Here is a 61629-nt window from a genome sequence, read left to right as displayed (position 1 = left end):
GATGCTGAGGGATAAAAGGGTCAGCAGTCCATCAGCAGCCTAGAAAGGCCTGAGAGAGCCCCCCCCCACCCCCCCCACCCCCCAACCCCCACCACCTGTCACCAGAGAAGAAAGCCCAGGACCTGAGCCAGAACTGCTACCACCTCCCCTCCCACTTTTTGTGCCCCCCCCCACCCCCACCCCGACTCCCTAATGCAAATTCTCCTTCATTTCTCTGCTATGCTCATGCCTCTTTGTCCCACTGACAGTCATCTTTTCTCACACGCTTTTCCCGCCGCTTGCACTATTGCACTGTATATTCACCACTCACGCATTTCCAGCGCTGACTCGGCATCTTAATCCTCACCCATGGGCCCCTCTTGAGCCCAAAAGTTGGTGACAGTGTGTAGCTCAGCCAGCTTTCCACCCACCATCTGCTGACCAGCTAAGCTAATCACCAAGGTCAACTGAAGCTCAAAGCGAGATGAAACAGCTCAGAGCGGAAAGATATCAGCAGGAATCCTGTGTCAGGTCAGGTCAGGTCAGCTGAGCAAGATGAGTGCATGAGAAAGTGTGCGGACAAAATAACATATTAATATATTTAAAGAGGAGTTTTTGACACAGCAATTCTTTTTCTTTTTATGCTTTGTTTTGGTTTGAATTTTTCAACCAATCCTGTGATAAAAATTGGAATTCATGACTAATTCATGATTAAAATGATAACAGTGCTCAAAAAACAAGATCAAAACAAGAGCAAGGAAGCAATTAGTGTATTAAAAAATGATGGTGATTGTGATGATAATGATAAGATCAGGATTTCAGAATTCCATAAGGCGAATGTGATGTAAATAAGTTCACAAGAGAGTTACCGCTTGCATAAGCATCACATAAAATAAAATAAAATACAATAAAGCAACTATTCATCCTGGGAAGATGAGCCATAAGATAGGGTCAGATAGGGTCAAAACACCTGAGCAATATTTGCACCAACAAGCCAAAAGATAATTCTCAGTGAAGTGAATGAGTGAATGAGTGAGAGAGTGAGCGTCACCCTCTTTCAAGCCTCTCTTCTCTACCAGGTGACCACTTATTATTGCACTAGCTCGTTAAAGGCTACAAATGAACACCTGGGCCGTGTTTGAAATCCAGGGTGGCTCTGAAATCGAGTCGCCCGAAAAAAGGAGCCGTAGTGTGTACTTCGCTCAGCACCTGCTGTCAGCATAAAGCCAGGATTGAAGGCAAACATCAAAGCCAGAGGAGCCTCTGAGCTGGAGCACTTGTTATTCTGAGGATGTCTCACAGCTTATCCACTCACTGGCTTTATCAAATCACCTTGGAAGAATCGCCCCCCCAAAAATTGTAGTTGTCTGAGTGAATGTCTTGGTGTGATTGTGTTTTAACCCCTGTGTGTGGATGTCTTCTACAGTATGCCTGCACAGTATGAGTCTGTGTGTGAATGAGCGCCCCATACAGGGGATGGATAGAGATACTGTGGGTAACCTCTACCACGTCCTTCAGACAGGACACGACATTGTATCTTTGATACGTCTGTGTCTGCGAATGGGTGATACGTGGGGGAACATCCGCCTCGTGCACCAATTCCACTGACTTTAGAGAGTTGTGTACATTTCAAAACAACAGGGAGGAGGAGCTCTGGGCACTGCCATGGGGACTGAACCCACAAAAATGTACATCATTAATTAAATTTGTTGTTTAGGTGCAATCAGCTCACGTTTCATGTGATTCGCACTGGGTCTCTTAATCAGATATAAGTTTAGAAAATATGTCATGACCTGATACAAGCTGAGGCTTCTAAATGGGAGCTGTCATGGCATTGGTTGTTGTCACGTAAATGGCCGGCTGCTGTTGGGTGCTGTCTGCTCTGGTAACCCACTGGGGGACAGAGATGTCACCACAATGTTCAGTCAAAGTGCACGGATACCACCAACATACACAGACAGCATTAAGTCCCTTGCTATATCAGGAAGAGCAACGTTAGAGAGAGGTTGAAGACAAACTGTGAAAATGCTCATTATACGGCCCCTGAAAATGACAGATAATTAATTGTAACTAATTGTAATGGCAACATAATGTGAAGAAGGGTTACAGAATGTGAAACGGTGGGTTTATGAATGTGCTGTATTGAGGGTGAGAGTAAGTCTGAAATAGGGTGTTGAATTGCAAAGTGGTCAGCGTATGGAGGCAGTTTTTAGAGAAAGTGAAGGTGTATTCTTGAGGAATGTTGATATGATAATTCATGTAAGACAAAGAGGCATGTAAGGCACTGTGAGCTATTTATGACAGGGGGTCTATGGAGGAAAATTGTCAGAGGGCTTTGCATTTTTTTCATTAAAGTTTTCATTTTCTGGGCTTTCCCACGGAGAATATCATTCAGTTCAAATTTGGATATTTTGTCCTTGCTGCAGATTTTACGTTGTAGACTTACAAATCTCTATTTCTAACAAGCCAACGCTCCCTCTCTCTGGTGAATTAGGCGCAGCCTAGTATGGCTTCTAACAACATTAGCATTACTAACTACTATATGACATCAAAGTGTGCACAGCAGGTAGTATACAATGCTATAGGCTTATTTTAGCTGTCAGTACTCCTACAGTTTTCAATATTTATGCATTCCATCTGGGAGCTTCTTCATGACAGTTTGCTTTTCAAAGTTGATCATGAGTCCGTTCTATATAGGGAAAGCACTTGGAGGTGTGAAGCAGTGACTGACAGACAGCAAAGGAATCTTGTGTATATTTTTCTCTTATCTAGTCTATAAAGTAGTGCTTGCAAATAAATTAATTTCATTATTGCTTAATGGGTTTGCCTACAAAATGTTAGAAAATGGTGAAAAATGCCTGGTATAGTTTCCAAAAGCCTAAAAAGAAGGTATCATCACAGCAATGTTTCGGGGGCATTTTGCTCGAATAATGACAAAAAACAATGAATCTATCGCTAAAACAATTTTTTGATAAATTGTTGCAGCTGTGCATTACAGGACATAAAACTAATAGAATTAACCCTCACCATGGCTTCTGTCACTTAATGCAATATCCAAATCCTCCATAGATTTCTCTCCAAAAAAGCAACCAGTCCTTACTATCATAACATTGAAGAACAGTGAGTTGTCCGACGGGGATACTGCAAGTAGACAGACAAAAACAGAGAATGTTAAGTAGTCTGATGTGTGTTAATGTGAAGTGAAGAACGAAATCAAATGTAAGACAGGAAGATTGAAGCAGAGCAGTAAGCTTTTATGAGGACAGTGAAGTAAAGTGTGTTGAGAGCTTCAGAGAGAAGTGCAATGAAGGCGACGGAAGGTAGGATTCTGGTCATGCAGCTGTTAAGTGAAACTAGTTCTGCTCTTGAATATAAAATTTCTGGTAGAAAATGCTCACGTGAGGTTGAAAGAAAAAGCTAGCCATACAAGAGCTATTAAGAGGGTCTTTGTCATTGTAGTTTGAAGAAGTAAGAGAGTGTTCTGTTTTCCCATTGAGAATACATTAATCTTACAAAGCCACCAGCGAGGTGGTAACATATAACATAAAAATACCAATATAGTTTGTGTGCCCACACATGAGAGATTTAAAGTCATAATACCTTTCCTACACACATCTCCTTAACTGCAGCCTACAGTAGCTACAGTCTTTAACTTTCCTTTCAACACTATGTTGCTTGTGTAGCTGAATACTTACAGTCTGTTTAAGGAATGCATTCCTGTGTGTGTGTGTGTGTGTGTGTGTGTGTGTGTGTATGTGTGTGTGTGTGTGTGTATCTATGATTAAGAGTAAGGTAAGACAAGACAGAGAAGCAACACGAACGGAGAGAACAGCCACCCTGAGGTGGGTGCAAAAAATGTCCCCCAAGGTCTTCCCCAAGACAGCAAAATCCATTTGTTCATAATGAACTCGGAGGGCTGTTGTTCGACTTCTACCTGTAAACTCGACAAAGAACTCAGCTGGATGACAACAGAAGGATCCTCTACACTGGGCCTGACAAAGGGTGTGCGCCTCAGCAGCCATACTGTCCTTTGGGACACAAATCTGCTAAAGGTAGCACAGGCGCCTAACATAAAGCACGCCCCCAAACTTGGCCTACTAAAAGTCAGCGGAGAACTACAGGCACGTTGCACCTTACATGCTCTGGGCATCGCTTGAAATAATTAATAGTACTACTCGGTGTCTTAGGAGGTTCAAAAGAGATTAAAACAAACAAACAAACAAACAAACAGGGAATCCCTCTACTTCATCAAAGGTAGGGGGAACAACAGGTAATAATGAATATTAAACTGAAGCTAAGTCATCACCAATGTTTGAACAGTGCAGTTACGAATTAAAGCATTTATCGAACTGTGTGATAACTACCAACATCCAGGGAAACCTCTGATTTGAAGTGTAAGGACCAACAAGGTATTTTAATTACACAGAGTGCAGTATAACAATACCAGGTTATATTAGTATAATTTAATATGTGGAACATCAGACCATTGCAAGCTATGCATCTTTTGATTTCCAGAACTGACAGTGTTTTTAATTGAGGTGGCAAAAATGTAGACATTTCTAACGATGCTCTGGTACTTTTGTGAAGGACGGCCGAATGAGCCAACTTAAAAGCAGACCCTCGTGATCAAACAAGAAGCTCATACTATTATATTCTCATATGCTGCAGTTATCTGCAGTCGGTGTCCCAAATGCTGCTGTGCCAACGTGTTCTAACCAATATGCATACTGAAATGTGTACCGTGCAGTTTGTCAATTTGTGGGGAGAATCTGTGTATAACTGGCTCCCTCTCATGGAAGCAACTGGTCGCTAAAAGGTAACACTGTTAATGAGAGTCACAAAGAAACACTGTTTGGTTTGCAGGCATCATTTCTAAACATCAATCCACTCTCACTCAAAGTGGCTTTACAGTGCTGATAGAACACATTTTTCACATACAATTTAACAGTGTACTGATTTACTGTTTGTTTGATTTCCTACAATTTATGATGAGGTTCAGTGGATTACATCATGCTGTAATGTGATGATAACACATGCATAAAGGCTTCCTAATGTGGTTATGATGCCTTGTTATGCTTGATGTGCAACGCTTCCAAACAGCCTTGCACTGGGCTGTTGCTCTCCTACTGAATTGTTTTATTTATTACAGATAAAATTACACAGTTTAGTTACTGATGGTCCACGACAGTATTCCGTACAGAAGAAATGTATCCAGTGAAGACAGAATTTGATAAACAAAACAAAGTTCAACATTATGTTGTTGTTCTTTCTTTTGCAAAAACTTTTATTTCTTGCAAAACCCAAGTGAGGTTTATAAACTATGGATCTTTTTTTGGAAGTCTTTGTGGCAACCCCATCAAATATTTAATATAAATCAATCAAATCTAAATTATGGTACAAAATGGGTGTGTGCCATGCTCACTGTTCCTAAGCATTAAATATTGGGAGAATACTTGCCTTGGCAGCAACACTGTGTTTGAATATTCCTGATTAAATCAGCATTCATACTAAAGGGCCCAACGCAAAAGCCATTTATTTTGTACTTGTAGAGTACTTTTGCTGGTGCAGCATCATATTTGTCCTGTTTAAGTAAGTGGCCTCTTTGAGGAATGCTAAAAATGTGAAGGATGTAAAATGTTCCCTGTGATCTCTATTGAACTTAGCAGCATGCTTCCAGACAACAAAACCTGTCTGGATTTCCAAACTGTACGGAATGCTGCCAGTTTACATGTATGTTGTGTCGATAATACAAATAGTGTATAAACTGATGTACTGTCAGGTAAAGTTTTTTCAGATATATACTTAAATAGTCGGTGTTGATGATTTTTTTTTTTGTCTTTCAGTTGTTCTACCTTGTCATGTTTTCTTTATAATGCACACTCCTCAGAAGGAGGAAGAGCTGTTGTTGCTGTCCAGGTGGTCTTACCTATTTGGTGTGTTTTTGTCTTTGTTCGGTGCTTTTGTATCCACACTGATGTGTCCCCTGAGTGAACTTCACCCAAACTGAATCCCACTGTGCGACTGAGTTGTGTGTTTGTGAAAGATGCAGTGCATTCAAGTGAAAACGGCATATAACAACTCTTAAAGCCAACATGTGTCCTGTCATACAAAGCAATGACCTTGGTGGATCTCAGAGTTACGCTCACGCACGTCTTCCAGAAAGTTCCTGCAGCCTCTCTCCCCCTACTCCTATGGACTCTAGGTTTAACTCTAATCTTCTCGTCTTCCCAAAAAACTGACAATGAAAAAAAACAAGATTAAAAGAAAAAAAGAAAAAAAGCCATAACTAAAAATGGGCCTTGGCACTTATTAACCACAGAGAGAAGGCCTGAATCCTCAGGCACCTCCTGAGTGTTACCAGGGATTTAGACACATGTTGGACTCCTCCTTACAATAAGAGCCAAAGCAGGCAGCAGGAACGTACTGGCTTTTTTGACCACTTTCGGGAAGCAGCAAACAGGAATAATAACGACCAGCAATATGCAATGAGAACTACCAGCCTGCACTCAAGGAAGGGAAACAAATTCACCAGGCTAACAAACTACAATCAGGATTTGCAGGCTACACCGACAATCAGTGGTCTGCAATAATAACTGCTAATTGTCCAGACTGACAGGGGAATGAATCTTCCTTTGCAAAGCATGCATACGTCACTGTTCTTTGGCTCATGAGGGATGACTCCCTCTCAGTATCTACAGACACAAGCCCTCGATTCACCCTCTCTCCATGTTTGTCATCAGACCTGTGTACATTTCTACAATAACTCCTACATGAATTGAAAGGAGATGTCTTATTCTGGAATATTATTCAATAAAATAACATATATTTGTATGATTGTACGCAGTGCCCTTTGATGTTTTGTCTTCTCTTTCCCCATTTCCTTATAAAAACTTCTAAAACGCTGTATTACTTTATTCACGATCAAGGCGCTGTAGGTTATCTGCATACCAGTATGTGTCCTCCTTCTATTTGCCCTTGCGGCCAATGAGTGGCATGCTTTAATAAATGAATTGTCTGGACCATATAACATCACAAAAAATAAATATATTTAAATAGGCAAATATACTGAACAAATTTATAAAACGCAACATTTGTTTTTGCCCCCATTCATCATGAGCTGAACTCAAAGATCTAAGACTTTCTCTATGTACATAAAAGGCCTATTTCTCTCAAATACTGTTCACAAATCTGTCAAAATCTGTGTTCTCCTTTGCCGAGATAATCCATCCCCCTCACAGGTGTGGCATATCAAGATGCTGATCAGGTGTGCCTTATGTCACGTTCGAGACCGGTCGGAACTGGGATATTTCCCAGTTGAAACTTCTGACTTCCGACCTCAAAGCGTTCCAGGTGCATGGTGGTGCATGACGCCGAAAGTGAACGAAAACCATGGCTGACCGTGACAAAGCCACACGAAAATGTGCAGTTGCATGCTGACTTCAGGAATGTCCACCAGAGCTGTTGCCCGTGAACTGAATGTTCATTCCTCTACTATAAGCTGTTTCTTCCTATATATCTCCTAAAGGGAGTGTGGAATTCGCTATGAGATGGCTTGTTTTTTTGGAGTGGTGGCTATTGAGTGCTTATATACATTATCTCCAGGTTTTTGTACTCTTACTCAAAAAACATTACCAATGTTCCCAAAAAATCTGCCTGTGCTTACTGCCAAAATCATATTTATTAAAATGATAAACAAATTTATAAACTTTCAGTGAACATACTCATGTTCACACAGCTCCTTTCAACATGTAGTGTATTTGATAATCAGTCTAATTCAAATTAGTCCTCTGGATAAATAACAGTAACACTAATATCTCAAGACTGTATGTAATCTCATAAAGCTACACCACAGATAATAATAGGCCTACAATAAAACCAAATCACTGAGAGGGCCCACATGCCACAAATACAGCATCTATAGTCTACTTAAAAATAAATAAATGCCTGAATTATTGAGTTTTGTGCAATGTAAACCTGAGATTGGTCTGCTTTCACATACAACTACAGCAGAAACACAAACGTCAGCTTTTCTAATGTCCACTTCATCTCAGAGTTGGATGTGGTTGTGATCAACCCCAGATGCAGAATACAGAGGCCACATCAGAGGCCAGGCATCCCAGGGGATGCCCTGCAACACCCAACACTAGTAGCCTGTATGAAACCCATGCTGTTTCCTAACAAAAACATAACATACTGTAGTTTCACTCATGAACAACACTTTCATCAATTGTGATAAAATATCAGCTGCAGTGGAAAATGGAAGGAGACAGAGCAACTTGCTCTAAGCATATCAATCAATCAAACAGTCGGTTTTTGGCGATTTTCTCAGATAAGACAATGCTTTTAACCTACAAACCATCCATCTCTGTCAAACGTCAATGATATCTGGCAACTTCAAGTTATACACTTACAGTAAATTATACAAACAAAACAAGAGTGGCAAATACTTGGCCACACAACTTGTTGCACTGCTAATAAAACGAGCAATCTTCAAATATTAGCACCAGTGGCAGAGCAAGCTGTCTTACCTTAAACCAGGTGTTTGTCCTTTGCATTCTTCTGTAAGAAGTTTCCCGCCACAGCAATAAATTCCAAAGCTTTCAAGACGGTGTAACCTTACTAGCGGAATTTCAGCTACGCTAGCTTGTTTCACAGGTTCCTTATTTAAGGTCATTGTTAATGGCAGAGCTAGCTAAAATTAAGCTAGTATCAGCTCTAAAATCGCGTCAATGTGTGAGGCCCTTGACATATTTATTCCCACTACCTCCTCAGTTTTCCTCAGAGTTTGTGGTTGAATATCATCCTCGTAGGCTATTGTTGTGGCTATCTGTTTCTTCCTTTGCTTCTTTCTCTGCAGCAAAGAGAAACCTAACTAAACCACCAATTTCGGTTTAGTTAGCCATCTGCAATCTGCCTTACAAGAAGATACAACATATTGTATAAAAAAGGCTAAGCAGCATCAGGGTACTTCAGGCTTTGCCAGGCTTTGTGATGGTGTTACTCTCAATGGTGTAGACCTGGTTATCCTTGGTGATTATAAAATGTCGTCTTTGTTGTTGTTTAGTTATTTAATACAGAGCCTCTATTAGTCAAGCTTTTGGCAATGTGCAAGCATCATTTGCCATCTAACTCTGTACATCCAATATGTAGGCTAGACAACTAATCTCTGTACAGAGAAGCTATTTCTCAAAATTAAAATTTTGGTTTAGTCTGAAATTGGTCCCAGTAAGGTTAGAGTTAATGTTATGTATTTATTTATTGCTAAATGTTAATTGGGATATCAGTTTGACACAGCATGCCCTGTTGCTACAGTGCATGTTATTACAGCAGGCTTTGTCAGGACAACTGATTTGGGGCAATTTGTTTTTGCCATTTGTGTTTTTCTTGTTGTCTTTTAAGTAATTGTAACACGGCCCTGATTGATTAGCCTTGGTTGAGAGGGACACAGCATGGACCTAAGGGTGTTAGGGATGCGGAGGGGGGGACTGAGGCAAAAGTCTGCTTAGGGGGCAGCCTCATCCTCTTACTTTTTGGTTTTGCACTGTTTTTGCATGACCATAACCAAGAAACTGACCGCTTAGGAAGATTTCTAACTAACGACGACGAGCATCACCAACCGGAACTACTCTACTTAGGACACTAGAGCCCTACAAAGAGAGTGGTGACCGAGTGTACCATTAGATCTACACTCCTGCAGGACTTACATATCAAAAGGTGCATAACCAGAGCTGTTAGTCAGTTTTAACAAAGCTGGGCTAGCACTTTCTCTCTACTTCCAGTCTTTAAGCCAAGTTCGATTAAACATATCTGTATCTCTGTAATTGAAAGCAATAATTTGTAATGTTTCTCAACATGCTCAAAACCATGGAGATGAGGGAAGACTTTGGAAACGTTTGAACTTATGTATTAAAACACAGATAGGCCATCTGTCAGGTAATTCCATGTTAAGCACAACACATACATGCAGCATATAAGGCAAATTGCGATTTTATATGAAAAAGCCCAGGCAATATACCGTGTTCATCTAGTCTGAGATTAACAAACTAACATCTGTCTGATCTACTGAAGAGTCATCTGTCTTTTTAAAGAACTAAGATAATTTAACCGATATGTATCAGATGGATTACTTACTTCTTGTTCACAACTAGTCAATTAGACATTACAATCTCTCAGTGATAACCATGGTAAATGGATAATGCCTCATGTCCCACAGACTGGGATAATTAAGTTACATGTCATAGCTGAAGTAGAGCAGCATCTGATCTGGCAGATTATTGTGTGCTCTGGGCTGTCATTGACTTTCACAACGAGTTCCCCTTTGAGACGTGACCTCAGTCAGGGTCAGACAGCCCTCTTTCCTCCTCTGATCTTCCTTGTGCTTTACTGGGGCATCTCAAATCTCATGGAAGCATGACTCGTGCATTTATAGAAGATTATTCTCAGTAAACCCACACAGAGAGAAGCAGTCTGTGCTCAGACTGACTGGAGCTTTATATTTCTTAATGCAGCAAATAAGGATTAAGGCATTAAACCAAATATAGTTCTCACGATAGCTGAAGGAACCAATTACCCTCAGTATGCGCATGTTTCCATTACGGGCATCTACATGCTAAATTTGAACAAACATGGGAAAATCGCAACCTTGGAGGTTTTATGTGCGTATGTTGCATTGAATTATGCTTTTCCCAAGTACTGAATGCTAGTGTTCTTTTATTGATATTATTATCAGTAACACAGTGTCAGATGGATAGAAAACAATCACGAAATGATTAACAAAGTCCCCAGAAGTGCATGTGGTGAGGGTAATAAACAGAAAATGCTGAAGCAAAATATATCAGTGAAAAATTGTAATACAAAGACAAATTACATTTGAGATACTAAATTGAAGCCATTTGGCATTTCATTACACTATATTTTCAACAGACAGTACAGAAACAAATGTCACAATGAAAAATAACATCATATATAACTATATTTTTTAATAAAATGTGCCTTACAGTGCCATTATCTATAAATGGAAAGAATGAGGCCCTGAGCTTCACTGTTTTTTTCTGCTTTGCTGCAACATAAGTAAAAGATCATTCCAAGCTATTGCTCCACTTCTCAGATACAGCTTCAACCAAGCCATTATACATATTATAGTTACATTTTAATTAATTACATGTCAATATGGATATAATTCAAACACTTCTAACTATAAGATCATTGTTGATTGTGTGTCATAGCTGACATAACATTATGACCACTGACAGGTGAAGGGAATAACAAAGATCAGTAGATCAGTGGGTGGGATATATTAGGCAGCAAATTAACTTTTTGTCATCAGAGTTCATGTGTTAGAAGCAGGAAAAATGGGAAACCGTAAGGATTTGAGCAAGTTCCAAACTGTGATGGCTAGACGACTGGGTCAGGGCATCTCCAGAACTGCAGCTTCTGTGGGGGTGGTCATGGGTGGCATCACTTGGATGGGGGAGTGTGTGTGTGTCCCTTACTGGGGTGATCACAGGCACCAGGATGCACTATGGGAAGAAGGCATGCCGACGGATGCAGTGTGATGCTTCGGGCAATGTTCTGCTTGAAAACCTTGGGTCCTGCCATGTATGTGGATGTTACTTTGACACGTACCATCTATACGTTTAGCATTGATGCAGACCATCTACACCCTTTCATGGTATTGAGCTTGATGGGCCTGATGGCAGTGGCCTCTTTCAGTAGGATAATGTGCCCTGCCACAAAGCAAAAATGATTCAGGAATGATTTGAGGAACACAACACAACAAGTTCAAGGTGTTGACTTGGCCTTCAAATTCCATTTCAATCCAATCGAGCATCTGTGGGATGTGCTGAACAAACAGGTCATGGAAGCCCCACATCTGCTGCTAAAGTCTTGGTGCCAGATACCACAGTACACCTTCAGAGGTCTAGTGGAGTCCTTGCCTCGATAGCTCAGGCTGTTTTGGAGGCAAAAGGGGGACCTACACAATATTAGCAGGTGGTCATAATGTTGTGCAAGCGACAACTGTTTTATCCACCACTGTCCCTCATGTGTGAATTGAGAATGACTGAGAGGACAGCCTTTGTATTGTCTTTGTCTTTTCACAATTTTCACAATTTTGTCATATTTGCTAATGTAATAAAAATAAAACAGGAAAGTTAGGAAATTTAACTAAAGAACCTCAATTTCTTCCTCTTTTCTGGAGTATTATTTTTATACGTCACTATACATGACCCCACAACAAAGTCATAATTTTGTAACTCATGAACTGTTTCTTTGTTATGGCGCTCCTGTACAAAGAAAACTGGGAATCACTATTTGTGTAAAATTGATAGTTAATTTTTCAATTTTTCCAAATATTTCAAACATTCAATATTTATGCACTGTTAATAGATAGTAGGAGTGTATTCTGGGAATACATCTCCGCAATTAACCAACTGTTTCTACATAAACAAAAATACAGTGAGTTTATTAGATACTTTGAGAAATCTACTTAAAATTGTTCTCAAGCATGGTCATCTAAACATAAAGCAAGAAAGGCTGTTTACAGCTTTGTTTTATATTCACAGAAACCATCAGATGGCAGCATAGAGTTTTTTTCATCTAGCCTTGTGGAACCTTTTGTCCTACAGCCTGTTCCCTAGAGTAATGGTGCAACATGCACACTCAGGGTAAAAGGATTACAGTAAGTTATTACGGTAACATCAGCACACAAGTGTCAAATAGTTAAATCCTAATTGGAAAACATCTGATCAGAGAGAAGAAAAAGTGCTTCTCCACCCAAAAGTATGACTCAAAATATCAAAGGAATTTTGGGGAAAGATGTTCAGGCAGGTAATAACTTTACCTTGATCTCATTAGTTGCTGGGGAAGAACTTCTTAATAGTGTAATTTTATGAAATTGCCCGCAGATATACGCGATCCAACCTAAAAATAAATTTACTTTAATAGTAAAGGCTGTTACTGCTCCTCTGTTTTTGAAAGTTCGGGTAGCTCCAGAGCAAATAATACTGTACAAACTGTACAAATCAAATCAAACTTCAAATTATTTGTGTCACTGACTTGGGATTTACCTTCAAGAGTGTAGTGAATAAATTATTACAGAGGACTGAGACAGCTGACCCAGAGTGGACACACCCTGTGAAGCAGGATAAACACATAGGATTTGTTCCATTCAGTGTCATCTGTCTCTCTTCAGATGAGTCATTTGACAGGTCAAGAAACTTGTGACGAGTAAAAATGTACTACTTTATTTATTTACTTCTATTTTACCTACAGTATGTGATGACTCAGAGAGTGACTGTGGTATCAATGTGAGAAGTCTCACTGTTGCGCAAGTATCATAGTACTTTCGAAAACCTCACACTGACTGTGTATGTTTAGATCTCATCATGCACTCCAATACAAATGTGTGAGAAGTTCACATGCCTGTACTTGTTAGGCTTTTTTGTGCATGGGAATCGCTTTTTGGCGGCATATTGAAGTTTTCTAATAAACGCTTAGAGACCAGCAGCTGCTCATTAAAACCTGTTTGACCTGTGAGATAACAGAATCCACTCCAACTGTAAATTCAAGGCCACTGTTGCCGAAAGGGAATTAGTCAAAAGAGAAACTGAATCTTCCAGGCGCCGTTTTAACATGTAAAATGCATTTTCACCATTATACATATTTATGTGTGTAACAACCGTTAAATTTGAAAATCCAGTCCTCAAGAAAATACCACAGCAAACCTGACATGGTGTACAAGATATCCGGCTGAAAACTGACATTAAAGCTCTGGGATTTCCTCTCATGTTGTCATAGTGAACAGGTCAGAGCACTGTCATGTCAACTGTCATGTGAAAACAATTCTCCCTCAGGAGTGTGCGCAGTGCTCCTGAAAATGAAACTGCCAGCTGAGCTTCCTGGATTCATTCTTAGATAGCTATCTTTTGCTAGTGTGTCAGAAGAAAGTCGTTTACTTTAATGCAGGCCTCTAGGGAAATGACTTCTTGTTGTGGTTGTTGGTGGTGCCCACATATACAAAGTGCAAGGTACAAGGTCCAGGGTAGATTTATTTATCATTTTACAACGCATAACGAGAAGTTTTATTTCCCTTTATGTTACTCACAAAAGCAAATGTTATATATAAAGATCAGAAACAGTAATGTATTGTATGCTCACATAGTTACTAATACATAAAGACTAAAAAGAAGAAAAACAAATAGAAAAATATTACAAAACTGACAGTGAAACATACAAAAAATATACATATATTAGACACCAGCCCAGAAGCGTGTATGAAGTGAAAGTTAGGCTTACAGAGGATAAACACAGTCATAAGTGGGATATGACTGGAACAAACACATTCTTTTTTTCAGTGAGTAGATGTATTGGAAAGTGCCTTGATCTTAAGGACATTTACTTACTAGTCAGCTAACCCAGACCCTAGCAAACATCAGGAAACTCTGACTCATACTCATAACTGGTGATAGTTGCATTGAAAGTCTACATAATACATCTGATGTTCTCATTCTTGACTGGATGTAGTACTATATGGTGTCATAACAGCAGGAAAAATCAATACAAAGTACTCATACCTACAGCTGAACTGTGTCTCAGCTCTGTAAGCCTGTTTGTTGACCTCCTCCAGGGCAGAGCAGAGTTCAATTCATTTCAGCGGACCTATGGCAGATAAAACACCTACTTCTATCCGAGCAGTCTACACTTGTAACTCAAGCACATGACAGTCACACACACACGTGTTGAAAATAAAAGTTACAAAGCCAACAAAATTATATGTGTGAAAGAATGTGATATTTTTCTTTGTATGTGTTTCTAAATGTGATACCCCAGTTAATGGCCCTCAGCTGCCATTTTTAGATGTTGATTTGTTAATTTGCTATTCATATGGTCCTGAAAATAGATGTTGAAATGGCTTGTGATCACATTACACAATTTAATGTTTTATTTGACTCATCCCCTGACGATATTATATTGATTATATGGAACGTAATTATCCATTCAACTTCCACCCACATTAATGCAACTTCCTATTTTGGCACTCTTGTGGAGCTTAAACTGTAAAACAAACAGGGTGTTATGCTTTGTTTACTTCACCTAATGTATGTATTGACATCATGTCTTGGGTTTTATACACACACAGCAATATAATAGAATCATGACTCTCTCTTTGGTACTCTACAGAAAATATGTGATTATATGAAAATATATACTACTTCTTCAAAATATATGGGGCTGGAATTATAAGCCTGATCTAATACATTAGCCTACAATATACTGTTTTCACTGTGTTATTACACATCATAGCAATACATACAATTATTCTAATGTATTTTAAATGTAAAATAATATGATAATGTTGCAAAATGGTGGTTTTGAATGTTGTTTTTTTCCTGCTTACCAAGCATCTCTGGCTACAGACTTCCAGTGGCCTATGAACAATGCTTGCTCAAAAGTGTCAACTTTTATTGTTGTATATCAAATAATATGACATTTAAAAACATTGGGTTATTATAAACAGTTATAACATTAACTTTATTAGTAACATTATTATGCTTTGTGTTGCATAATAATTTATATTGAGACTATTAGAAATTATACAAACCAAATCATTATTAACCAAGCTTCACAAGGCCTATATATTTTTGTAATTGTTAAAATGGAATATTTGTAGGTTGTCAGTGTTTCAAGCCTGTTGAGGTGTTTCACCGGGCTAAACAGATAAACATCATCTATCTGTCTGTCTGTCTATCGATCCATCTATGGAGTCTGTCTCAGCGTAGGAAACACTGACATCATGAAACCTCAGCTGTTTGACGCTACGACAGATGAGTCGATACTGCGTGCGCGTCCCTCTCCCTCCACCTGTAACAGAAACCGCCTAGAAAAGCTCGCTCCCGCTCCTCCCCTCCCCATTCAAGGTGCGGCTGAGGAACAGGTGCGAGAGGAATCACTGAGAGACTTTATAAACTGAAACATCACCGTTGTCTACTGATTAGTTTTAAGAAAGCTAGGGAATACGCAAAGAGAAAATAAGAGACAGACACTTTCCTCAGCAACAAAGCAAACATTGCTAAAACCCGTCCGATTGTTAAGTTAGTGGGGGATTTGTACCTTCAGAGCAGGTGGACGTCGTCTTTGTTGATTCGCCGCGAAGTCGTTGAAGCAGAAGTAGCGTGGTGGAAATGGCCAACAAAGGTCTGCAGCTTTTGGGATTCGCCCTGGCCCTTTTGGGTGTAATTGGACTGATAATTGGCACAATTATGCCTCAGTGGAAGATGTCTGCTTATGTTGGAGACAACATCATCACAGCGGTGTCCATGTATGAAGGACTGTGGATGTCCTGTGCGTTCCAGAGCACAGGCCAAATGCAGTGCAAAGTCTACGACTCAATCCTGCAGCTCAACAGTAAGTAACACACTTACTGGATTCAAATGATGTGTCGTTGAAGGCTTGGAACAAAGTTTAAATTGTTTTATGTTTATACCCATACTACGGGCAGGCCTTTATAGCTGGGAAGCTGTTAAATGTTGCCATCAGTGTGTGTGTATATATTTTTTTTTCCTGTAGGCCTCATAGGCCTAATATCACTGAGCGCTTAGCTCGGCGATGAAACTGGCTTTAAAGTTAAGTCATTTTAGTGACTACAAAAACATGTAATTGCATAACAATAAATGCTGTAACACACTGGCATGCACCTGTTGGAATTTAAACCTAGCAACTTTTTTTGTTTAGGCCTTTTTTACAAGAAGTTCTGAGCTGTCTTCTATGACTCTTGGCTGTTAACATATTCCTGTGGCTTGGGCTGACCGTTTCTATCACTTATTAACCGTCTTTCTTTCACTCAGAAAGCCGTCATTTTGTTTAAACCGCACCAAGGCCTCACCTGTAGGCTACTTGTAGCTTGATGACTCGGTGCCGGAGATTTCTTTCGACTTGATAGGCGGGAATGTGTGCATCACCTTCACACTTCCTATAGTCATTGGCCAGTACAATTGCCCCTGCATTGTGGAAAACCCCGTAGTGTCGGGCTTGTATTACAGCGCAAAGGTAGTTACAGGTTAAACAACACCCAGGAGCCACTGTGTAGTCAACAGGTCTCAGTGCCAGCCCCACAATAGTTGTTTTGTCTTAGGCCTAAAGGGCATCAAATTACCACAAAACCCTTCTTTGCTATGTTTTTGTGTCCCAAAGGGTTGACTCTTATGTAATGTCTGGAAAAACTACTTAATTGACTAGATATACTAAAATGTTTTAGCACCACTCCTTTTAAGAACCAGGCTGAGCAATTACAAAAGGCCCTTCTTCCGGTGTATGGTATATGGCGGTATTGTTGTTTGAGATAAATGTTAGTGTTTTTCACTGGCAATCATACAGCCCATTTGGGGGGAAAAAAAGAACATGTTAGGTTAAATGGGACAGTTGTCACATTTCCTTTTTAATTTTTTTTTTTTTTTTCTGAAAGTCAAATCACATGTGCGGTTACTATCTATCTTTTATGACACATCTTATCTTTAAGAGCACTGGCAAAATGGGTCAACAGCAGTTGGATTTTCTATATACAGGTTTTGATCAGTTCAGTAACTGATCTCCTCAGGCATAAACTGCCTGAGGAAAACCTTCTGTACACTTGGGTGTATTGGTCCCTCCCTGTGTTTAATCTTTACTTATATTCACTACAAAGCACTTAAAGCTTCAAGTTACTTATTGACTTGAGTTAGAAGTTCACAAAACCGTCTATTTTCTCCATATAGCTTAAGTGTCTTTTCTTATTTCTTTATTTTCTATCTCACTTATCAAAACAGCTGATTAAAATATCTGTAGCACAATGAGTCTTATCGCCTTTTCAAACACGAACACAACAATTTTTGATAAACATTGTGTGATTAAAGCTGTGGTTAGATATGGAGCAAGTGTACAAATAATGCCTCATTATTCAGAAGTACCTGCTCAAGATCTAGTGACTCTTTGTTTGAAACCACACGAGGCATTCTTCATTTTTTTTTTTTTTTTTTTTTTTTTTTTTAAAAGAGGGCCAGTGTCTTGGTAGTTTGGAGCAAAAAGCCACAAAATGTCCACCTGCTGAAAAGCGGGCTGCAAGTACCTGAAATTGGGAGTGTCTTCCTTATAATGAAACCTGAAACCTGGTTAGACCTGTTTTCTAACACGCATACAAAGCTGCCCCCCCCCCCCCCCCCCCCCCCACAGAGTTCTCACTTCCGGTTAGAGCCGGTTTCTGCTTTTCTTTTTTTTTTTTTTTTTTTTTTTTCTTCTCACTGGGAGCGGCAATGACATGCTGTTATATGAACAATGCTTGTTTGCACTGCTTCCCCCCCACCCCAATGTTGGAAGCGAAAGCATAAGTAGAGGCTTTTAATAGAATCACTGTAGAAATTAATTTCAAATGCTACGTTATTTCACTCTTGTTAAAGCCTGTTAAGTCTTGCCGCACCCTCGACCCTATGTACCGACTATTAAGTGTTAAATATTTGCTATTAAATGATGGATTAACCCTATCCTGTCCTTATCAGGTGCCCTCCAGGCAACCCGCGCCCTGATGATTGTGAGCATTATTGTAACAGTGGCCGGCTTGGGCGTAGCTTGCATGGGAATGAAGTGCACCAACTGTGGAGGAGATGACAAAACCAAAAAGGCCAACATTTCAATTACTGGTGGTGTTATCATCCTGGTCGGAGGTAAGAAGCCATTTAATGTTTTTTTTTTGTTTTCTTCTCTTTGGACGGTTTCAGTGATTTATCTTTACTTTCCCACAGCTTTGTGTTCTGTTGTTGCCTGCTCCTGGTATGCTAATGACATCATCAAAGCCTTCTACAACCCTTTCACCCCTGTCAATACAAAGTAAGTATTTTGAGAATTTAAGATGGAAACTACACCTTTTATTCACACCTTTTGCATCTTGTGCTGTTATTTAATTTTTTATTAAATAGGCTAAGTTTTGCAGTGCCACCCAACAATAGGCTAAACATTTCCTTTAGCTCAGTACAATATCTCCGAACATGTTGGATGTGCTGGTTTGTTTAAGATACCAGCTTGAAGCTCTTCCTCCTCCCCCTTGTGTAGCTAGACATTTGCATGTGTCCAGCCACTCTTGCAGTGCTGATGAATGCATTGTGTATGTTTGTTTTTTATATTAGCTGGGAGCTCAGCTGGAATCTGTTAACCCTGTTGACTTACTGTAACGTCTCTCTCTGAAGGTATGAGTTTGGTTCTGCCATCTTCATTGCCTGGGCTGGCGCAGCCCTGGCTGTAATAGGAGGTGGCATGATGTCCGCATCGTGCCGCAGACAAAAATCTACACCGAAGTATCCCATCTCCAGACCTCCCAGCAGCGGCAAGGAATACGTTTGAACAGGCAGGACTCGGTGTTAGAGGCTGAAGGAACACTTTGACATTCACCCTAGTCCAACTCAGAGATTGAAAGGTTGAAAAGATATATCCCAGGAAGTGATCAGTACCAGTTTTATTTTATTTTTTTAATTTGTCTCTTAGTTTCTTCAGGGAGAACCTGTGATGTTACTGTAATATTTTAACAAATACATTAAAGTTTTAAATAACTGCTGTTTACTACTTAAAGAGCTTATTTGCTTTGCCCTGTCTACAACTTACTTACTATGGTGTATACTGTCCACTTTGTTGACGTCAGTAAAGCACTAAGTTCAAATTAAGGAAGGGAAACGCCAATATTACACAACTTGGTAGTAGAAAATATCTTTCACCTGCTGCATGCCACAGTGTACAGAGTGTTTGTGAATGCACTGAATAGAAATCAGATATGGCAGTGGACACCATTTTGTTACTGTGTATGCTGAATCTATGTAGGTTAATATCTGGCACTTGAGAAACAATTTCCATGTATTTGTGCCTTATTTTGTTTTTTTATTTATATGAAAATGACAAATCATTCAGTACCACTATACACTGTTTTAATCAAGTGCCGCAGTGAAATTGTAACTATATAAAACGCAATAAATTCCTTTAACTCGGATTGATGACCTTTTTGCTGAAATACATACAGCGTGATGATGTGATGTATTTGGTGACTTGTTCTGTAATTGCTGTTGGTGTGTAAGCGCTTGCTTATTGCTTTTGTTTTTTTTAGTCAATAGTTTCACTCATCTTTTCATTTTTTTTTTTTTTTTTTTAACATTTTCTAAAATTGTGATTTTGTGAAGTTTGTACATAAAATAAAAGTGGAAAATGTACCCTTTCTGGAAATGCTGTTTATGCATAATGGAACTTTCATCAAAGGAAATGTAGCTCCGAGTGCTTTAAATAAAACGGATTTAAACCATTTAAATTTGAAATATTTTTTTAAAAGAAGTAAAATGTACACACAAGCTTTGTCCTTGAAATAGTGTTGAAGAATACAAAACAGGCATGCCCTGAACCATACAGCTGCCATGAGCAGATGTTATTCAATTATGAACACACTTTATTGGCATTGTAGGTGAGCAAACCTGCCAGACTCAGGTTGTGGATGATTTTCTTACTGATAGGAATCTGAAATTGTAAGGGCCGCACTTTACTCTTGCTGGAAGCCATCTTCCTTTGGGTTGAGGGGTGCACAGCATCATAATGGCTAACGAAGTAAAAGGTGCTTTGGTTTTACTGCTACCTTTGTGGTGTGTGTATATAGGTAACTGCATTTAATTGGCTCAGATGTTACTGTATGGGTGGATGGATGTACTGTACATTATACGTAGTGTTATATTTTCAAGTGTCAGTAAAACTTATTGTGTGTGCTGGCTCAGGACTGCATTTTTAGAGCCATTTTTAGAGCCATTTTAAGTTGCGGGAATTAATATTTCACTGCAGTGGGGCATTTTCACTTGAATTCACCTCATTCCTCTTATCTTTTTACATTGTCTCCTCTACATCTCCCCTCACTTTGTCAGTATATGTCTCCGATTAATGATTCTCCAGCAGTGTCTTCCGCAGTTCTCGTTCTGCCTGCCATTCTCTAATCATTCTTTCCTCTCTTTGGGCCAGATCAGAAAAGTAATAATGATTTTACTCCTAAGTGGTCAAACATTTTCCTCCCTGCACAAATACATCACAAATACATCTGTAGGCTCCTCTAATCGAATAAGGAAGGTAGGGCCATTTATCAGAGTACATGCAGGCCATCACAGCACATGCTTCTGTGCCACTCAATCACTGAATGCTGCTGATGAATTACTACTGGTTATCACCCTGACAGTAGAACTGCTCTATTTAAATGGTCATTTATTGGACCATTACAGGTAATAGTAAGCAGGAAGGTCGAATGACCTTATTATCATGACCGTGAACCCACTACCCAAACTGTCAACACATAAACAAACGTGCACACGCTAGTTCTTGAATGACTCAAGACCTATGCAAGAGACTTGTGTTTTCTTGTGGTAGAGCTGGGGTAAGCAACTTTGGAGAAACTAGCAAGACACAGCTAGATTTTTTAAGTATCAAACCTAAAATCTCACCCCCTCCCCCTCAAAAGCCACTCTCCCAAAATCCATTTTCATGTGCAGTGAGTGCACGGGGACAGTATCTAGGCAGGCTGACAGGCAGGTAGGCCAGCTGATCATTTCATTGCTTATTACAGACCTGCGATGGTCGCAGATAGCTACTGAATTCCGTTTTTTTTTTTTATTTTGATTTATTGAATAAATATATTGCATACCCAACAGCTTTAAAGCTGCATAGGACAAGACAATATTTGTTTTTTAATGTGAAATAAATCCAGCCTAAATCACAAAGCATAACTGGCTCGTGTCCCCAAAACTTTAATTGAATCGAGTTGATATTAGATATGATTCTCCAACTACGCATAATAAATAAACTCAGTTCAGCTTTAATTTTGAGGTCTGCATTCCCTGGAATTTTTAAGTAACTTCGTCTTAACTGACAAATTACCTGTACGTCTGCACACGTCAGATGATTAGTTCAATAAAGAGCTTATAAATGAAAATGTAGTGGGATGGTGAGCAATTTTCAGTGGATTCTGAATACAGATATTTTGCTCAATATTCTAATCTGTCAACCTACAGTAATGTACTTTTTCGATATTTGTAAACATCTGCTCTCACCATTGGCAGCAGTGTTAAAAACACAACTTTCTGTCACTTTAATTTTTCTGTAACGTCACAGTCCTCAGTACAGGGCGACTCTGCTGTCAAGACGACTGCATGACCATAAAAAAATGAAGGGTCACAAAATACAAACAGCGCCAGTGTAACGCTCTCTGTTGGCCAGTGTGCAATAAGTGACCCTAAATATAATCACAGCAGTGCTGCAGTTTGTACAACAGAAACAGAACATTACAGTTATAGCAGTCTCAACATTGTGTTATATTCTGAAAGACAAAAGAAAACATCAGAGACACACAAATCACAGTACTTCAGAGATTTGGAGGCAAAAGAAATTAAGCCTCCCCTATACTTTTCCTCACTAAAATCTTATGCAATCTTAAGGAAATCTTATATATATATATATATATATATATATATAATGTGTTTTGTTTATTAACAAAACACATTTTGGCTTCAGAATCTGATGAGTGCTATATTAACTATATTTACAGAAACATAACATGACATGAGTAATACATTATATTATATATGGAAGAGCCCTCATGCCAGCTTTTGAATTTCATAATTGTCTTATTGAAGTACAGAAAATAAGAAACCAGTTTGCTACTTTCATTTTCTGTTCTCATTTTTTCTAAAGTGGTAGGATGTTGTTTGTGACATCACTTTCAGGTTTGACACAGCTCCCCCTGGAGCCACAAAATGCTTCATTTAACAGTTTTCAGTAGTACTGCTCAAGACCTGCGAACAGACCTTTAAAACAATCTCTAAAACAGACCAGAGGTCCCAAACTGGGTTCCAATTACCGCAAGATTAAAAAAAGAATTCATGAGTAAAGCACTCTGTAGCTTATGGAATCTCAGGATGTAATGTGCATCTTCACCTCTTTAGTTTAAGATACCAGCTTGCGCCTCCTCCCCCTTTTGTAGCCAGATATTTGCATGTGTCCAGCCACTCTTGCAGAATGAATGCATTGTGCATGTTTGTTTTATATTAGCTGGGAGCCCAGCTGGCATCTTAAACACCGCACATTCTGCAGTGCAAATATAGAAAGAAGATGACTTACACCTTTGATTCTACACCGGATGTAGAAAGAAACACAAGACATCTTTGTGTGCTTGAAATTTTAATAGATTGTTGCACGTAAAACAAATTAAGAAGAAAAAAAAAAAAAAGGGTCATAACTGAATTTATCTTCTATTTGGGTAAAATGATCAACCCAAACCCACAGCACATTCAAAGTCATCCAACCTTACACTTGTTTCTTGAGAACAATGGAATGATCTTCAGCTATAAGGAGGCCTCGTGCATCAACATTTAATTTGACTTAAACTGGTCAAACAAGAAGAGAACGTGTGGCTTAATTAAACTTTTGTACAGGTGTGAATTTCTTAGAACATTTTAACATCTGTAAATCCTGGTTTGGAAAATTATGAGCAACTCACACTGGAAAAAAAAAAATGACGACATAATTTGCAGATTCCTTCTCTTCATGCACTTGCAGAGTAACTACTTAACCCGTGGCCTATTGGCTATGAGTAGTCATAGCAAAATTAAGTCAGAGACCCAATCTCCACGTAGGCCAGCGTCAGTGCTAAAATGTGAAGGCAGCTTCATTTATGAAACAGTACCCCACAAAAGGTTAACGCAGCTTGTTGCTTAACAGCAAATGGTCGATTATCTCCGGACGGTAGTATAAATGAAAAGTGACAATTCTGACAACGTTTGAAACTGAAACTAAAAGGACACTTCCTGTCACGGGAGATTTTCCTTTGGAACCTCACAATAGCACAAACATTCAAAACATTTTAAATAGTGCAGCATTTTAACCTTTACCACTGTACTTGACAAATCAATATTGCTCATCAATATCATATAATCACTGACGTCAGCCAAAAAAAATTTGCTTTCCCAAAACGGAAAAAGGATGTGACCACGGCAGACATTAGCCATTTTGACTGCTTAAAATGGATTAGAAGTTTCTTTAGCTGCTTTTGTTGCTGGTTTTCTGTGCTTTGAAGTGAGTGATAATCTGATTTTTATTATTCTGCATGAGGCCAAATTAACCTGTTTATATAAAACAACAACAACAAAAAAAAAAAACACATGAAGATGTCCTCCATACTGGGGTGCCAACAATCCAGCCGGAGTTTTATTTATACAGTTACAAAAGATGCAAATTTGTAAGTTGGTTCTCCCAGAGTTAATTCAACAAATCATTTATCTGCCCTAATAAGAGGGTGGTGGAGGAGGGAGCTACAACCATCCCTCTCATCTCTTCATACAGGACGGGCGGTGGTGATGGACTGGGCTTAGAATTAATGACGTGTGAGGCACAGAGTTTGGCTTCAGAGGGGTTTGAGGTGCGCTATGGGTATAAACAAGTCATAAAAAGGAGATAAAACTACTGAGACTGTTATTTTGCATCCTTCACCGTCTGTCTCCACTTCCACAGCTCCGCAATAACCTAAGAGAGAATCAAAATTGTTAAAATGGTGGCCCAATACATGTGGCAGGGACATTTAGACATTTTAAATGTCTAATTACAAACGGAGGGAGAATCAAAGCCAAATCAGTACTGTTCAAAGTATTTTCTATGTAGCTCCTGTAGAATAAAATCATTCAGTGTATTTACTTTAAAAAGAAACACAAAGTGTAATGTTTAACATTTTAGCCTTTGGTGCTCCCTAGTGGTAGGATAACAAAATATCAAATTTTATTTGAAACATGCCAATTTCCTTTCATTATTACTTTGAACTAATATTACAAAATATAAATTCACAGAACATGTAAACATTTTAAATATCAATACTATGATTCATTATTTATATAATACAATTTAGGACACACAAAAGTTAACCATGACTTGGATCAAATAAACTGTTTGAGTAGGTTGAAAATGTCAAATTTTATTCTGACAGATGTTATGGGAAGCATCAGCAGTATCAAATTTGTCTGTCCAAATCTCAAAATAATATAATTTATAGTTTCCTGATTTTCAGAAAAGCGTCTGGTAAACTTGTACGCTACCTTGGCATCTGTGACTTTATGACCATGCTTCAAGAAGTTCTCAAACCTGGGCTGGACCTTAGGTAATGCTATTCCCTGTTAAATGGAAAGAACAACAATGAATGAGCATTTTGTCATTAGTCATGCCATATTACATTATTAGTGAAAATAAAATAAATAGATTTACAAATACAAACAAAACAAACAAACAGGGACACCAACCTTCTTCACTGCCTCCATCAGCTTGGCTTTAATCTCTGGAAGTGTCACATTTGCTTTGGGAGTTGGTGGGGTTTTAGGTGACTTGTCACCCTTACCTTTAGGGGTCTTTTCCTATAAAGAACATTGAGTTTAGATTTTGTCTTATCAACTGGGGGAAGTAAACTGGATAAGAGAAAGCTTTACAGGCATTTATCATGTTTGATAAAATATGAATTTACTGAACAACAGTGGTTAAGCAGTCCGGTTTACCTGCTTTGCGGCGGGGGCACTGGGTTTAGGACTCTTGCCATTCTGAGCAGGGCCTTGTTTGGATGGTGTTGGCTTGGCCTGTAACAAATAAACAGCTGTTAGATGGGAAAGGAAGTTCATTTATGCTAGAACTGCCAAAACTGGTGCTTGCCTTAACAGGTGACTCCTCTTCTTCGCTCTCTTCGTCCTCATCATCCTCATCATCATCACTAAAAAAACCAAAACACACATTTAGAAGTTATTTAGAACTGATGCAAAACTTTATAGGTCTGGGAGAAAGGCTTGTAAGGAAGCAGCAGCATTTCCACTGTTGTTCAATTAAATCTGTTAAAATCCTCTTTCAGAAAAGTGAACTGTTTTGGTCTTTTAGAAAAAAGGAAGTAAGCAAATACCAACTTAATATGGCCTTCTGGGTATTTTCACCATTAGTAGTGCTTCAACTTTGATAAAAAGCTGTTGTCTGTAATGATGTCAAATAAGTTTTAATAAAGGCAGCTTGAGGTCTAATTTGTTGTTCTGAGTGCTGAAACACTATCCCGGTGCTATAAAATATAGCATATATATATATATATATATATATATATATCTCTATTTTCTCAGGTAGCAGTACAACTCAGAGTTATACACATGCCTAATGTCAGTCTAAGGCACACCTGCAAATCAGGCTAACCTAAAATGGCATTTCCATCACAAAAAGCAAAGCCAAGTGAACAATAAGCACCCACCCCTTCCAGTCAGAATCGCACCCGTTTTCAAACAACTTGAAGGGCATAGCAAATGTTTAACGTGGATCAAATCACATCAGCATTTCACTGGCAAAGAATAAACATCAAGCTGACGAAAGGGAAAACCGTTTTTGCAATACAGATGCTTGCCATGCCTGCTGGCATCATGATGAGCTGAAGCACGTTCATAACCAGCAGGATGGTGACCCACAACTTCCAGTATTACCCTTTACAGTTACTGACTCAAATTATTGGAAACATCTGAGAGAAGGGCAAGCCAAAAATGTGGAACCATAATGTTGGAAGACATAATGTTGATCAGGGGTCTCGGGGGGTCTCTCTCTCTCATCCAGAAGTGAAATTCAATACCTTTTAAGACCTTTTCAACGTAATTTAAGACTGCCGCGCCACTTTGAGCTGTAACCGGTTAAGTCAGACTCACACCTTTAAAAGGGGAATTGTGGAGTTTTTAAAATGAATTTAAACATAACATTTTATTACCTATATGTGACCAGGTTGTAACCTCACCTAAAAACTGAGGCATTCACCAACTTTCTCAGTTGCCTATAACAGCCTGTTTAGGCCTACTGTTTTCTATGTGAAGGACTCAGATTTCCTGCGAAAATCCATCGTCTTACACAGCCTGTGATGTTTGTGCGCAACATTACTGCAAAACATGTGAAACAGTGTTATTTTGTGTTTTAGTTGGTTCAAACTAGATAATGTTAACTTGCCTGCAAACGCCGACCAGTTGATAACTACCTGATAGTTGTAACTTTTTTTCAGTCACAAATATGTAAAAGCGTATGCTGTTGGTTGCAATCTGAAACCTTACTGCTAGAAGCCACTAAAAACCCACCTTTAACTTACATTTACTATAAATAGATGTAGACTGTAAAACTAAACACTCTTTTTGTGATAACTTTCATCGACCATTGTATCAAACATAATTCAGAATAATAATCCAGAAGGGAACAAAGGTGAAGAGAATAAACTGAGTGATGGATAACGTTGGTAGTGTAGGCAGTGTAGCACAGACATTTGCGATCAACAGCTGCTGTCTGCATCCTAAAGCTGATTTGTGTAAACTTTAGTAAAACAGATGTAAAATAGAACAAGGGGAACGTGTTGCTCTCAGGAGGAGGCTAGAAGCAGCACATATTGGCACAATGGCATCCTGGCTTTTATATTAATGTTAATTATATGTTGTTGCTATATTCATTATAATCTATATTCTATAATAGTTTAGTATATAGCTTATCACTATTATGATATTAATTCCAGTTACAGCTGTTTCATTTTGGGGTTGTTTTTTTATTCATTAACTTTGTGAAAGAAAAATATTCTACAGTTAGTCTAATTTTAAGTAGGCTACTAACTCGTCAATGATCATAACTATTTAGGCAGAAGGATTAGTTCAACATTTGGAACGTTTGCTGTAGCACATCAAACTTAACAAAAAAAAAAAAAATAAATTCCCGCTCCGTCCAGGCTGTGATTAATCTGTTCACGAAAAGTGACGACGAGCGCATCGGCTTTATGAAAAGTTGAACGTGTTTCAATAAAAAGGCACAGATGTAGCTAAATTGCCAGCTAATGTTAGCCAACCCAATATGCTGCTTATATTTTCCCTGTTGTCTCCTTTCTTACCGCTTCACCTGCTGACAGCGCATCTTGCTCTTGTTTTTGAGTAACGTGGCTGTTCAAGCGGCCACAGCGCTCAGTCCGACCATGTTTTGAACAATTAGCATTGGGGATCCGGCGTGGTGGAAGGTTACGGTCGGCTGTGCTCGTAAATCAGTTTTCTGGTTTGCACGGACCTATTTTTAGGGGCGTATGAGAGTGAAAGGCTCGCACGGTAGATCCTAGATCCCTGCACCTAACATTACACAGAATAATAATTCGCTACGTTCTGCCTGTCTAGTAATTTTGGCTATGCAATATAAATAAATACATTCACCCACACTTACCATACAAACTCTTTGGACAAAAATATCTACAAAATTTAATACCCTGTTAAATGGCAATCAAGACTAATAGTTTTTAATGGCCTTAATTTTCGCAAAATTGATTTATTACCTTTTAAGACCCCGCAGACACCTTGGTTGATCTTTTAAAAGGTGGGGAAAAAAATCTCAATTCTCAAGTGTGGCAGGAAGTTTTAAACTTAGATCCCACTGTGCTCAAGTGCACGTCATCTGAAAACAGGGTAAACCAGGATTCTCAAAGTTAAATGTAAGACTTTAAAGACCTTTTTAATACCACCTAGGATGAAATTTGAAATGAATTTTATGCCAACGTCACTTCCGTATAATGGAAAAACCGTATGAATTTTAAGCCCGAGAAAATTTATAATTTATGATTTATGATTTTAATAACATTATTATAATACTCACATTTATATTTAATACACTTTAGCTTTCTGGTGTGTGTTTGTGCTCTGATAACAAAGCGAATCAAGGACGTTGTGTTGAAAAGTGGTGGGTACAAAGGGGTTCAGATTAGGGGTGTGACGATAAACTTGGTTCACATGCATGATTTACAATATTGGGTTCACAAGAATATGACAAGACTATTTTCATATAAATGGGGGGTCTGGGGTGTCCTAGGAAATTTGAGCATTAAACACTTAATTACCTGCATTCTGGAGACATTTTCAGAAAATTCAAGTGACAATTCAAACAGTATAATGCAGTAATCAGCAGCTTGCTTTTTAGCTTAAGTTAACTTAGTTAAGTTGTTTTCTTATTGTGCAAATAAACCTTTCTTAAAGCATTTATATTTGTTTTTAAACATTTTTTGTTGCAAGCCATTTTTCAGAACATGTTAAACAAATGTTTTTTTAAAAAGTGATTTGAGACATGTCCCCAGCCTCCTCAGTGTAAATGACACCTATGAAATAAATACAATATTTGTCGCACTAAGAATTCTAACGGTGTGATACCAAAGATACAAAATAAATTGTGCAGTATGAGTTGTTACAATTAGTTACACCTTGGCTATATATACACACGGTAATGTAACGTGACAATTGCTTCAGTGATTATTCATCCTTTTCGGTTTTTACATCTAAATGCTGCTTGAAATATAGTATTGGCTTGGAAGCAGCAGGGATAAGGAGTTGGGCTCCAGTTTGTTTTTTCCTTGTCCCGTTGAAGTTTAATGTGCGTTAGCATGTTGGACGTTTCCATTCACATAGTGTTACCCTACAATGGTGGCGCAACACCGATACACAGACATGGTCCTCGTCTCTCCGTTGCCCTTTTAACCAGTAACCTGCAGAGGGTCTTCCAGCTCTGCTGTTTCATTACCGCTTGCCACAGTGTGACTGAATCGCACACCAAGCCGCTTGTTATGCTAACCTCAGCACCACTGCCCTCAGCATCGTCTGCCAGCTTGTCCATGTCACTGGCCTTCTGAACTTCAGACACTTGCCCATTCTGAGTCAATGAGCTAACTTTAGCTCGTTAGTAGCACTTAAGAAATGTTTTGTTTTCTTTCCTAACAACAACTGGCTGATTCACACCAGAGCTTGTGCACCGCAAACAGCAGTCCACAGCGTAAAGCTAAACACTGACGTAAACAGTAACGCTACCTGTACTGCTGTTTAACATCCAAGTCACACCAAACGGAGGAAATTGTAAAGTCACACGCACAAAAATTATTTATTGATGACGTTACGGCATTTATTTAATCCTACGAAAAGACAAGAAAAAATTTAAGACCTTTGTATATGAAATTTAATACTTTTAATGCCTTATTTTTAGAACATAAAATTTAAGACTTGATACTTTTAAGACCCTGTGGGTACCCTGGAAAAAAGCTTAGTGTTGTGTGACACTTACTCATCATCTTCATCCTCATCATCCTCCTCCTCCTCCTCCATTTTCATTTTTTTCTGTAAGGGGGCAGAAGGTGGATCGTCGTCATTTGATTTTTGACACTTTTGAAACTGAAATAGCACATGATGTAAAACAAACCTGAGACTTGGGGGCGGGGGAGGAAGCAGGTCGTTTCTTTGATGTGCTGACATCTTCTTCCTCCTCCTCTTCTTCATCATCATCATCTTCATCAAAAGACTGATCAGCCTCCATCACTTCACAGTCGATCGAGAGAGATGTTAGACGAGTTTTAAACACCAACAAAACCAAATCAATATTGCTGTGCTATAAAAATCCTACTTATTCAAACTTCTGATTAAAACTGGTTAGTAAAGCATAAACCCTGGCAATCCCCACAGTGACCAGACACTGAAAATACACACACACATTCAGTTTGTCCCCCTGATCAGTTAACACATGAGTGTACTCTTGCAACAAATACTCACTGACAAGGTGCTGTCCACTGATATGGATTGGACCAGAACCTGCCTTCAGACGGAAAATTGCTGGGGGTGTGATTGTGAAACCACCGAGACACACCTGCAATAAACACGCACATGAGCATCCACTTGTACAGTGATGATAAATGTGCTCTGTACCCAAGCAAAGACAACAATACGTATACTCACACTTGGCAGGGTAGAGGGCTTAAGTGAAACCAGTGCTGCTTTGATTTTCTGACCCTCCGTGTCTTGTCCTTCCACCTCCACCATGTGAAGTTCATCTTTCGTAGCGGGGTCCACACAGGCCTGAAGAGAATAAGGCAATAGTTGATTGTAAATCTGTGTCAGCCTTTTAGGGTGTTCTTCACACCTGACCTGTTTGACTACTCATGTGACATAATTTATGGCATACGAGGTCCAGTTAAAGTCTATACTACGAATGCTGATCATTTCTTTTTGACACCCGGACAGATAAAACAAAACAAAAAAAAGGTTCAGTCAAGTGCAACGTGACTTGCTGCCAGTGACTGGATTTTGCTTTGAGGAAAATTTGGGAGAACAAAAAGACCGGCAGGAATGATGTTTGCATGTCTGTACCTTAAAATTAAGATGGGGGAAAAGGTTATACGTTGCTCTTGTTAGAAGGGAGTTTAGTTAAGACTCAAATCGTGTTTCGAGCTCAGGCATGTCATATTCTGCTGCCTGTGCCACATCAGGGCACAACGGACCTTATTCTCCAAATGTTGGGTGGAGGATCGTTTCTCAGAGGCTGCTAAGATAATACTATTCACTTAGCCAGCCTCGAGCCACTTGACACTATGCTTAAAAAAAAAAAAATTTAAAGCAAGTAGTTAGGTTTATTCAATCAACTGTCAATCTGTGTGCATAGTGGGAATTGCCATGCAATGTGAGGCATTTCTTTAACGCTCGGTCGCACATATGGTACCCTTTGTTTCACCAATGTTCAAAGCTGCTATAATCCATACACAGTGGTGAACAAATTTAAAAGACGTGGTTTCACAAAGCGCAAAATCTGGTCAGCAGAGAAATATACAACATCAGAAAACCTTAAACAGCTTAAGTGTCAGGGTACTTACCATCCTTAGATCTAGCTGATGCTCAAAGTCGTCATCCTCAGGATTGAACACCACCTCTTTACCAGCTTCCAGCACGCACCCTGATAAAAGATTTCAAATAAGACAACTTTCGCAAGTGTTCCAACAGTGGCAATTTGAGGTTTGAAGCATATAAATACTGAGACTTTAATCTGTGATGGATTAGTCATTTTCTTTATTTTATATTTTAAAAATGTGGCAAAGTGTCACTTATTCGGGGGTAAAGTGCTATGTTTCAAATGCACACAAGAGGGAGCCACACTGACTACCGATTTGAAGATTCCCACATGGCCACAGCACAGGGAATCCCCTCAATTGGGTGAACTAACTAAAATAATTTCCTTGAATGGTGCAAATTTAAAACCCCACCTATTGGGTGAACGTGATGCTTCATAACAAACAGGTGATAGTGGGGGGAAAATGGCAGATAAATACAATTTACATGTACTTCTTAATTAGTGAATATAGCTTTTTCAATAAATAGCTTTTTTTGGTAAAAAGTACTTTGCTGTGCACAGTGGCCTCACAACACCCAAAAACAGAGCGGCACATTTACCAAAAATCTGCGTCTAAAAAAAGAGAAAATAATTTTCACATATCGCATGTGTGAAAAATATGAGTAATTTCAGCATCACGAGAGTGTATTATCCTAAGCTCCTGTGTGCGTTATAAATTAAATCATATCATGGGTAAAAACCTAAATGACGTGTTTGCTGGGAACGGGTCAGATAAGGTAAGGAGGTCTACATTTTTATCCCAGAGGAGGAAGTCAGCAGGGTCCGCATGTGTTGAACCCACGTTGAGACGGCTTTTCCAGACGAGCTAAAAATACTGCCACGTCTAACTTTAGCCTACAGTGTCCAGTTAATCAAAAGGCGATGTAAATTCAACTCTAAAACATTGGCTGCGTCTGGTGTGAGGAACATGCTTAAATACCAACTTTGTGCACAACACATGGGCGCCGCCATGTTGGTAGTCAAACACGTGTAAGTTCTAGCTAATTCAGACTTGTCTAAAGCCTCGTTCAACCTCCTGCTACAACATTAGAATGAGGAATAACGCGCGCAGGATATTTATTCCACTTTACATGATTTAATAGGACAATAGGAACATTAATGTTCATTACGTTCAAGTACAAAGCTGAACCGTTACATTTAATCGTGCTCTTGTCCCGAGCTCAGCACTCTCACACGAGGACACGTAACGTTACTGCTAAACACCTTGAAGTCACATGCGACATGCACAAGTTATTTTACCGTAAAGAAAGGTCTGTGGTGCCATTGGTTCTTCGTCCATTCCGTTCATTTCTGCGATTAAAACGCTGACAACCTGCTGCTTGTCTGCGAAGGAAGAAAAACCAACTACTACTAGTTACGACTTACTAACGTGGGACTCCGCCTCCGATCTTCTTCTCTGTTTCATGCTGAGGAGAAAGCCAACGAGAGTTACAGCGACACCCACTGTGGCACAAAGTGTGGAGTCCGACTCAACAAACAGCACAGCACCTTGGTCATTAGCCTATATGTATAGATAAATAAAAATTAAGGACATACATGTATTTTTGTGGAAGCCAAACAGCTATAGTTGAACCGCTGAGAACTGGCATTCTTCTTCTGGCCATTGAAGTAGGCAAACAGATAAAAAGACTGTGTGCACTCTGAGATTTTGGGGAAGTGGAAAGTGTAGTGATGATTTATGAATGTCAGTTTTCCATGAGATGGTTCGACAAAATCCTGAAATATCCTGGTGTGCAGATGATCAAAAATAGAAATGGTTGTTTAATTCTGATGTTTCTGTGTTTGCTAACTCTGTCTCAAAAGCCTGGAAAAGAAGGAGAGATGGACTATTTCTTCAGCATTTACTCGGATTTCTCCTGTATTAGTTTCGTAAATATTTGTGGTAAATGTTGTTGTGCACAATGAAGGTCTAAAATTTGGATTGGGGCTTATGTGAATGTGTTGTGCTCTGTAAGCCCATGTGGGCTGGGAATAGTCATGTGCATGACACTATAATACAAATGTCAGTCACCCATTCATTAATCCAGTGTGGAGGTTGTAGAAAAGGCTATATAACTTAGCAAACATTCTGCACAACTATGTGCATGCCTGTAGCTTTTCAGAACAATTAAGAAACCACAATATAGAGCAATAACTACCAGTTACACTGCTTTTTTTATGTATGCAAATGTATATTTTGTTAGTGGGATCAACATACCAGAAAATTACCAGAAGTTGAATTGTATAAGACAACAAAATAAAACCAAATGGGTTGGAATTTGGGGATTGTGAAGGCCATGCCATATGACTCATGTAATGTTCACACACATCAAACCATTCACACATGCCTTATGCTTATGGAAGCACCTGCATTTGTTATTTTTCTCTACTCATTTATTGAGGTTTCTCCTTTGATTTATCATTATATTATACATTTTCTTAGGAGCATACAGATAATGTATGCACACAGCGACAGACCCATGGACACACGCACATTTGCATGCAAGAAAGGGCAACTGTAAAGTAAAACACCACTCAATTTAAAAATGTACATATTTATTCTTATGGCTTGGAATTCGTTTTCTATCTTTGTGAGATTTAACAACTCTGTTCTAAACCCAAATATCAAAGACCAGAGGTTGTGATGTCACACTGATGTACCATACAGCGGTGAGCTGCTCCACTGAAAGCAAAAAGAACAATGATGAATATTTTAGTGCTTGAACTACTATATCCTTGTGAGCTTTGTATTATGGTGGTACTTTCAAACACACCGCAACTCATAAAAAATGATGTGCAGGCAAATGCATTAGTCACCCTGTTCCGTCTGTACGTTCTTATATACAGTCTATGGTCTGTACCTGTACGCTAGTGTGACATCACGGATTGAGATTGGATGGAGGAGACAGTGCCAAATGTTCACTAATACAGATGGAGCTGTCCTCAGTATCTTCAAAACATTCCAAAGCTGCCATTCAGTAGTATTTCCCTGCAAGATCATCTGAAACTTTCTCATACCAGGACTTCATTCACACAGCCCAGAGACTACCATCTGATAATTTCTTGTGTAATGACATACCTTTGAGGTTATACCATAAAAATATTTTACTGTCATCATTGTGTTACTCTCTCTGTTATACCTTGATCACCTGTGCAAATAAATATGTTGGTTTGATGATCACAAGCCTCTTCCCAATGAATTATTCAACATCTTTGTTTTGTGGGCAACTCCATCATAAAATGTATGCACATTTATCACAATACGTTTTTATCTTTTACATTTCTGACAACACACTGATTTGACCACAAGAAGCAAAGCAGCAGGTGAAAATAAAAAGAAAAGAAAAAGAACCTATCTTATCTTCTTTCTTTTCACTAAAACCTAAGTTCCAACATAGACAAAGACAGGCACACACAAGAAATGTTTCCAAATTGTTTGACTTTCTACGGTAAGCTTTAGATAGACTCTTAACAATAAGCAACATACTCAGTAGGCAAGCGACAGCCAGGTAGATCATCAAAAAGGTAGAGGGGTCACTGCAACAGTGAAAGCAACACATGACATTTGAAATATGCCATATCTGTCAACCATCAAATGCAGGAGATAAATACAGAAGTCCTTATGGCCAAATTCCCATCACAAATCTGACACATGTTTTGAGAAAAAAACTTCTTGCAAAAGCATGCAATTATATTTTAGGCAAAAAAAGAGCTTATTTTGGTAAATAAAAATAAAATAAAGTTCCACTAGTTGAACATTTACAGCATTTTATTTTAATGTAGGAGCATCTTTATCTTTTAACAGGCCTATCTTCAAGACTGAATTGAGAGCAATGTCTTACGTCCAAGTCTGTCACAACAGTCACTTCGTATTGTGTGTTAAAACTCTGCAGGAAGGGTAAAATTCCAGTCCAATTCCTTCCTTCAAGTCATTGTGGGGCAATCTGGCTGCATCCAGACCACAGCTGGATAAGATGGGAAGAGGAGGAGGGACTGGACATATTGCACATATGCATCCACACACACACACTCACACTAAGCCCCCTCATTTTTCATGTCTTAGTCGTCATCATCTCCTCTTGTCCTACATCACGTTTTCAAACAGCTGCATCGATCTCATCATGGTTTCGTCCTGCGGAGACAGAAGAAGTGATCATGGCAGAATGATGCAATTGACAAGCATTATGTTACTAGCATTTTAGCATGGCCTCTGGTTTCATGAGAAGCGCTAGGCCCTGTATATTTAAGTTATTATTATTATTATTATCTACTAGCAATCTACTGTACCCCTGTGTACAGTAATGTATAGTCAGCCTTGCTGGATAAACTGCACAAAGACAGCAGCTAACCGATACAGCATAATTTTTCAGTGCATTGTACATATATTATTGTTTATATTTTGCAAAATATAATTTAGGCTACATGTAACAAAATAATTAAACCTCAAAGGCCCACTTACTAGATTTTGGAACTTTAAAAATACATTGTATGTGCTTCACTGTGTTTAACAGCTCCAAAGGCTAGTAAGCGAACCTTTGTGATTGCATTTAATGTTGCATATTGTTTTCCAAAGGCCAAGAATGAACTCTCATGCTCAAATTTTAAATGTATTTTTACATACATTTTATGATATTTTTCTTTAAATATTCTTCCCACTTTGGCACGAGAAAGTTGGCAACCTATGGTGACATGTTTTAAGATCTTTTCATATATTTTAGTATCATTACATACAGACATAGACGACTGAGATGTTGGGCAATACATACCTCCTGGCAGGCTATGACAAACTCCTCTAAAGTCACCACTCCATCTTTGTTTTTATCCATTTTCTGTGGAAAAAACAATGTAACATAATGTGAATCGGCATAAAACGGAAGCGAATTTAAAAAAAACATGTTGTGGAAATGTTTTGTGTGAGTTTAAGTTGCAACAAACAGAAACTAACCAGATTTTTGCAATTATTGCAATTATTTATGTGAATCTTATGTCTTAGAAATTAACCTGAAAAAAGGCATCCACATGCTGCTGGGGAACGTCTCCCTTTAGGGCCGGGTAGGTGTACTTGCCCATCATGTCATAAATGGCCCTCACAATATCAGTCATTTCCTAAAAGAAGAGAATATGCACATTGTGGTGAGACACTTTAGGTGACACACAAAGCACTGTTTATGTTGTTGTATATTGTGACAGCGTAGCCTCACCTCTCTGTTTATGTAGCCATCTCTGTTAATGTCATAGAGGTGAAACGTCCACTCCAGCTTTTCTCTGAGTGTTCCTCGCAGCAGTATGGACAAACCCATTACAAAGTCCTGGCAGCAATGGAAGAACAGAAGACAAACTCAGATTCTGAAAGCATTATAGCACATGGAATAAAGAAAGGAGTAATATTTTACCCAAAACGCAATTATAAAGAAGGATGACTGTTTTTCTTTACCTTAAACTTAATGGATCCGTTGTTTGTAGTGTCAAATGCATTGAAAAGATAATGTGCGTACATGCTTGCATCTGCAACACAAAAAAATTAATGTGTAAGGTCTCCTGTTGTGAAAAAGATTGAGAGAGCAAGGAAAGAGAAACATTGTACTTTACCTCCATGAGGGAAGAACTGTGAGTAAATGTGTTTAAATGTTTCCTCATTCACCACACCACTTGGACATTCCTGCGGAAAAAAAGAGGAATTAAGGTTACTGTACTCAGTGACATGGATGATTTTGTTGGAAGAATTCACCAGAACTGTGCAGTCTCACGCATGTGACCCTAATTATCTTTGTCCCTGGAGTATATTCTGACACAAACATATTTTAGCATGTTAAATGTTCAGCAGTAAATAAACACTTCACAATATTTGTTCATAGCAAGGTCTTTAGCTTGGGACATATCAGCTACAGTTGAAGATGGTTTCATGAAAATAACATCAGTTCTGTATTTCTAGCCACTGTAGCAGACTGTGGCTTGTCCCACCAAACACTAGACTAAAATATCTCAACAATTAGTGGATGGATTAAATGTTGTAAATAGTCATGGTCCCCAGAGGAAACATATGACTTTGGTAATCCCCTGATTTATCATCTAGCGCCACCAGCAGTTCAAAGTTGATACTTTTTGACCAAATACTGGCAAAAATAACAAATTCACATCAGTCTCAACTGTTCTTTGTGTTTTGTACTAACTAGTATTCATACTAATGTCTTCATACTGACACACTCACATTCTCAGTCATCTAGGTAATAGGAAGGTTAAAATCAAGTGCAACTGGAGTTAGAGCATTACAACAGCCAGGAGCACTAACAAACCGAGCAGCATCCATCACCTTGATAACGGCCCCGCAGAGGTTAAATGGCTGAGATTCCCTACCAGAACTGAATGACCTTGGATGGGAGGCGAGACGTCTTCAAACGTTAGCTAGCCAAGTCCAGTTGCCCTTGATTTTAACCTTCCTTGGATCATTGTGAGCGTGCTAGCATGGTAACGTTTGCTGTGCCCAAGTAGAGCCTCATAGAGCCGCTAGTACAGCTGTAGTCTTGTACAAATAGAAACATTCTGCATGGCTAGATACCACTAGGGGCAAATAGGAGTTAGGGTTATCTAAATTTTTTTATGTTTGAAGTATCTGGAATGAATGCTATGTATGTACTAAAGTAATCTAAAAATAAAATCAGAAAATGTGTGATTTACATTCTTGAAACCACGATAGAGGATCTGCAGCTCCTGTTTGGTGAAATTAGTTTGGGCTTCCAATTGCTCAAGACCCTCTGGCCTGTAACACACCGTTGTCATCTCAAGCTCATCATCTGTTTTATCTACAGGGAAGAGAAAGAGAGAGTGAGATAGAAGAATAGTTATTACAGAGAGTCATGTCAAGACTTCTACAATCCCTGTTGAACATATGTTCTTCCCAGTTTTTGGAAATATCAAAACTATTACACACAGGAAAGAGAACACTCAGCGAAGCTTGAGATTGTTAAATTGGCAGGAAACGTCAAAAGTTTCATTCAACAGCAGAAATGAGCTTACAGAGATAACAACTCAAGCAGTGGAAAAATGAGGCAGAATGAGGTTAATATAGAGAGAGAAAAATGTACGGCACAAATAGATTTGCCCTTAGGAGTTAAGGGACTTTATTAATGGCAACATGGTGCTCAGTATCGGGTGTTGTGGAGATGGATGGTGGTTAATGATGTGAAGAGTTCTGGTGCTGCTGAGAGCAAGTGTTTGTCACTACGACTGCCTTCAGCTACAGGGCAATGCTAACATCCTGTTATCCGGCAGTGGACACAATCCACACAGCAATGAGTTTTCAAACATGAGCAAACATCCAAGAGAAAACAGCAACATAAAGTGCACTCTTGATATATTTTATGACACTCACTGGCAGGGGCAGAACATTAGGAAAAAATGGACAAGAAACTAAACCTAAAGTAGGCGGATCACACACATCTGCTGCTTTATATTAGTCTGTAAGGATGACATGTTTGCACATGCTGGTCTCAGTACTTTGGATGATTACTTTTAAGTGAAATTACATAGTATATCCTTAGATTAATAATTTTAACACAGAGGTCAAAACCCCATTCAATCTCGCCAAAGTCCACAATGAAAGCTGACCAGAAAGCAACCCTTTTACAAATGTTCTCATGTGCATACACGTGAGTCCAAAGAAGCTTTAGTAGCTGTGTCAGCTTAAGAAAAGGAGATTAAAACGAATATGAGACTCCTGCCTTTTGATGGATATGATGGCTCACTCATTTATGCCCATTCAACAGGGGTGTCAGGATGAATCCTCAACACTGAAACTATATCTGGAATCATGCATCATCTGCCAGAGACAGGCTAATCTTAATTACAATTTTTTATCAAATATCCTGTTCGTCATCCACATCCATTATCTGCATTTGTGTCTACTTTAATTTTTGAATCATCTTCATTTGCATCCTGCTTGTTATTTATTAGATTTCAGTTATGTAAGTTACACACGGTATTTCTGTGGCTGCCCTATTGGCTTTATGCTCATATAGAACTAATGTGAAATTACAAAATATGAGTTTGAAAGAGATCTTCCACATGTATGGAAAACTATAAGAACAGCCCAGAGAGATCAGTTATCAGCTGAACATACAGTATATGGTTATGTGTTTCATTTGGTTATGTAGCTCATGTTCCTCCTCTGTGGTTCTTGTTGTCATGGGGATAGACAGAATGTGAACAGTAGTGGGCACACTGGATCAACTAATCAAAAACAAAAAGAGCTATCAAACAGAATTTGTACATTTATTTTCCCAGTGAATAGAAGCCCCCCCATCACACGAGGTGTCAATACTTGTATGCATGTATTCTTGCTGCCGAAGGTGGATTTGCTTTCCTGCAAATGTGACAAGTGTGATCAAACACAGATGAAATGATGTGAGGGTGAGAAAAGGAAACAGGCAGAGGTGTTGATTAGGAGGGGTGAGACATGGGGCGTTGGGGGAGAGAGAAAGGAGGCGGAGCGTGAAGTAAAAAGGGGAGTGAAAGAGAACAACACATGGCAGGATTACACAATATGTTTGGAGGACACAAAAAATAAAGAAAATGGGATTTTATGAAAGACAAACACTCAAACACTGAGCTATTGATCTGTGAGATTTTTATGGAAACTGCAACTATGGGCTTACAGTCAAGTCAGTGAGTCAAACACTGTCACTAACCTTTCTGACTTCATGGGGTCAAGTGTCAACTACTAGAACGTAATTTGTTAACAGAAGCAACTACTCAGTGACTTCTTTACATAGAATGGGACACATCCTAACTTGGTATTCCATAATAACACACAAGGGAGCAAGCACGCTAGCTCATATTGCTTATAAAGACTAGAAATATTGATAATGTTGATTGACAGTAAGACAGACCAATCGGTTTGTTGCACTGGAGTCTCTGCTTATTGCCTTTCCTCACAGTGGCGACAAAACACCAAGAAGCTTCTCTTCCCGTGCAGCCAGGAATTAATTGTGGCACATAAACCCCACAAAACCACAACAAGTCTTTTCATATTCAATTTTTATACATTTTAATTACTGAGCTTTGGTGCTGGTAGGCATATTTTGTCTGCAGAAAGTGCCAGGCTAGCTGTTTCCCCTTGCTTTCGGTCTTTGTGCTAAGCTAAGCTAATTGGCAGCTGGCAGCAGCATCATATTTACTGTACAGACAAGATAGTGGTAATCTTCTCATCTAACGCTACAAAGGCAATAAGTGTATTTCCATAAATGTGCAGTAGTGTCTGTAGTATCTGATGACAAAGAAGGTTGTTTCAAACTGACAGCAAATACTCATTGTTTTCTTTTACTTTCTATTTTTTGATATTCATGTCATGGAACGACAGCAGCTGTTGCTACAAATCAGCAGTGACTTTGGTCTGTGTCCTCTGTTCAAACTTGTGCTGTGATTTCTTACAAACCAGGAACCACAGACATATCTACTATACTTGTGACATATACATATAGGATGGCTGTACTGGTGGCCGGCGATGCAGAAATATGTGTTTTTAATACTTATTTTCCCTCCTGTGGATCAATAAAGCTTCATCTTCATCTTATCTCAAATACCTCTCCATTGCTGGTATAACAAGACAAACTTTAATGGACCTTAGTGTGGTGTTTTTTTCTTTTCTCTTTTGCTCAAAAGCTATTTTTTCAAAACAAGGATGAATGATCCCATCTCATCTGTGCAAAAACAATTACCAAACACGCCCCTTGTCCTGCGGGGTGTTTGCTGGTTCATCTATTTTATCTCTATGTCATGTTGCTATAAATTCATCATTCACCCTAGCTGAGTGTTGTTCACACTCTCCTCTTATGCCCCTACAACCCAGTCTCCATGACAACGAGGATCTCAGGCATAAGGCCAGGGAGAGGTATGATATGTGAGCTGCATTTTAATTCCCATGCTCTCGCCTGAACCCTTTCCCTTTCACATATGCACAACACACACACACACACACATGATCACCTAGTCAGGGGGAGTGATTTTGCTCTCTAGTTATTTTCAAGGACATCCTGGCATACTGTAATTTCTCTATCATCACTGCAGTACATATGTTATGCCTTGCACCTCTTTTCACTTTATTTAAAAATAGCTACTCTTACTTTCTGTTTATCCATACTCTTGTATATGCATCAATGCTAGTGGTTAGTTTACTTTACATGTTAGTAAATCCATTAGCCTGTCAATTTTTAACTGATTTCCTTGTTCAATAATTTACAGTCACTCCACAGAAATATGGCAAACACGTGATGTCCTTGCTTACGCTAAATGTGCAACACATAGACAAACAACAACCACATGTTATGAGTGACAGCTGGTCTAAATTCTCATCTTATTCCCTCTGCTCTCTCTCTCTCTCTCTCAGTTTGGTCTCTTTCGGTTGCTCTTCTGTCTTCTCTCCATCTTTTTCTGACTAATGTTGACGTACCTCTGGATGGTCTCCTCCTCTGCTTGGTTTGCATGGTCAAAGTGCCCACCACTGCACCCATGTTGTCACCGTGGAAACCAGCCTGGTCAAACAACCTAGAGACAAATATTCCTCTATTTTCTTTTTCACGATTTTGTCAGCCAGTCGTTCTGTCTTCATCTGCCTCGACAGCTCTGTATCTTTGCCCCTGTTGTTTCTCCTCACTGATTTCAGATCTGTCACTGAGGGACGGCTCTATTCTGTGTGAGCTGATTCTCTTGGATTTCTGATCTCTTTCTCCAAATACACACACACACACAAGCTGCTCCTGCCTTTCTGCGCCACTCCCTCTGTTCTGTTCTTCATTCTACTCATCTGTCAGCCTTTCCCCCTCTTTCTAGCTCCCTGCCTCCTCATGCCCTCATGTTACTGTGGAGTGCTGGTAACCGATGCTGTACTCAATAATAACAGCGCTCACAAGTGAATGGTAGCAGGTGAAGGACGTGCGTTTAAAGCTGACAGATCGTGATCACTAAATTCTCTCTTTACTGCCCTAAAATACAAAGATACACATATATAACACAACTCAATGGTTAATGAGGAGATTTAGTAGTGCTGCTCTGCTCCCTGATGCATGATTTGTACCATAATGAGCCTGTGGATACATGATAGCCGTGAAGGCTGCCCACTTTGTTTGTGTAAAATCCACCAGAGCAACGCAGCTAGACCTTTCTCTCTAATGTGGAGGGCGACAGAGAGCGAGTAGTTTTTTCTTTTTTTTTTAACTGTGGTACAAACAAAAACATTAATGGTGTCAATGTGTTTTTACAGAGCGGCTTCAATTTAAGAAAATGGCTGTGTGCATTGGGGGAAGGAAAGCAGTGGGAGTAAGTAATGTTTATTTCCCTACCAGTGGTTACTGGAAGCAGAAATAAACATTTATTATATTAACAGTATATCATTCAGTGTGGTAGAAGCAGCTTCTGAGTAAAAATATAACTTAGACAGGATATTACTGCAGTCTGTGTTAGGATTTGATATATTATCTGACATATAGGGGCAGTGATTCTCTGCTGGAGTCTCAGCTGAAGATCAAAATTCACAATTATGTAATCTAAGGTAAGACATTAAAAAAGTTGCTGCTTTGGTCTAGGTCCATGTGCTGTATGGAGTAAAGCACAGAAAATGTGAATGTCTTTTTAAATATACCACTGGCTGCAGACCATAAATGTAAATGCCCTCTCTGCCTCACTCTTTCTTTGTGTGTGTGTGCATGTGGGCTTTAGAAAACCTCTCTTGGTTTAAAAAATTCATGGACTGCCATTTCTTCAGTGGCGTTTCAGCTTTCTTGTTTCTTGAAAGTTGCGTTCCACTTCCTCATTTAGAACTGTAAAAAGAGTGAAATCCATCCGGTGGCGTTGACTGACAAAAAATACGGAGGCTAAACTCTGTAGTCTTTCATAAATACATTATTTATTCCGTCATAGTTATGTGAGCCTTCAAAACTTGCCATATCCCTGCTATGGCTTTGTCTACAAAATCTAAATAGGAGAGGACTGCACAGAACCAAGTATGTAGGTCACTAGTATTCAAAATAAGTGTGTGTGTGTGCGCGCGCGTGTGCGTGTGGTTTGCTTAGAGCAGTCCTGTGATTGCGCAGGTGGACCTGAGGTAAGAACTTAACATGTGCCGATTAATTAAACATAAAGTCATGTATAATTCTGATAAATCTCACACGCTAGGTGTCCTACCTTTTGCTTCCAGTCCCGTTCCTTTCTGCATGCCTATTTCCACCTTTCAAATACTATCACACAAAAATAAAGATCTGACCTTATCACATTAGCAAATATTTAACCCTTGTGAATTTTATGCAGTGATTTCCCTGTTCCCAAATATTCTTATATATAAATATACTTTTCCTTACTATAAAAATCAGCATAGTCAGGTCATCTCAGACCGGGAAGCATAAATTTGTGAAAAAGTGATATTAATCTTTCTCCTCCTATTCTCCCAATATAATTAAAAATAAGACCACTGACACATCAACACACACATATAAACACTTGCACATGGATAATTAAGTATACAGATTACTGTAAGTAACAAGTTGTAATCCCCATGACAGATGTTTGCCATCTGGAACTGCTTTCCTGCACTAAATCACCCTGCACAGTGACAAGCACCAAGGACACCGCACTGCAGTCAGACTTCATAATCTCTTCATTATCCTTTAACCAGTTCATGGTCTACACATGTCAGCTCACCACCACCGACAGGACTCACCAGTCACAACTGCGTTACAGGCACTGTTGAAAAGGTGAAAGACTAATGGAAATAACAATCGAGACACAACCAGCATGAACACATTTGTTAACAAACACCTTTTATCAAGATTAATCGAGTGTTCACTCACTTTCTCCTCTGTGTGCCAATCTGCCAATTCACATCCATAATTATCAATTGATTCATGACTTGTTTACTTAAATTTCTGAATTTCCTCAACTCTGCCAGTCTCCCACTGCATTCTTCTTTAATGTGTTCTGGAAAAATACGAAAAAAGTCACGAAAAGCCATTTAACTCCTTTATCACATAATTTCATGTAAGCTGATGACCCTATCCTCTTCCTTTATCTGACTGAAACCGTTCTTTAAATGTGATAAAAACACTTCATTTTTGGAACGACCTGTCGACAGTTTACATTTATGCTCACAATACACATGTGTATAGAGAAAATTATGTTACAGTAATTGACACCATCTCCACATTTAAGAGTAGGCATAACACTTTCCTCTTTGATAAAGCTTATAGTTTGGGCTGGCTCAAGTGAGTCCTGTACCATATTTTGGTTATTTGAAAGATATTGTAACAGATATTACTTTCCCACCTATATCATTAAGTGGTTTGGCAAAATACTGATTTTAAAAAATGTGTTTGGGGAATTGAACATCTTGAATCTGAATTTTTCTCTTATATGAATAATGTATTTTACAGTATGTTAAATGAATGAGAAGTTACAAACGTGGGGAGCCTAGAGTAAAAGACCTGTTGTCTTCCACACTGTGCTCATAGTGCTCATACTGTACAGAGAGGAGCCCTCAAAACAAGACAGATAGTCTTTGGAAAAATATACCACTGGCTCTGTTCGATGAGATGTATTGTATTTGGAGCACAAAAGTCAAAGCCAACTTTTGACTGAGCAAACACACTCAAGTAACTATGTCTAAAGTGAAGAGTGTGATTGATGTAAGCCAGCACAGCCACAAATACACACACTTTCACCCACATAATTATGATGGTGAATGTATCTGTGTGCTTTATTGGTTCAGATCGTGAACAGTCACAACTCTTTTGTGAATCTTTTTTAACTTTGTTTTGTTGTGGTGTTACTGTATGAACAACAGGTGGCAGCAGAGTACACTATTTCCTCATGCAATAAGCAGCTTGGTTCTTTTGCAAGTTCATTTTGCTCTAGACTCAATATAACTTGAACAAAAATTAACAAAGTACAACAATGACCATGCAGGCAGAACCTAGAGTATCCTACCTCAATACTACACATCACCCAACCATCACCATACAGTTAACTGCACCAAATACTTTTCTATCAAAAGGGGATTCTGAATGTAAATATCAGATGGTAAAACAATGAGACTGGTGATAATTAATTTGGAGACTGAAACACACAGAGGAAGCAAGAGATAAAAATAAACCTAGAAGAAGACGGTTACATAAAAGTGTGTAGCGAGGTGATGTAAAAAATTAAAAGCGGCCACACACTGTCAGCTCCAATCCACTGCTTTCACAGCCACAGAAGAAGAGGACGAGACTGAGAGGAGAAGGGAGAGAAAGAGTTTTAGGGGATGACATTTCACAAATGCAGGGTAATGCTGTGTAATTATATTTTGGTCATGGTAGAGGTTTGGTAAAAGTACACAGTACATAGATCTGAATATGTCTCTGCAGTGGGGGATGATGTGAATCTTGCTGCAAGGTTATGCACTTAGAGGACACTTGTGACTTGTAATAGCGAGGGACAGGTGCAGCATGGGTCCGGATGAGTGGGTTTCTGTCTTCACCTACACTCCTACTGTTTCCAATAGGACCTGAGTCTATACGAAAAAATGGTGTAGGCTCAAACACAAGAACTTGTATATTATAGTTTAGGCAAACATATCAAAAGAACCCACATCACCAACCTGGTTCTTTAAAGAAACACTGTAATTTCTGCTGAATAGTGGCTACTGTGGCTACACATGACAACCATGGGACATACTACAAAAACTACTTTTTTGCATTTAACTAAAATGCCAAGCTATTTGTAACTGTAGCAAATGGAGAAGAGTGATCAAGTCAGTGAACTGACTCCACACACTTTGTTATACAGCAATGTTTACCTCAAGTTTGCTAACATTAGCCAAGATTAGTCACTCTTCTGAATTGAACTTTCATTTGCAAGTGGAAAAATATGTTATTTGTTCTCTCAAATGTTACATACATTTAACACGAAACATTGTAAAGGAAGATGTATTACGTTTATTTTAAGGGGCCACGTGTAATTGTCATTGGCCTCTAGTGGTGAGGTTTCAGATTGCAACCACTATGTTTACAAGCGTGTTTTCCTGCGCATGCTCAAACTCGACATCAGCCAAAGCAGAGACAGAAGGCAAAATGCCAGAAACTCAGGTAAACCCCCAATGCAATGTTACAGTAATATTTTTTATCATCTTGACACTGAACTAACGAACGCTACGCTGACAGCATTTAGCCGACATGATACATTGTGTATTTTTTACCAGAGAGGCACAGCAGTGTCAGCATAGCTACAATTTATTGAATGATAACGAAAACGGTTAGTGAGCTAGACTGAATGTTATAAATGAGATTGTTGCCACACTTTAGACACTTAACAGTTAGACCGCAGTAAGTAATGTTACTGGATCTTTCACTGTGTTGTGGTCCTGCACCATTATGTTGCATTACTGTATATGATATGGGTTATGTAAGTTACTTTTGGGTGTTTTTTGGTGTTCACATTCCCTATTGACAAGTTAGCACTGAGCATTGGCTAACAAACAAGGATTTATTGAATGAAAACAATCCACAACAATGAACTGCTGTATTGACCAACTAGACTCAATATTATACTTGTGGTAAGCTATATAGCATGCACAGGAATTATAATGAATACACTTACATGAGCCCTAATCAAACCTTTACCACAGTGTTGTAATATCAGAAAACAGTTGTATTTGTTAAAAAGTTAAATTGTTGAATCTAAATCTTTTTATTAATTTATACCTAACTGAGCTGATACACACCCCAAAATGTGAATGGGGAATACTGGCACCTATTTTTTTTTTGCAATTCAAGCAGTGAGTACAGTACGGCAAAGCCCAGCTGGTGGTCACTCAATTCTGGGTTGAGATATTAACCTTTAGCCTACCAGTCCATATTACACATTACCGTTACTATCCCCAGTTTGTGCCTCTGTAAGTTTCCTAAAAAGTGTACCAGGCGAAAAGGAATGCTCAGACTCCACTAACCATCTGGATGAAAAAAATATTCAGTTTTTTTTGGAACAATAAAAGAGATTTTTTGTTTCTCAAATTGTGTCTCCTTGTCCCGGTACCTACATTGGAGGTGATTGTGGGCCCCTCCACTATCCTCTCAACCCAATTATTCTAGCAAAAATGACTGTTTTCCAGTCTACAATTCAAATAAACCTTTACACTTATAAGACTGACACGACGCCTTCATATTGTTGTTCTACTGTCCTAATAAAGAAATCAAGCAGCAGTTGCTATTTTATGAAAAAAAAAAAAAGTTTATCTCACACCAGCCAGCCTACAGTGTCAAATTCTTATTAAGTTTCAATTTTGGAGTTGATTTAAAAAGCAGAATTATGTAAAACAAGTTTATAAAGTATAAATAAATACTTGAGGACCAAAAAATATATTAAGGGACCTAGGTACAAGTTGCAAGTGCAAGTTAGCTGAAAGCCCAGCCCAGGGCTTATCACCACCCCTGTTTCCCCATCTCTGACACTACAGCTTGCAATGTTTAAAGGTCTGAAAATGAATATGCATGCTGCTGCATTTGTAAGTAGAGCATTTTAAAGGTGAACAGGCAGAGTTTCATGGCTCATGTCACTATCTGTATGAGTGTGTGGAGGAAAATTTGCATAATAAACCAAACTACTGTGTTGGAGATGAGGGACTTACATTTTTCAGTCTACCTGACCTGCTTGCGTGTGTGAAGCTGAATATGCATGTGTGTGCATATTCTCATGTCTTCTTCCATGCATATGATGCTGTGCATCTCCACAATGAAAAAATAAAGACTATTGCCTGACATGCTATATGACCACTTAGCAAGATCAACTGTTTCCATTCTGTTTGAATATGTCTTGTATGTCATCATGACCAACATTTATTTATTGTTCTCCATTGTTTCACATGACCACTAAAATTAGATGAAAGACCAATGACATTTATAACCTTGCATGAGGGTTTTGTAAACATTACCCTGTAAATGGAGCTCTCAGTCTGAGAACATATAGTCCCCTCCAAAAGTATTGGAACGGTAAGGCAAATTCCTTTGTATTTGTTGTTCACTGAAGACATTTGGGTTTAAGATCAAAAGATGAGTATGAGACAAGAGCTTTTATTTTCTGGTATTCACATCGATAGTATTGTGAATGATATTCATCTTGAGTGAGTGCTTTTCTGTAGGGGGCAAACCCCAAAAGAACCCAGTCCAGAGAGTATTGGAGAGCCTGGTGATCAAGTAAAATTCTTCTAATAGCTATGTGAAATATGTGGTGGTAAGGCCAGAAAATATTTCAGAAATCCCGTACGGGATTTAGTAATTGTTCCCCTCCAAAACTATTGATACGGTGAGGCAAATTCCTTTGTTTTTGTTGTTCACTGAAGACATCTGGGTTTAAGATCAAAAGATGAGTATGAGACAAGAGTTCAGAATTCAGCTTTCATTTCATGTTATTCACATCTAGATGTGTAAAACAACTTAGGCCACATCACCGTTTTTATTAGACCACAGCATTCTTAGGTGACCAAAAGTAATGGAACAAATATTCCCAAGGAGGTGGTATTATGCTTTTTGGCTTTTCCCCCTCTCCTTTATTGAGTTATATATCTTTTTTGTGCATGTAACAGGTTTGCAAAGTGAAAAGCCCAAAGTCCAACCCAAAGGGAGTTCCTATCTCCCACAGAAAGCTCTGCTCTGAACTGCTTGAAAACAGCTCGTTTGTAGTCCAACCCTTCACTTCCTTTACTTGTGACATCACACAACGCGTCATAAAGCTTGCCAAGCAGCTAGTGGGATCAGGCACGCCCTCAAACCAAGCTAGTCTGAGCGGAGGCCCTTTGGCTCAACTCGCCTTTGTTTGGTTTTCCGTTGTAGAAATGTTGCACCTGTACCTGCTTCCAGGTACTTTTTTTCGTATCACCTCACCTTCATCGATGTTCCAAGCCAGCTGAGGGAAACTAAAATGTAACGTGAAAACAGACAGACTGCTGATTGGTCAGAGAGAATATTCACTATTCACTGCATCATCACTGCTGCACCAGACAGAGGCCAGCAACAGAAAGTTTTATATTTTACAGGTTTCGTATGGAATTTCATCACTAAATCTACTTCTGAGAAGTTTTGAGGTGAGAAATCAGGGGGAAGCCTGTGCCAACCCGCGGGAGGAGCATGTGAGGCCGGCCAGCCGCCCGCTCACAGAGCCCTCTGCTCCCGCCGTCACACAGACCGCTGCAGCAACAACGGCAGAGGAAAACACAGCTGGAAGGTTTTCATACCGCTTATCTGTCTTTACATTATCAGTAATGTTGAAACGTTTTAACTTAAAAAAGAGAAAGCTGTGTGGATCGCTGGTGTGTGTGTCGCATTGAACATTACATTGCGGCAGTTGTGTGTGCCGTCGCTATGACGACCTGCTACGTACTATCTCTGGGTACTATCTGCAATGGAAAACGGAGCAGGGCCGAGTAGAGTCGAGTCTATTGATTTGCGCTATGGTAGCATTTTTCGGCGAGGCAGCATAGATCATCAGAACACCGGCAACAGCTCAACGTTTAGTCCTAAAAGACGATGCTACTCCGACTCTGTTTGGGACTGGAAATTCACAATCACAACCTGTAAGTATTCTTTATTGGTTGTGAATTATATTTACAACTTCCAACTAAGATTTTGTACAAGTAAGATGCATCACTCTGTAGCTCAAGAGCGGAGCGTAAAACACATAGGGTGAAAAGCCATGTAAACCTGTTCTGGTACAACCCCTAAATAAGATTTTGAACCTGAAAATGAGCATAATGCCAACTCTTTAAAGTAAATAACATTTAACATTTGGTGGCATAACCCTTGCTTGCAAGAACTGCCTCAAGCCTGCGACTCATCGACATCACCTAACTGCTGCATTCTTCATTTGTGATGCTATTCCAGGCTTTGTACCGCAGCTTCTTTCAGTTCTTATTTGTTTTGGGATGTTTCTCCCTTCGGTCTCCTCTTAAGGAGGTGAAATGGGCAGACAGAATGTTTCTGTCCACTTCTGAATTCATTCTGCTGCTACATCATCAGTTACATCATCAATAAATATTAATGAGCCTGTTCCAGAAGCAGCCATGCACGCCCAAGCCATGACATTACCTCCACCAGGCTTCACAGATGAGCTTGTATGCTTCGGATCATAAGCAGTTCCTTTCTTTCTCCACACTTTGGCCTTTCCATCACTTTGGTAGAGATTAATCTTGGTCTCATCAGTCTATAAGATTGTGCTCCAGAACTTTTGCGGCTCATCTCTGTACTACTTTGCAAATTTCAATCTGGCCTTCAGATTCTTCCTGCTGATGAGTGGTTAGCATCTTGTGGTGTGGCCTCTTTATTTCTGCTGTCTGAGTCTTCATCCAACAGTGGATTGTGATACCTTCACCCCTGCACTGTGGAGGTCGTTGGTGAGGTCACTTACTGATGTTTTGAGGGGTTTCTTCACAGCTCTCACCATATTTCTGTCATCAAATACTGTTGTTTTCCTTGGCCGATCTGTTTGACGTCTGTTGCTCAGTACACCAGTAGTTTCTTTCTTTTTCAGGACATTCCAAATTGTTGTGCTTGCTGTGCCCAATGTTTGTCCAATGGCTCTGGTGGATTTTACTTGATGTGAATACCATGAAATGAAAGCTGAAATTCTGAACTCTTGTCTCATACTCATCTTTTGATCTTAAACCCAAATGTCTTCAGTGAACAACAAAAACAAAGGAATTTGCCTTACCGTTCCAATACTTTTGGAGGGGACTGTACTTAAAACCTAATGTATATAAAGATTAAAGGCACAATCTATGATCAAAATGTAAATAAAAGCTAAACTTGCTATTAAAAATCAACACACAAACTTGCACATTATGATTATGCACATTAATTGACAGTGGTCAACCACAGAATTTAATCAAAATATTCTCACTCCCATCTCGCCACATATGGACGCTTGGACAAGACTCCTTGGCGTTGCCCTGGGAACTCCTGTAGTGTTGTTTTTGGACATGTAGGTCAAGTTAGTAACAATGAATATGCAACGTCAAGTTAGCTATACTAAATATGCATCATCCATCTACACTTTCAGAAAAAAACTAGTGGTTATTTTTGTGTTGCAATATGTCACAATATGGTTAGGTTTAGGCAAAAAAAAAACAACAACTACTTGGTTGGTTGGTTGGTTGGTTGCTACTTGGCTTCCCACTGCGTTACAAACTGACACCAAAGGTTTGGTTGAGAAATACAAATGTTCTATGTGTATCAGTTACTGTTTATTAAGTGTTTTAGCTATTACAAGATTCTTCTGTCTGAAATAGTTGCAATGGGCTATTTTCTGTCGCTATGGACTGTCACTGAAAACAAGTTGCTTGAATTCTGTGAATCATTGTCTTTGGGTTGTGTAGTTATCTGAGCTGTTATATTATTTGTGTTGTTTTATGTAACTGTTTGATAATGTTCTTTCAATAAAAAACACGGCCTCCATACGGTAAGCCAACCTGTTCCCAAATAAGTGATTAAGATTTTGTGTATAAAATTAAAGGAGCATGTTGATTTAAAGCCAATTTTCAAAGGTGGAAGCAATAATCTTGTGGGTGGACTCGTTCGACTCCTGTTGCGGGTTGTCTGCTGTGGGTGGGCTTGAGCTGTAACTTCAATCCAAACGCCTACGTCTCTGTTAACAGTATGTGTTTTATAGCCTTTGATTGTATTTTTCAAAGTCCAATATAAATAAGCATTGTAGGCATGTCAGATTATAAACCCATATTGCCTAAGCAGTATTCAAAACTATTAACATTGACAAATTATTAGCAATAAACATACAATAATATGCAAATATCAATAATCATATCAAATACATAATAATATAATAAAGATATTAAATGGCAATTACATTCTAGATATAACCAGAAAAGTTGTCCATAAAGTGGGGAGGAATTACTTAAAGTTAATAAATGGGCAGCTGTAATACCTTTACAGATATATATCACATATATAACTCAGACACATTTACTACAGAGCTTGTTTCTCAGTCAACATATTTTGCAGCTTATCCTGAACACTGACCTTTACCCCCAACATAGACAGGGCAGTTTCTGAGGATTGGGGAGATGGATAAACTCAAGATACATGTTATTACATATTATTTATTTTGTCAAATTCATTCAGTCTGTCCATTGTCAACCATTTCCTTATTTTTTTTCATCAGCCATTGTAGTCAGAAAAAGGCTCTGCCACCATGTGATTTGGTGGTTTTGATCCAATATTAGATATAATTAGATATATTTAATATAATGATTTTAGTGTTGAGATGATTTGGTTGGGCCAGATTGTTTGGTGTCGTGTAGCCCTGGCGTGTGCAGGCAGAGATTCAGGATTAGCTGGCAGAGAGGACTTTTATCTTTCTTCAACTCTTGGCACTGATGGGCCTTGTACTGGTAGGACTGAGGGCCGCTAGATAGGAGGTTTTTGTAAAATTTGATGACCCACTTTTGAATTTTAATTATTAGATGGCATTGGCCAAGTTCTGCCCTGCATACATTATGTTGTGTGTCTTGTGTGTTTTTGTACAGTTCTGCATGCACTACTTCCAGCGGATGTTTTTTCAATAGTGGTAGCTCTTACATTTACATTTATTCTTTTAGGTGACGCTTTTATCCAAAGCGACTTACAAGTCTTTTTTTCAGAGGTTGCACGCCTTTGAAACCATTAGGGGATTTGTCCCAGTGGGAATTTAACCCGGGTCGCTCACACCAAAGGCAAGTGTCTTATCCACTGTCCCATCGCCACCTTATTATATGCTTTACTACCATATAATATTACTGGGTCTATTACTGTATTTAGAATTTAAACCCAGGTCCTAATTGGTATGTTGATCAAAATATTTCTATTGATGGAGTAAAAAGCCCTTCTTGCCTTCTCCTTCAGCTCATTCACAGCCATGCCGAAATCCAGCCAGCCAGCCAGCCAGCCATCGTTAACTGCTTATCCTGCGTACAGGGTCGCGGGGGGGCTGGATCCAATCCCAGCTGACATCGGGCGCAAGGCGGGGTACACCCTGGACAGGTCCCATGCCGAAATATCCAATGGAATTGATGTTCAAGCCTAAATCTGTATAATGTTTTGTATGTTCAATTTCAGTATTTCCTAATGTTAATTTATTTTTAATTATGTCATTTTTTTTTTTAAAAGGTCAATATTTTGGTCTTTTCTATATTTACAGTTTGATGTCCAGGCTCTGCTGTAAGCCCTCTGAAGCAAACATCAGACATTTACCTCTGTGTCCTGCAGAGTCACAGCAGGGGCTGTGGAATTTTGCAGTGCTTCTGTAAATGTATTTATATATATGAGGAAGAGGGCTGGGCTCATATTGCAGCCCTGTTTCACCCCAAGGTAGGCTTAGTAATTGGTTATTTTGTTTCCAATTTGAAATGCGTATCTCTTATTCAAATACATTGTTTTAAATAAAGTTTTATCCCTATGCTACACGTCATCCAATAATAAAGCACTTCAACGTTGTGTGTGTTTTGTATGTATGTTGAATAATGTTGATGATATCATTAAAAGAAAACCTTATTTGAGAATGGTTTGGTTTACTGGAGGCCTACAGGAGGGTGGCAGCTGAAATGTGCCTAGTCTGTCTGTCTATTGAAACAACATCACACACACCACAGTTACTCAAGCTATACATACAATGAAAGCATTGCTTTGCAACAGTTTCCTGGCCAAGAACACATTTCAGAGAATACATTACTGACCAAATGTTGATAAAATCAACACTTGGGCTGGGTACCCATTTGCTGGTGCCCTGTTGTTGCTTTACCTAACGTCTAGTCACCATATCAAAAACTGTAGATTATGTTCCATTACTTTACAGGGTCAAAGTTAATTTAATTAGGGTTTATCAGAGTTTAGCTAACTTACTGAACTCTTTGCAATATCTAACAAACTAAAGTTCATATATTGTTAAATTCACTGAACAAATGTTATGAAAATAAAACACAAAGTTTGAAATCAATTCGGCCAAAACTACATTGAAATGTTGCATTGTACACTGAGAATGAAAGGATAGAAGAAAAGGCCTAACGCCTCACGTTTATTGGGAATGTATGTTTTGTGCTGTGGACCAACATAGCTACTACACATTTTGATATGTGAAGAAATCAGGTCGGATTTTCTGCATGTGCGCTCCCAAGCCTCTTGCCTACTGATTCTGAACTGTACTCACAGCGCCAATACCACAGCTAACAAAAAGGAGTCTGCTAACACCCACTAATGACCCACTCCCAGCACAACACAGACGCTAACACAAACTCCATGTAAGGATGAAAAACAAAAACAATCATGTGCTGAAGGCCAAATGAGAATCAGATTGACATCTGGTGAAAACACAGTGCACAGATCACTTAATTTGTGCTCTTGATTTAGCAATATGTGCGGCTAGATTACTTAATTCATGCTCTTGTGCACGGATCACTGAATCTGAAAAATATACAGGTACATATATATGTGTAGAGGATAACTGCTGCCTCCACACACAGGACAATGTCTGAACGTTTTTAGTCCTTTGCTACAAAAATAGGTTTCGAGTTGTTCACCTATTTCTTTGTTATATAAAAGGATGGATAGTCCAAAGTCTCACCACAGATATGTGGCTACATTGCATGACCTAGATTGTCAACCCCTGCAGCCATAAGTAGGCTGTATTATTTCAAGAATAGCACAGTAGCTGACAAAGACACCAGTTTAGAACACGTTTAAGTCTCAGCAGGTCTGTAAGAGTTTGGTCACTTGATGAGTACGAAGGTAAAACAGTACAGATGAAAATTAAATGGATTTCTATTTTAAATGATATCGTTGCTACTGTCAAATGCATATTAATACTTCTGACAAACTGCAGAAAATACCTGTTGGGTTAAGATCAAATAAAATATTATACAATCTACCAGTTATTAAGCTGTTTTCTTACAACCCTTGAAAAGCAAAAAACGGAAATCCAATAATTAATACTTACAGAGATGCAGCAAATGCAACTTTCTTGGCTGACTCTGATTCCCGATTTTTTTAAAGTCTGACCTGCCGATTCTGATTTTGTTGATGCCGATTTCCTTCATTTCTAATAACTCTATATGTCTCTCTATATATTTATATCTATAACTAAACTACAGCATACACAAACATTTTTGTAACTTTTCTTTAATGGATTTTTGTTTCTTTAGCACTAGCATAAGCTTTTGCTATTCGTCCTGGGGTCCATTCAGTTGTATGTTCATAATAAAACATTGACTATTAAATTACTTTTGCATTTTCTCCAAAATTGCACCAGGTTATAGGACCTTGTCTCTCACTCTCACTCAAACACATCTCAAAGTGCTCCAGGTTAGGCAACTGGACAGACCTTTTCTGTACAAATAAAATCCAATTGAAATTTAATTGCAGAACAGAATGACAGGGAGTATATATGTATATTTTAAACATTTGAAAGAATACATTACCCTTTTTCTAGTAGGTTATTCCTTCTCTCAAGATTTTAATTCTACTTACTTCTCCAACTTATTTTAGTGCTTACTCACAAACAACTTTAATCTGCTCACCTTGCTTTTCCCTTCAGAAACACACACCTACACCTGTCTCTCTCTTTATATTTTATAAAGTCACCTAAAACACACAGCTCCCATTTTGTACTTTTGCACCTGCAATTCTGTTTTCAGGACAGCAGGTGAGCAGCGTGCGGAAAATACTTATAGTAATAATCATAGTAATAACAATAAATTACATTTATATAGCGCTTTTCTAAGATGGTTTACAGTGGGTAAGATGAAAGTAATTGGTTAAAAAAAAAAGAGGCGGGGAGAGAGGGGAAGGAAGTTTTGGGGAATGCATGACTTCTTATTAATGACGTAGCCTAAGACCAACGTGGTACTGAATGCCATTGGCACCACCAGGTGTGTTCACTGTTGCTTTACCTCATCGTTGCTTGTAAAATATCCACCACGTCCACGTCTTCTAACACAATACCAGATAACATCTCTCGCTGTGATTCTCTGCAAAGTGTTAAAATGTACCTGAGTGGTCTGCGTAAGTAAACCCTGTGTGGGGAAACACGGCTTATTTTGGCCATACAGGTATTCTTCTTCATTGGTGATGGCATGTTTTAGAGTTTGTATGTTTGTGTGGTGGTGTGTTACTGTCTGTGCTGCTGTGTGCATGATGGGAATTATTGTGCAGTGCAGCATGTGTGTAAAAATCAGATAGGTGAGACTGATCGGTCCCAGCGACCAGTCATGGCCGATCAAGCTAAAAACTGGGTGATTCTGGTCACCGGCTGCATCTTTAAATTCTTAGGTTTAGTAAAATGTACCAAAAACATATAAAGCTTGATGTGCCAAGTTCACTTCATTGCCCTGTAAGAAATGAATTCCTGGCAGTAAGTTATGCTTGTAAATTATTTAAAGCTAGATAGTAAGAGTATCCAAATGTTTCTGGTTGGAACATGAGCAGCTGGTGACTACATGTGTATTTGGAAAAAAATAGACCTGAAATTCATTGCCTGCACCTTCACAAATATTTCATATGCCATACTTGTGTGTAGGTTTAATTTTAAATATATGTCAGACCAGAGGTTTTTCCGGAAGTGAGAGCAGAGTGTGCTTTATCAGTTGTGACTTGACTTGCAGGTGCACTCTGATGTGGTGACTCAGCATTTGTTTTTTTGCTATGAAGCTGAAAAGTAACTTTCAACTAAAGGTTGATGGAGATCATGAGGAGAAAGACAACCAAGAGAACGAAGATGAAGAACACAACACGAGGTTGAAAGGGCACTGCAGCTGTTGCGTAGGCGGTGTGTACGGCTGACGCATACATGACATCATTGATGAGCCTTTACACAGATCACACAGGAAGTCCGACTGAAGCTTAATCCATCAAGTTAAAGGTACCCCATAGAAAAACCAAAAAAACACATGGTTTTTAAAAACATTTCATGGCAGTTTACCGCAAACAAATGTGCATTATTAGCAACTTACCACAATTTTCCTGTCCATCACACCTTTGGTGTTATGCACCCTTGGTGTGACGGTGAATAAAATGTGCTTTTGTGGAAGCAAAAAGTGTTAGAAGGTGAACTGGTGGTAAAAAAAATGTAGGTGATAATAATTATGTCAAAATAAAAACATAAATAGCCACTCATTTTGAAAAAGGACTACTTAGTATTGCAATATTGATCAACCTCTGAACATTTTATCTATGAGTTAAATTATAACTATTTTTGTAGCAGTGATACAAAATCATGTTCATAGATGGTCTCCTAAATCAGAGGTTTTTGGCTTATGACCCCTTAAAATGGAGCAAAGTCCACTTACACCTCCTAATCATTACAGGACCTTGAATTGTGGAATTGCAAGCAGTTCAGCCAAAGAGTAAATTTTCCTTCTTAGATTATTTAATTTCAATTGTTTTAGAAGCCCCAGTGAGATGAAAATACCCAACATTTTACAAGAACATCTTCTTCCGCTGCTTCAGTCGCCACTGTGGAACATCTGTTTCTATCTTGCTGACAAAGCGGGCCTCACCTAACCTGGCATGGAGAGCTGAGACTTAAATTTGGCATAGGCTTTTTATGCCAGATGCTCTTCCTGACTCAACTCTTCCCATTTATCCAGGCTTGGGACCAGCAATTAGGTATGCACTGGCTTGTGTGTCAATGGAGGCTGGGAAGCAACAGGTTCATTTTCTTGCAAAAGGAAACTTCGACATGTGGACAGGAGGAGATGGGGATCAAACCGTTAACCCCGAAATAACATGTCTAATAACATCCTCTTATGTGAGGGGTCACAATACAGGCCCCTAGGGTGGGTAACCCTGGCCTGTATATATTATAGAGGCACAAATCCTCTTTCCTTATCTGGCTCATCTGACCTGATGGCTCAATATAGCTTCCACCAGCACAGCACCAGTTACAGAATATCAGACTATCACAGAGTCCAAACCAGAACAAATGTTTGTTCTTGGAGACATTAGAAGTTCAGATTATTTCCACAGCAAAGCATGTCACAGTAAGGCAGGGATACTTGCTTTGTCCGGAGGCCACTTTTTGCAAAATGACAGGAGGCCAACAATGTCTGCAGAAGGAGGAGGTTGGGGCGAATGGATTGATGGGTCTAACACAGGACTTTCACAAGAGTTATTTTAACCCAAACCATGATCTTTTTCTCAAAAACAAAAGTAGTTTTCGTGCATAAACTATTCTGCAAGCGTTTCACTGAACAATTAATAATTGGTTTAAACAAACAAACAAACAAAAAAGTCCTAGGGTGAATCAATTTATTTTCATTGTGAATTAGAAAATGTCCGGCGAGCCACCCGGCACCCTATCGCTGAAAGTGGAGTATCACTGCAGTAAGGGCTCTGTGTGCTGCATAGCATAATTGTCTACACTTTGGCTTTTGTGAGAATTGAATCTTGACCTGGACCACAATATATCTACAAATAATAACTTAATGGAATACATTTGGAAAAGAAAGCTAAATATAAAAGGTATGAGTCTTAAAGTAAGGATGTTTTAAAGAATTGAAGTTGTGGGACATCCACAAAATTTAATTTTTTCACTTTTCACACAATTTTCTGAAAACACCACTGGATAACACTATCCCTTTTTGGGTTTTAAGACACTCTAATATCCCTCTCATAGCCCTTACACAAAACCACATAGTATTTAATCAAGTGAAAAGTAAAATCATTGAAACTGTGTAAATGTACATTTAAGTTAACAACGGTTTACAGTGTCTCTGCATTAGAGTAAAAAGCCACAGTACCTTTTGTGAGCGTTCCTGAGACCAATCTCTGCAGGGACTGGATTAATTTGAGCACCCCCTGCCTGCAGCGACTGGTACAGCCAGCCATCCTGAGGTAGTGGCAAGGACCGATAGGGCCAAGGCTTCACAAAAGAAAAATTTATCTAAAAAAAAAATGCTTGCAAGTGTCTCCACAATGTCTTTTCAGGAAATGCTGCTATAGTGTGCAGAGTGATCACTTTTAAAAAGAAGGAACTGCCTCAATAGTTATTGTGATGTGACATCTTCAGATCTTTTAAGGGGATCCTTGTGGAGAAAAAAGTAAACACCGGGATAGAAATATAATTTAGCTTAAAAACAAAATACGTTAACACGGCCACTATTCACTCTGGTACATTTCACTCACTCAGTTAGAAACAGATTCTCACACTCTCAAAGGAACAAACACATACACACACTGTGGTAAAGTCCAGCAGCAGGTATTGAAACAATACTAGAATTACCAAAATGGCCAGATGGACAGAAATGTTGGAAATAAAAAATCCAGACATGTAGGTCAAACTTTTACAAAAGCAAAGTTGTGTTCCACAGACCAAAATGAGGCAGAAGGTAAATTATTAAATGGAATCCGAAAGTAGAGAGCCGTGTGCCCTGGAAGTTCTTTTCATCCAAGAAAAAGCAGAGAACCTCGTCGACTTCTTTTTACCTCCTCTCTGTATTTTTCTGATCTCTTTTCTTTCTCCTCCTCTTCGTCTTGTCCTCTGCGTTGTGAGGTAGCAGTTTCTCCTCCAGTATATATTTCTGTGTGAGGTTTTCCTCTGAACTGCAGTGGGAGCCCTGCGGCTGTGGTCTGTGGAGGAGCTCTACTCTGGCGCTCTCAGCAGATCTGTACTGCAGAGAGCGCCTGTAGCCACCCCTGTGCCTGCCCTCCCTCCTCTATACTCCCTCCTCCTGTCTTGCATTTGTGCTTCCTCACTTTCAGTCTGGCTTTCTTCTACATTTTTCATTAGAGCCTGCACAGTTACAAGATCCATAATCGAGTAAATAGCAAGGGGAGTTTAAGGTAGGTGGTTCATGGGTTAAGGCTAGAGCCCAGATCCCAGCAAATACATTTAGTCAAGTTTTTATTTACTATTGCAACATATTCTCCCCATTTTGATTACAAATGCATTACATAAAATTGCATGACAATAATTCACAGAATTTTAAAGCGTCATCACAATGTTCTTGAGCACATCTTATGATGTACTGGACACACCGTCAATGCTGTAAAATTTATTTTTGCAAGAGGTCATATTACAGCTTAAAGTGAAACATTAGTAGTACAGTCTCCTGTATTAAATCAGTACATATTTATGTTTGCCTTATGAATTAGACATTTAAGGCTTTACTGAACTTTTTGAAAAATGTTAAACCTAAAAGTCACTTAAGAGGAGAACAGTGCACCTCACACTTCTTCTATGTAGTATTTTTAACGTTTCACAATTGAAAGTTAATTTGAAATCACATTTACTATCACTATGTTATATCATATTAGTTTAATTTTTGCTGAATGTGCCGACTGACGTATCACAAATGATTAGGAACCCTTCCTTGCAGAAACTGTTGAGATCACAATAAGTTAGCTAGTATTCTTCTTGTGTCAACATATAGAAATCCTTAGTTAAAATAACAAGGTTCATAAATATTATCATTGTACATCAATGCATATCCATCAAGTGTCTGCTTTTTGGCTGAAAAAAAGAGGTGATCCTGGGGATGTTTACAGTATTAATGTATACACTTTCTCTGTATGCATCAGTACCAAGTGAGCTGCTGTGCATCTATCTGCGGATATATTGTAAAAATATGCAAAAAGATGGATCGAAAAAAGAAACCCCTATCTAAAAATACATTGTGGAGCAGAGGATATCCCGGAAGAATGGCTGACTACATCAATAATATTGATCATCATCATCATTATTAACTGTACAGCTAGTGGAAAAGTACATCTTTAATCCTCAGTGCACATTTTTGTCACTATGGTGATCAGCCACCCACCAGAACTGAGAGGCTTTCATTGCTGAAATAGAACCAAAAGGTATGTGCCAGATTCACATACGTGCAAGCAATCACACATAAACACACAGTCGACTCTTTCAAAATATTACTCTAAG

General features: G+C 38.9%; 3 protein-coding genes across 5 annotated transcripts; 1 reads left to right on the top strand and 2 right to left on the bottom strand.

Moving 5' to 3' along the window:
* Positions 1-15877: 15877 nt before the first annotated feature.
* On the top strand, positions 15878-20287 carry cldn7b (claudin 7b). 2 transcript variants are annotated; one of them, XM_046038764.1, is made up of 4 exons: positions 15894-16383; positions 18507-18671; positions 18750-18834; positions 19191-20287. In XM_046038764.1, exons 1-4 carry the CDS (start codon positions 16161-16163, stop codon positions 19342-19344), a joined length of 627 nt encoding a protein of 208 aa, XP_045894720.1. In that variant the 5' UTR covers positions 15894-16160; the 3' UTR covers positions 19345-20287. The 2 variants fall into 2 exon arrangements, with proteins under 2 accessions (XP_045894719.1, XP_045894720.1); XM_046038763.1 differs by having other exon boundaries at positions 15878-16383; positions 18507-18834.
* A 3899-nt stretch (positions 20288-24186) lies between these two features.
* npm1a (nucleophosmin 1a) lies at positions 24187-33105 on the bottom strand. The gene is made up of 12 exons (XM_046040936.1): positions 32965-33105; positions 31691-31770; positions 30780-30899; positions 30597-30690; positions 30250-30365; positions 30115-30167; positions 26877-26885; positions 25696-25753; positions 25545-25622; positions 25296-25406; positions 25095-25169; positions 24187-24531 (listed from the first exon to the last, which is right to left on the bottom strand). Exons 1-12 carry the CDS (start codon positions 33011-33013, stop codon positions 24481-24483), a joined length of 894 nt encoding a protein of 297 aa, XP_045896892.1. The 5' UTR covers positions 33014-33105; the 3' UTR covers positions 24187-24480.
* A 1138-nt stretch (positions 33106-34243) lies between these two features.
* kcnip1b (Kv channel interacting protein 1 b) lies at positions 34244-50812 on the bottom strand. Of its 2 annotated transcripts, none has more exons than XM_046039989.1 (8): positions 50802-50812; positions 38380-38504; positions 37294-37363; positions 37139-37209; positions 36906-37013; positions 36706-36810; positions 36471-36533; positions 34244-35836 (listed from the first exon to the last, which is right to left on the bottom strand). In XM_046039989.1, the coding sequence occupies exons 2-8, from the start codon at positions 38479-38481 to the stop codon at positions 35789-35791; spliced, it is 567 nt and encodes a 188-aa protein (XP_045895945.1). In that variant the 5' UTR covers positions 38482-38504; positions 50802-50812; the 3' UTR covers positions 34244-35788. The 2 variants fall into 2 exon arrangements, with proteins under 2 accessions (XP_045895945.1, XP_045895944.1); XM_046039988.1 differs by lacking the exon at positions 50802-50812 and adding an exon at positions 42149-42234.
* Between the last annotated feature and the right edge of the window lie 10817 nt (positions 50813-61629).

Source organism: Micropterus dolomieu, linkage group LG23 (genome assembly GCF_021292245.1).
Source record: "Micropterus dolomieu isolate WLL.071019.BEF.003 ecotype Adirondacks linkage group LG23, ASM2129224v1, whole genome shotgun sequence".
NCBI lineage: Eukaryota > Metazoa > Chordata > Actinopteri > Centrarchiformes > Centrarchidae > Micropterus > Micropterus dolomieu.
This window is presented reverse-complemented; position numbering and strand designations above follow the sequence as displayed.

Bases quoted from the DNA above. Each gene is read 5' to 3' on its own strand.
- kcnip1b (XM_046039988.1), bottom strand. From the start codon at position 42,209: ATGGGTGCAGTGGTGGGCACTTTGACCATGCAAACCAAGCAGAGGAGG. The intron at 38,505-42,148 runs GTACGTCAACAT...TCTTCCCTGTAG, and splicing joins GAGGAGGAGACCATCCAGAG to ATAAAACAGATGATGAGCTT. The intron at 36,534-36,705 runs GTTAATTTCTAA...TTTTTTCCACAG, and splicing joins ATGTGGATGCCTTTTTTCAG to AAAATGGATAAAAACAAAGA.
- cldn7b (XM_046038763.1), top strand. From the start codon at position 16,161: ATGGCCAACAAAGGTCTGCAGCTTTTGGGATTCGCCCTGGCCCTTTTG. The intron at 16,384-18,506 runs GTAAGTAACACA...TGTCCTTATCAG, and splicing joins CTCAATCCTGCAGCTCAACA to GTGCCCTCCAGGCAACCCGC. The intron at 18,835-19,190 runs GTAAGTATTTTG...CTCTCTCTGAAG, and splicing joins TTCACCCCTGTCAATACAAA to GTATGAGTTTGGTTCTGCCA.
- npm1a (XM_046040936.1), bottom strand. From the start codon at position 33,013: ATGAACGGAATGGACGAAGAACCAATGGCACCACAGACCTTTCTTTAC. The intron at 30,691-30,779 runs GTGAGTATACGT...TGTTTATTGCAG, and splicing joins AGCCCTCTACCCTGCCAAGT to GTGTGTCTCGGTGGTTTCAC. The intron at 25,623-25,695 runs GCAAGCACCAGT...TATTTGTTACAG, and splicing joins AAGAGGAGTCACCTGTTAAG to GCCAAGCCAACACCATCCAA.